The sequence below is a fragment of the Culex pipiens genome, chromosome 3 (genome assembly GCF_016801865.2).
Source record: "Culex pipiens pallens isolate TS chromosome 3, TS_CPP_V2, whole genome shotgun sequence".
Classification (NCBI taxonomy): domain Eukaryota; kingdom Metazoa; phylum Arthropoda; class Insecta; order Diptera; family Culicidae; genus Culex; species Culex pipiens.
Genome location: NC_068939.1, coordinates 145907213 through 145979020, shown reverse-complemented (window position 1 = coordinate 145979020; position 71808 = coordinate 145907213). Strand labels below are relative to the sequence as shown.

Sequence of the window (71808 nt, the reverse complement as noted above, 5' to 3'; positions counted from 1 at the left end):
ATCGTGGCTTGTCTGAAAGATAGTTGATGCTGTAGAACTGCTAAACTGTAACTGTAATCTACCTTAGACCTATAGGAATACCTCAATATATTAATTTATTACTCAAAACATAAAATTTGTGAATTTATGAAAGAAATAAAACAATATCCATTCACGAGTTCAACAACGTGGATGTCGAATGCTATGTTATTAGTTGATAGATCATTTGAGAATAATTTAGGTTCGAAGTGAATGAATATCGTGGTTTTCAAACAGAGCGATCATTTCAGCGATGAACCGTCGTTGGGTTTTTATAATTGAGACTATTTTTGCTTGGGTAAATTCTCAGGTTCGTTTGTAAAGTGTTGAAATAAAAGGCAGAGCGATGCGATGGCATTGAGAATGATGATCGTTGCGAGTTGGCTGCTGAAATTGTGGGCTGTCTGAAGTTAGTTAGTTAGTTGAGGATCTGCATATGTGGGAAATACTAGAATATCCATGAAATTTTATGAAATTTTTTGTAACTGTATGTGTTTTAAGATTTTTATTTTAATTTTAGTGGATTTGGTTTGATTTATCTTTTTTTGTTTATTTATCTTGTTTCTATTTTATCTTTTTTTCTTCTTGCACTCATCAAGTTTGTTCTTTTGATAGTAGTTTTATTATTATTTGCTATTTGGTGGTTATCGGTCACTTTTTGAATTGATCGAGAGGTGTGGTCGGTATGTTGAGGTTTCGGTTACAGTGACGGAACCACCAACAAACATTTATTGCTCTACACCCAAACGGCGGTCGCATGATTTTGATGCATGGCGGCATGAAAGTATATCAGAATCTGCATGAAAACTGTCCTCATGCATTTTTTGCGATATAGGGGTATGACATTTTTGCCCGTTACCGACAATTATCGACATTACCGACGGCTTTTTGGTTGTATTTCACAAAAAAAAAACCCTTATCAGAACGAGGATTGAACCACCAACTTCTTGGTTATTGCTCCGACACGCTACCACCTCGCCATGGACGCTTGATGAAAAGTATGTGAAAGAGCACCAACATATGCTTCTTTTTGGAGTGTTGCTCGGGGACGGGCCAGCGTTATATGTGTTGGTGAGAACTGCAGATCGCTGAAATGTTTACACGCGGGCAAAAATGATCTCACCAATTCTACCTCCCCAGTTGCAACACTTTGATGTGCCACTTCAACATTAGCCAAATAGTGTAATTTTCACCTTTCACATCCTCTCACTTCATAATTAACAACACAAACTCAACAAATCGACTGCTCTTGTTCGAATCCTGACTTCAAATGACAGACGTAAACAAACCCAAGTTTATCTTTTAAATATTCAACCAAATGTAAATTATGTTCAACCAACAAAATTTTTGATTTTCCTAAAACCAAAGCTAACAGTCGAGCACGTTCATTCGAGTTCGGGAAATCTGTTAGCTTTTTGCCTTTAGCATTTTCAACAAACAGGTTATTAAATTAATACTAAATTTTGATTAATTTAACTGAAAATTGGCAGTGACAAGTACGTGTTTGTTAAAATTTACGAAAGTAAAATCAACAATTTTAATTGTTAAAATTTTTGGGCACGGTCTCTCCGTGCGTCGGAAGGAGATTATCATCCCCTGAGGACACCGTGAGTGATTTTGCTTGTTCGCGTTCAACCACCCCCTTTTAGCCCTTCATACGGCAGTAATTTGAAGATGCTCCCTTTAAGTCTGAGCCACTGTAATTCTAGGCAACCGCTACATAGGTCATCCTTGAAGCCGTGTTGGTTATCACATCACATCACATTTGGAACAAAAATTACTTCAATTCCTCCAAGAAATCGGCACAACATCTCCCGGAAATTCCCATAATTTACGTGGGAGTTTGATTTGTTTTGAATCTTTGGTACTAAATTAAAAAAAAACAATGTTCAAACTAAATGATTTAATTCAGTTACCGTAAACCGGGGTGACTTTGATAGGATTTCAATTTGTTTTTAGAATATTTTCCAACAGGTAAGGTTTTTCTCAAGATTATTTTTTTAAAACATGTACTGGGGTAGGCCACACAAAGTCCATGCACTATTTTGGAAAAAAAGTTTTTTCAATAGTGTTTAGAAAAATAGTTTCGTTAAAAATTAATGGTTTTAATTCCGGGGTGACTTTGATAGTCATAGTTTTTCTTGTTAAAATCATATTTAAGATGTTCAAACTTTATTTGTACGTTAAATGTACCATCACTAAAGTAGCTGATATAGTTTGTAAAAAAAAATCAATGTTTATATTAAGTTAACTAAGTTTATAAGCTTTTTAACAAAATACATATAAATTTTAGGTAAAATTGTTAAGAAGTCGGGATTTTGCCTGAAATTTGTTAAAAATAGTTTTGTTTATAAAATTATCGATTTATATTGCATTTTAAACTGAATTCGAAGCACGAATCACAAGTTTTCATATTTTACATGAAATTTGTTCAACTGAATTTGCCTATAAATTTGGAGATTTTTTTTAATTGTGTTTCAAAAACACATATTATTTATTATTTACAAACTTATTTAACCTTCTCCTAGTGGAAAATTGTCCAAAGAATCCGAAAATGCATTCCGTTTTCGATTAAAAATCATGTTCATTGAGAAAATCATGACACTTTGAGAAGTTTAAAATAATGCCTTTCATCCACATTTTCTTAACTATAGTTAACTAACTTTATAAACTTTTCAAAAATTTATGAAAAGTTCTTCATGAGGTACTTTGAACACTTCTCTACCACGGTCAGTATGTTTCTGAACCATTTCTTACGTATTTTAATTGTACTCTTCATTTTGCGGAAAAATCGCAAACCTATCAAAGTCACCCCGGCTATCAAAGTCACCCCGTTTTACGGTATATGAACTGTGCTTTTTGAACTGATCAGCTCTGCTGAAAATTTCATCTTATGGTTTATATGAGATAATTTCTATGTGGGACCATCCACGTGGACCACATGGACACTTTTTTGTGAATCTGTTACCCCCCCCCCCCCCTTCGTGGACAATCGTCCATACAAAAAAAAATTGTATGGATCTTGGACAATCGCCCCCCCCCCCCCAAAAGTCCACGTGGTTTATGGATGGTCCCTGTCCAATGCATTCCAAACTGGAATTTTCTTTTGCTTATTTGTTGGCTAACATAACGATGTCTCTGTGCTAACTAGATAGGAAAATCAGTAAACTTAGCACAAGAGAGCACAGAGGCATCGATAAATCACGATATAATGGAATGAAAATTATATTTTTGATGTGTTTCAAAAATAGTATTAAAATATTAAAAAAAAACTTGTGAACCCCAAATGAGTTCCAAGGATACAATAATGTTTCAAAAACCCGGTCCATATAAGATATTTCATGAATTTTTTTTTATTTGGGCTGATTCTCTTTTTTGAAAATTGATGATTTTTTTTATAATACACTTAAACCCCGATAGTTTGACACCATCTGTTGTCAAACGAACGGGGTCACGTTTTAGTTTGACACCCCTTTTACACGGAGTTCACGTTCACACACACTACCAAACCTTTGTTTTGGTAGTGTGCGTGAGCGCCGTGTAAAAAGTGACAGTTCGTCACTTTTTAGTTTGACTTTGACCAACCAACGGGGTACAAACTAAAAAAGTGTCAAACGAAAAAGTGACCAACCACCGGGGGTTGAGTGTAGTCTTATACCGTCAATAGGGGTGGCAGTGTATTTCGCAAAGTTGTTAATTTTAATTGATGGAACATTTAAAAACAAATGAACATGTCATTAAAATTCACGGCTACATATTTAAAAATGATGACTGACCTGATGTTCTAACGACATGAATCCACATTCCACAGTCTTATCTAAATAACTATAATTACTGTTATTGGTGGAACTGAACTGAAATAATGTATGTATTAGTTGTTTACTTTAGCTCAGAACATGTCATCATTTGAAAGAATCATTCTATTCGTCAGTTTCTCAGAATTAAGTTGTTTGCAGTATTGCTTGACTCTAAATGAAAAACATAAGTTTTTATCTAATTATGATGATATTCGCTTCGGCATATTCCACGGTAGGTTTAAACAATATAGCTTAATGCCAAATCTACCAACTAAAACTCTCATTAAGTCCGAGGAGAACGCGTTTCAAGCCTGCATCGAAAAGGAAGGAGCATCCAAAGTGGATGCTGATGTCGTTAGAAAGTTGAACGTACCGCAAACGTACATCCAAAAATGCCTGTACGCGTGCATGTTCGAGCAATCTGGAACTTCGGACGGGCAGCAGTTCGATAAGGAAACGTTCTTGGCCAATGCTGGGAAAATGGCTAACGTTGATCAGAAGGCGGTTCAGAGAATGGCGGACCGATGCGATGGCGTTGAAAATGACGATCGTTGTGAGTTGGCCGCTGACATAGTGGCGTGTCTCAGTGGGCGGAAGCGGAGTTGAAAAAAGAAGTGGCAGATTTTAATTTAATTTACTAGAAGTTTGTGAGTAGGGTAGGGTAGTCATCAATGAGACACTTTTGGTTTTCAACTTTCAACGATTTTTCTATTTTTTTCCTCAGCATATTTTAATGAGCTTTTTGTTGCATTTTCATTCTTTCCATGTGTTCTAACATTGACCAAAATATGAGATCGATCCGACGTCTACAGCCAGAGTTATTCAACTGTCTCATTGTAGACGTACTTGGCAGGAACAATGAGACAGCTGGGGAACAATGAGACACTCTACAAAAATCAATACTTTTCTAGTAAAACACCATTCTTTTGTTTTGTTCCATTGCAGGTGACTTGCCTTGAACATTTTAAAGCAATTTTGCCAACATGAAACTTTAATTAACAAAAGTTATACTAAAAAGGATTGAAATTTTGTAAAATCCATATATTTATACCAAATAACATTGTATGTTTGGTTAAATGAAGTTAAAACTCTATAGATATGGCAAAAATCACTTTCAGTTCATGTTTTGAAAGATTTGCATAAATTTTGAAAAGTTTAATGAAGAAAAATCGAAGTGTCTCATTGTTACCCATGGGCTGAAATGAGTGGGGAACAATGAGACAGTCTCGGATTCTGGGTATATTCTAAATTTTGGCCAAACCTAATGAAAGGACACTGTAGCTCAACTCAATCTCTGTAGAACGTCGAAAGAAATTTGAAGAAATATTCGTTTTGGTGTAAATGGCAGCCTACGAGCGAAAAAGTATTTTTTGTCAATAATTTACTTCTACATCCCAGAATCAAACATTTATGAATAACTTTTCAAGGGAGCGTCCATAACCAAAGCCACTATTATGGCAGACGTGTATCCAGTAGACACACCTTTCCCCCAAATATGAGCCTTATTGGTTGAAACTACGACTTGTGACAGCCATTTTATCATTGTTCCCCGTGTCTCATTGATGACTACTCTACCCTACTACACAATGTTTGTAATGTCAGCGCAGTATCCGAATTTATGTACCAATATGTTATTAATGGTCTTACAACATTTTTTCCAGCATAAAAATTTTCCTTGTAGTTATGGTGAAAGTTGAACTCATCTAAATCGGATATTTGGTACCGTAAACTGGGGTGACTTTGATAGCCCGGGGTGATTTTGATAGGTTTTTAAAATGCCTGTCAAATTAATATCTAAACATTTTTGAGAATTTTGAATATGTAAGCATTATGGGATAGCTTATTATCGAACATATATGCAAAAATGTGACTGTTGGATTGGATGTATCAAAATTAGTGGCCAAATCAAATTTCTATCAATTTCACCCCGGGCTATCAAAGTCACCCCAGTTTACGGTAGTCCTTATTGAGTGCCCTTTCCGATTTGATGTACTCTCAAAGGCTGCTTTGGATAGCCTAGTTGCTTTGCATGAGCTAGATCTAGCTCTAGTTTCGGGTACGTTCTTATTTTTTTTTGTTAAAATCTCCCTACATTGCTGAATTCTTTTTTGCTCTTAATTTTGGAGTATTTCTTCTAGAATCCAGAATGCGATGGGTTTTTTATATACAGTACAGGTTAAATTGTTTTGATATGTTTACCATAAAACCAACATTACAATTATTGATTTATTCTTTATTAGGTCAATTATCAAAAGATATTTTACAAACAGTACTTTAAAAAAAGTTATGTTGAAAAATAATATCCATAAAGAGTGTGCAAACTTTTTACGAAAAAAAAAGCAAGACTGTTACCAAATCAAAATCAAATTCAAATTATTCGCTCTACAGCATTGCCTTGGCGTTCTCGATTGCGAGATTCCTACTCGAAACTAGGTGTCCGAAGGATTGATTGTTGAGGCAATTGCAAACCTCTTTTTACACCTTAGCTTCCATCCACCCCGGGATTCGAACTGACGACCTTTGGATTGTTAGTCCAACTGCCTACCAGCGAATCCACCGAGGCAGGACCCAGGGAGACGACTCCTACACCTGGACTGAGCTAACGACCTAACTCTTTAGGTTAGACCGGGACCAACATTTACTTCCCTGTCCGACGGAAGGCGTGATCAGACAAATCTCGTCTCAAAATTTGCCACCGGAACCTTCTGGGATCAAACCCAGGCCGACTGGGTGAGAGGCAACCACGCTTACCCCTACACCACGGTCCCGGCTCTGTTACCAACAGGTTTAAATAATGTCTTAATAAAATGGTGTCTTTTCAAAATGGATTATTATCATACATTAAATAAATTTGAAATTGGGGTTGGTTTTGTTAGTTCAATAAAATGTATAAATTAAGTTCGAAAAAATTTTATAAAAAAATAATCATTTAACCACCTACAATTTTTTTAATTATATTTTTTCTAATTTTATTTTTATTATTGAAAATTACTAGAATTACGATTATCCATTACTAGATTACGATTATCCAACTTGAAATATTTCCAACGCCTTAGGATAATAGTCAGGACTGCCCAAAGTTGCCCAAAATGACCTTCTAAACAATTGAACAATTGAAAAAATCTTAAAAGAATTTGGGAATCAAAGCGTTAATTCATTTTTTTGAAAATATTCGAAGAAGGCACTCAATATAGCAAATGTCAATGTTTCTAAAGGCGTAGTGTACATTGTTATTGTTTTTTTTTTCTGAATTTTTCGATTCTAACTGTGGCGTAAACATGGATGACCCAAGCTCAGCAGGAAATAATTTAATATTGAGAATCTCCTGTCTGTGATGACATGTATCAAGTTCATTATTAAATAGATGAATCTGGATAACTTGAATTACTGTTATTGAAGAAAAGTGTCTAAAATCATTTACTTGCTCAATAACATATCGTCGCTGTCGTGCTAACTTGTCGCGTCGCTTTTGGACGTTCCGAGAAAAACGCGTTTTAACGTTTGGCCTTGAATAAACAAAAACAAGACCACGCAATGCAAACAAAAACAAACACGTTTTGTTTTGTTATGATTACAAATTTTCACGGTAGTCGTACATGTGTCAAACGCGTTCTGACCTGAAATTCCTTTGCCCTTTGTCGCACTTACATCATTGTTCAGGGTGTGTCAAGATAGCACGACAAGATTGAAACTTTTTTCGTATGAAAAATGACAAAAATGCACGGATTTTTTCCGGTTTTATTGAACATTTCAGGATTCAAATCGAATTTTGCGGGTATGTGAAGCACTAAATGTGAGGCATTCTGAGCTGCACAAAATGGCGTTCTTAACCAAATTTGGCCTAAAATACACGTGCGACAAGTTACCACGACAGCGAGGATATATGTGTTTGCAATAACATCACATATCACAAGTATTGCATTAGAGTAGCTGTCACTGTTGACATATTTTTTTTTGTTGGACTAACAATGAATATTCTCTCGGCTTGCATAATATTCACGATTTTTGCTTCAGCATATTCAATGGTGAGTTCGCTAAAACTATGTTCAAACTGATCCTGATCCATTCTCTCCCTCTAGTCCGACGATGAAGCGTTCCATGCCTGTATCGATCAGGAGGGGCCATCCAAAGAGGACGTCAAAGTCATAACAAAATTTGAAACACCGAAGACACGCACTCAAAATTGTTTCTACGCATGTTTATTCGAGCAAACGGGAACTTCGAACGGGCACCGATTTGACAAGGAGCGATTTATGAAACGGGCGAAAGAAGTTGCTGGCAACGATCAGCGAAAGTTAAGGGGTTTTCAAGCAGTGGCTGAAAAGTGTGACGGCGTAGAAAATGTAGACCGTTGCAACCTGGCAGCAGACATTTTAGCTTGCTTTAAGGGCTTATTAGGTTAGGAGACAAGTGGAAATTTGGACCAACCTATGTAAGGCTGACGTTTAACTGACCCCTTCATACGTTGGTTCCAGGTTTACAATAGAAAAAAGAGGTTAATATTAAACTGCTCGTCATTTACCGTTTCTTTTTTAACATTTCAACATTGAATGGAAAAACTCCTTCGATTTACGATTATGCATGCTATATTAAGTTATTTATCTTATTCCATAAACATTAGCAAAGAAAAAAACTATACATTCAAATAACATTAAATACAAAGTACTCTGGCGTTTACACCACATTGCTCCCGTTGACGTCACTAAGAGCGGTGCTCCTGTTGATGTTTTCATCTTTAACGGCACAAATACACGCAAGTTCCATCGCCGGAAAATTCACACGAAAAACGGCGCACTAGCGAATGACGTCAGCAGGCGGAAAATTCGCTTTCACTTTTGCCGTCGTGCCAATGTCGTCATATTCATCGGCACCAATATTAATGCAGCAGGCCGGCGGCAGCATCAGCAGGAGCCCCGAAGTCGTCGTCGTCGTCGTCCAAGTAGGTATTTGAGAGCACGTGGTGTGTTGTGGCGCAAACGCCGACGCGGCACGACGCTTTCGTTGTCGTCGTCGTCGTCGTCGTTCCTTCGGGATATCGGTACATATTATATTGGCAAACGCGGTGAAGGACTTTTTGCTCGTCTAGGTCGTTTGAAAAGCAGATTGCCGGTACATATATGTAACGGCGCCATAGGAGATTGCCCGAGCAAGCAGTTGGGCGGGTATGGTGGTGGTGGTTGGAAAGTGTTGGAAAATACTTTGAGAAAATGAATTTGCGCATAAAACTACAGTATTGAATTCAAGTATTTTTTTTTTATTTTAGATTTATGATTTTCCTGATTTTGGGAACATTAATAAAGGCTTATTTGTTTTTTAATTTATTTTTATCAATACTTTGAGCTATATATAGCAGGCACAATTGGGTAGTTCTTCGTTCGATTTGCATAAAATTGTCTTAAAAATAATTGATTTTGAAAGATGTTTTACATCATAACAAATAAAATGGCAAAACATTTTGAAAAAACATTGTAATTCTCTACCAACTCACACGAAATCGGGAAAAGTTTCCCCGACCCCTCTTCGATTTGCGTGAAACTTTGTCTCAAGGGGTAACTTTTGTCCCTGATCACGAATCCGAGGGGCGGTACGACCCCTTTCATTTTTGAGCATGCGAAAAAAGAGATGTTTTTCAATAATTTGCAGCCTGAAACGGTGATGAGATAGAAATTTGGTGTCAAAGATACTATTAAGTTAAATTAAACGCCCGATTTGATGGAGTACTCAGGATTCCAAAAAAAACTTGTTTTCATTGAGAAAAACACTAAAAAAGTTTTAAAAACTCTGCCATTTTCCGTTATTCGACCGTGAAATTTTTTGGAACATGTTATTTTAAGGGAAATTTAATGTTCTTTTCGAATCTACATTGACCCAGAAGGGTCATTTTTTCATTTAGAGAAAAAATTTTCATTTTTAAATTTCGTGTTTTTTCTAACATTGCAGGGTTATTTTTTAGAGTGTAACAATGTTCTACAAAGTTATAGGGCAGACAATTACAAAAAAACTAACTTAATCCACCTATGTGGTTGGAGCCTTCCTCACAACAATGGCTGTACACAAGTTTCATCTATTTTTTAGATCCGGCTTACAAAAAGTACATCGATATCACTTAAGTGGCCATATCTCGAGACAGGGTTGCCAGATCTTCAATGTTTTGGATTCGTTGGAAAGGTCTTTTGATAACCTAACCAAGAATGGGTCGGATGGTGGATCCGGACATAGTTTACATACATTTAAGTGAGATCCGGCTTCAAAAAAGTACATCAATATCACTTAAGTGGCCATATCTCGAGACAGATCTTCAATGTTTTGGACTCGTTGGAAAGGTCTTTTGATAACCTAACCAACGTCGGGTCGGATAGTGGAGCCGGACATAGTGTACATACATTTAAGTGAGATCCGGCTTCAAAAAAGTACATCAATATCACTTAACACTGGAACGCCCAACGCATGTCCAACTTACACGGACGCCCAAGCCTCCCAAAAAAGTTGGAACGGTAACTTCAACTCGCTGGTTCTCGGGCATAACTCAACCAATCAAGATGATTCTTCTTTCCAGTGATTTGCTAGGATGTCTAGATGATTCTAGAACTTTGCAGAACTTAATTTGATCAAATCTGTAATTTCTGCGACCGAAAACATCGTTCCACCTTTTTTCAAAACGACTGCCTCCGCGGAATTTTTGGCGAATTTTTTTTGTACGCGAAAAAAAAAGTTGGAACGATGTTTTTAGTCGCAAAAATTACAGATTTGATCAAATTAAGTTCTGCAAAGTTCTAGAATCATCTAGACATCCTAACAAATTACTGGAAAGAAGAATCATCTTGATTGGTTGAGTTATGCCCGAGATCCATTGAGTTGAAGTTACCGTTCCAACTTTTTTGGAGCCTTGGGCGTTGGAATGTTAAGTGGCCATATCTCGAGACAGGGTTGCCAGATCTTCAATGTTTTGGACTCATTGGAAAGGTCTTTTGATAACCTAACCAACAATAGGTCGGATGGTGGATCCGGACATAGTTTACATACATTTAAGTGAGATCCGGCTTCAGAAAAGTACATCAATATCACTTAAGGGGCCATATCTCGAGACAGGGTTGCCAGATCTTCAATGTTTTAGACTCGTTGGAAAGGTCTTTTGATAATCTAACCAACGATGGGTCGGAAGATGGACCCGGACATAGTTTACATACATTTAAGTGAGATCCGGCTTCAAAAAAGTACATCAATATCACTTAAGGGGCCATATCTCGAGACAGGGTTGCCAGATCTTCAATGTTTTGGATTCGTTGGAAAGGTCTTTTGATAACCTAACTAACGATGGGTCGGATAGCAGATCCGAACTTCGTTTACATACATTTAAGTGAGATCCAAATATATGTCAAAACACATTTTTATACATAACTTTTGAACTACTTATCGAAACTTCAATCTGTATAAAACTCGATCTATGGGACCCTAAACCAAGTCGAATGCAACAAGTTCGGGTCAAATCGGTTCAGCCAGTGCCGAGAAACATGAGCTAGTTTGTTGGTCACATACATACATACACACACACATACACACACACATACACACACACATACACACACACATACACACAGACATTTGCTCGGTTTTCGATTCTGAGTCGATATGTATACATGAAGGTGGGTCTACGACGTTTTTATACGAAGTTCATTTTTAGAGCAGGATTATAGCCTTACCTCAGTGAGGAAGGCAAAATAATAAACATTAGGGCTCGGGGCAAGACAGTGAGCAAGGGAGTACCTCTTATTTCTCCATGTTCCTCCCGTTTTCTCCGCTTTGCTCCCGTTTGCTCTGAAATTTTGCTTTTGACAGTTTTCCAACTCATTCTTCTTGGTTGCTCTCGTTGCTCTACATTCCTCCCGATTCCTCCCGTTTGCTCTAGGTTTCTCTGAGAGAAAAGAGAGGAACATTGAGAGAAAAGAGAAAAAATGACATTTTGATTTGTTTATTTACATTTGTCAGATTGTGCTGCGCGCAGAAATTTTAGATCCGTAGAAAATTAGGAGAAAAAATCATTAAGTTTTGTGTAGTAGCCTTGTTCTCGTGGGAAATTTGCGGTCCATTTTGACCAGGCCATTCCGATCGAGTGTTCGCGTGGAATATGCGCAAAGGTAAGATTCCTTGTAAAGATCTGCTGAGGTGAAGAGTTTTGTGAATGTTTTGCGTGAAAATTTGTCTCCTCCGCCAGGTTTACCACGTTTGTTCCGGCAGTGGCGAAGATTACCACAACGTCAGCCGTGGCCACTTGTTTCTCATCGCCGTGTCGGAAAGGAAGTAGTAGCGGAAATGTATTCGCCGGAAGCTCATCACGGTCCAGTTCTCAGCTAGACGATTTGACCGTTAGTACCGAGCTGGGATTGGTGTGAGAACTGCTGAGTGCTGATGGCATTAGCAGCAGGAGCTTGGAGGAGATCAACTTGAGTTCCGATCTTGTAATGCACAGAAAAAAAAAATCATGGTAATATTACACCTGGGAAGGGGTACATCTTTTATGTCAGAAAAATGTGTAATTTTACTTCTGAAAATGTGTATTTTTACCACTTTTCTGGTGTAATGTCACTTTTTCAGTCTTAATTGAGGTAAAATTACATCATAAAAGGAGTAATATTCAACCTTCCAAAATTAAAGCTTCCAAATTTACACAATTTTTTTCTGTGTGGACTCGATGGACAAGGAGGAAATGCGAAAAAGTTGCGCGGACGTATGAGACAAATTTGGACAAGGTGCTGGAAAATCAAGAGATTACGGTTGACCAGTTTACCCAGAAAAGATCGACTAGATCATCCACTAGCTGGTGGTGATATAGACAAATCCAGCGAAAGCTCAACGCTGCTTTTTGATGGTGAGAGATTTGACAGCTCCCATACAAAATGTCTTGATTTTCATACTTTTTGTTAATTTTCTTCTAAAATAAAATACTTAACATATGAAAACTATATATTTTTGGTGCCCAAAATTCCTGCTGAATCGAATGGTGTACTTATCTCAATTTCAAATTTTTCGAACAGTTTTTATTTTAATAATATTCTAGGCACATTTTGTGCACCTAATCAATCAATACTTTTATCATACATAATCAATTTATTGCTTAAAAATTGAGTTTTCCTGAGCTCGCATATTCAAATACATGGAAGCTGTCATTTCTAACACCATTGGCCACCTAGTGGCCATTTCAAACTGGATACGTCTATTCAAGATGCCGGAGTACCGGCGAAGTTCACCAAGCTGTGCCACGGGCTACTGATTGGATATCCGGCTAGTTTCTTCCTTGATGTTAAAGTTACCTTACACAATAAAACAACTTTCTTTTTGCGTTTTTATTTTTCTCGGTTTTGGGCTTTGCGAGCATTGCATCGCCCGGCTGAGGAACGTAGAAGTTGACCTGGCATTACGCTAAGATACGGGGGATTTTCCTAAGATCGTCCTTGGCTTCGATTGTGATGTGTGAGTTTCTTTGAGACGAGTCTGCCTAGGGCAGTGTTTCCCAAAGTGGGGCCAGACAAGTTCAGCGTGGAGTCGGACCGTTTGAAAGTACTGCGTGTATCAATGTCCGCTGGCAAGAAGATTTTTTAATTAAAACGACCGAGACGCAACACGCCTTGTTCAGATTGTCCCTCCGACTGGTGGTTGCCAAATCCACAGTGTTTTAGTTGAATTAAATCCATCCATCTAGCTGCTCATATTTTCCACTACACAACTGACGGCATCGTTCCGTCGCTTAGCACGATGCAGGGCGCGTGATTCCGGATCATCGCAAACATGAGTCGCACGATACGGGCCCATTCTAACGAACATTTCCAGTAACTCCGAGCTGGACACGGTGACGGCGGACATGTAAGCATTTCCGGCGACCGCTTCCGCCATTCCGGGTGGTTCCGTTATCGTGGCACAGATTATTAAAATTTGGCATCCGCACAGGCAGCCACGTCCCTTGTGAAGAAAAAACACTATCAATTTTGCGTTCAACCTAACCTCGCTTTTCCGACAACCAGAGACAGCTTGAAAAAAAAAACATTAGGAAAGAAATGTCATTAATGTCAAAATTGACATTTCTAAAGAGAATAGCATGGTTTCTCTCATTTCTCTCGATTCCTCCCGTTTGCTCCCGGAGTAACTCTCGTTTGTTCTGGTTTTTTCACTGTCTTGCCCCGAGCATTAGGGGGTTTCTTATAAACATGACAAAATATAGCGATTTTACGAAAAAGAAAAAGTTGCTCGTCGTCGATCATGACCGTTCCGTTTATTGTAATAACAGAGCAATAACATTTTAAGTTATTCTTCGAACAAATCTTTGTTATTATTTTTTGTTATTTTAACAACTAATCCGATCATCCCAATAACAGTTGTCGGTATTCTTCCATAACAAAAAATGTTATTCCAAAGTTGTTTTGGCTTTCAATCAATATCAGACCAATAACAAATTTTGTTATGATAACATAAACTGTTTTTTAACCCTTATGCAAAAATGGATTTTTCAAGAAGAATCCATAACAATTTCTGTTATTTTAACAGTATTTGTTATTGAAATGGCATGAATTTAGTTATTACCGGCTGATCGGGTTCATCGTCACCCGCGACAGACACTGACTTGTCGTCCAAAAGAAAAGAGTAAAGCAAAAAGTAACTTATTAAAAACTTTTTTCGTAAAATCACGATAACTCGTAATGTTTATAAGCAAACCCCTTACGTTTATTTGTCAATTTTTTTTGTAATTTTCTGTTCTACAGCTTTGTAGAACATTATTACACTCTTAAAAATAACCCTGCAAAGTTAGAAAAAACACGAAATTTTAAAATGAAAATTTTTGTTCAATATGAATAAATATCTCTTCTGGGTCAATGTAGATTTGAAAAGTGAAACTTAAAAATTATTACAAGTTTTCACAAAATTTATGAAAATAATTCTATAGCATTAATTAAAAACTCAGGAGACAGTGCCCATCATGTGGAAGGTAATTAAATTAAGAAATTTTGGAGAAAGGCACTATTTATCTCAGGAAATTGAACCAAAACTGATATTTTTTTATGGAGCTTGTTCAGAAAACTGTTTTCTACAATCTGATTGATTGATGTTTTAAAATGTAGTAGTGTGATGTGGTAGAGGATTGAAATAGTAGTTTATGTAACAAGTTGCAATAAGAGGATTTTTTCAGCACGAGTCGTACATTTATCCAACGAGGTTCACCGGGTTGGATAAATACGAAGAGTGCTGAAGAAAAGAAGTTTTGCAACGAGTTCCATACAACATTTTTTGCAATTCCAAAAAACATACACTGAGTGAAATTTTATGTCAAATTTTCATGTTTTTTGTCAATAAATCGTTTAAATCAAAAAATGTTGAAAAGTGTAACTTTTCGAAACAAGTGCTGAAAAGTTCAACTTTTCAGCACCCATTTATGTGCTGAAAATTAGAACTTTTCAGCACCCATTTAAGTGCTGAAAATTAGAACTTTTCAGCATTTATTTTGAAAAGTGCTGCTATTCGATTCTGTTATTTTTGGTACAGAAAAGTAGGCTATTTCGTCGTTCAAGAATGACAGGAAAAGTAAGTAGTTTCACGACGGAATTGCAAAAAAATAATTTTCGGAACCAGCTTATTAAATAAATAATTTATGTTTTGCTTTTTTTGCTCAAATTTGTATCCGGGCAATGTGTTGCTGTAATTTCATGACAAATTGTACAAAGAAAAGATTCACTTTCGGTCGTATCGGAGTTTCCAGCTTGGATTTTGGAGTAATTTCAAAGAAAGGTAGGAACTGGTAAGTTGGGTTCGAATTTTTTTATTGGTCAAATATTGGTCAAATATAGTTGTTTAGAGTCCCCAAGGTATTATTCATAAGAAATTTGAGTGATATCAACATGAATGCACCGATTTTCTGTGATTTTTTTGAACAAATATCCCATAAAATCTAAAAATAATCTTCAAAAAAAAGTTGTTCTAGACCCCCCGACGAAATATTTCGGTATACCCCGCAAAATGTCAGGAAAGAGCCCATCTTTCACAGTGCCAAATATCAGACATACCGATTTTTTTATCTTTGAGGTCTCGAAAAAATACACCTTGTGTTCTCCAGACCATTCTCTGTAGGCCTGACCATACCAGAAGTTGGCGCTTGATTTTTCCAGACCTGTAGAAGCGTTTGATTAAAAAGTTCGAATTTCCCATAGTAATTCCCATGTAAACTTTAAGCCTGATGCGCGCAGCCAGTTTACATCAAAATGATCTGATATTTGGCATGCGAGCCCCAATGGGCTTACCCTACAAGGGGAACCATACTAAAACTTGATAGGAGATATTTTTTGAAAAACGTACCCACCCTAATAATCAAAGAATTCCTTCCTATATCATCTTTGATCGGGATCGGGTTTGATAAAGAAGCAAAAAGTTCATACTCAGTTTTAATAGAAAATACTGAGCAAAATCGAACTGTTCTGGCAACACTTTCCCAACACTAGCAAATCTCTCCTCCCGCACAGTAAAGGCACATATTACAACGGACACGAGCAGCAAATCCGACGCATCTTACCGCGCACCAACACACTCTCAAGAGGAGGAGGGAAAACTCACCGCCACCGCCGTTCGTCCCCCGGCAACGGGAAAAATCTAGTGCGAGATTTGGCAAGTGGCGTGGGGTTCGGGGGTGGCTCTCTACCGGCACAGTCTATATAAAAATTTTCAGCCAATTTTCTCGGTCGAGGTTTTTCCGCGCCCGTTCGGGATCGGGCGGCCGCCAGTTTTTCCCCAATCTCGGTCGTGTGCGGTCGTGCCGGCGTCGACGTCGTCTGGCAGAACTTTCGTGAGTGCGTGCGTGCGTGAAAGAGGCTGACTTTTGTGGCTGGTGGTGGAGGAGGAGGAGTAGTTGTTTTCCCTCCCCCGGGTTTTCCTTCTTTTCTTGGGTAGAATTTTCTTCGCAGCTAGGGTGGGTTGGTTTGTTATGGTGTCAGTTGTTAAACAGTTGCGTTGAAATTTGTTTGGACTACAAAAGTTAAAATATGAAGAATAAAAGTTTCAGTGAAAAGTCCAACCAGAGCCCAAAACTGGTCCAGCTACCCTACGTGTTTGTGCGTCTAGAGTGTTCTCATTTTTTCAAATGTCCAACGCGATACGGTGTGTAACAACACTCACCTCGGTCTACAACGAAAATAAACTACGCTTCTGGGGTCTCTTCACCAAGGCAAGTCGTCTTCGTTCCCGGCTAGAAAATCTGCATTCTGTTCCGGCTGAAAGGATGAGATCTACTATTCCAGAGCAGAAGTGCGTGACATCAACGAGAAGAAAACTCAAGTAGTGATTGATTCGAGAATGGATGTGACTAGTGCCTGTTTTATGGATACACGTTTTCTGGAAGATAATAAAGTCTTCAGCGAGTCTTAATAAAAAAAGATGAAAATTCAACTTATTTGAAATTGTTCTGATCATCAGAAACTTTAAAGTGTGATTTAGCTATCTTGCTGATGCTGAACTGTGAAAGAAGTTTAAACAATTCAGTATTATAATCTCATAAAACGCACATCATAAAGCGCTTCAAAATACTTCAATTTTCCGTAGTTCACAGATAGTTTTTCCCCGTTGGTGCAATGTACCCTGCTGCAGGCTGTCAGAAAGACGTGACGTCCCCCACCGACAGAATCACAGAAGAGTTTCACAAATACAGACATTTTAGTTTTGCTACACCAGCAGCAGCAGTGCGAGATGACAAACGGGAAAATTCTCTACCACCCAACTGGCGCAAATGGGGTGGTGGGAGGAAGCGACGGCTACCAAACATGATCCCTTCCACTTGCACCCACGTGGCTTCAGATGCTAGAATGGTGAACTTTTCCGGGTTTTGCTGTCTCGTTTTTGCTGCAGTGACTATAGTGCTGGGTAGTGCAGAGCTAACAGCAGACGCAGCATCCACTACGGGTTCTAGCTGGCAGGCTACGAATGTGTTGTGATGGTTTAGAAGCAGTGCCGGAGATAGAGTTTTGTCAGGAGTTTGTAGTGGATATTCGTGAAGATTCTTGCCCACAGTTTTTCTGGTTTTACAAATGCCAAAAGTAAATTTGAAAAAAAATCACAAATCCATTTTATAACAATATGTATACTCTTCAATTTTCAGAGAGTTATGAGTACCGTCAGTGTGAGTGGCAATTAACCTAAAACGATATAACTCTCGTAATTTCTAAACAACAAACTGTTCTTAGACAGTTTATCAACATTTCCCCGAAATGTTGTACAATTTCCAATCATTCGAAATTTAGCCCAAACAGCAAAAAAAAAAAAAAAACAATAATACAGCTGTATGTAAAAGGCCTGAGTGTAAAATAAATTTTGCATGACATTATGTAATATTACACTCAAAAATATGCAGCCCATTATCATGGGAAACAAATTTTACCAAAATGTAAGGCTTCAAAAAAAAATCAAATTATTCGCTCTACAGCATTGCCTTGGCGTTCTAGATTGCGAGATTCCTACTCGAAACTAGGTGTTCGAAGGCTTGATTGTTGAGGCAATTGCAAACCTCTTTTTACACCTTAGCTTCCATCCACCCCGGGATTCGAACTGACGACCTTTGGATTGTGAGTCCAACTGCCTACCAGCGACTCCACTAAGGCAGGACCCAGGGAGACGACTCCTACACCTGGACTGAGCTAACGACCTAACCTTTTTTTATGTTAGTCCGGGACCAACATTTACTTCCCTTCCGACGGAAGGCGTGATCAGACAAATCTCGTCTCGAAAAATGCCACCGGGACCGTCTGGGATCGAACCCAGGCCGACTGGGTGAGAGGCAATCACGCTTACCCCTACACCACGGTCCCGGCAAGGCTATGGAGGCGTTTATCCTTTCCACTCTTCATCGGTCTGATTTTTTTATTTGTAATTTGTTGATTTACTGAATACGCTATGTTTTTAGTCAAATTTCGAAGGTTTTTTTTAAATTATTTTTCTTTTGAGAATATCCAATTACATAAAAATTAATTGTAGTAGGGTAATTCTCCGCCAACTCACACAGCAGTTGCCCCGACCCCTCTTCGATTTGCGTGAAACTTTGTCCTAAGGGGTAACTTTTGTCCCTGATCACGAATCCGAGGTCCGTTTTTTGATATCTCGTGACGGAGGGGCGGTACGACCCCTTCCATTTTTGAACATGCGAAAAAAGAGGTGTTATTCAATAATTTGCAGCCTGAAACGGTGATGAGATAGAAATTTGATGTCAAAGGGACTTTTATGTAAAATTAGACGCCCGATTTGATAACGTACTCAGAATTCCGAAAAAAACGTATTTTTCATCGAAAAAAACACTAAAATAGTTTTAAAAACTCTTCCATTTTCCGTTACTCGACTGTAAAAAAAATTGGAACATGTCATTTTATGGGAAATTTAATGTACTTTTTGAATCTACATTGACCCATAAGGGCCATTTTTTCATTTAGAACAAAATATTTCATTTTAAAATTTCGTGTTTTTTTCTAACTTTGCAGGGTTATTTTTTAGAGTGTAACAATGTTCTACAAAGTTGTAGAGCAGACAATTACAAACATTTTGATATATCGACATAAGGGGTTTGCTTATGAACATCACGAGTTATCGCGATTTGACGAAAAAAAGTTTTGAATAAGTTGGTCGTCATCGATCATGGCCGTTCATGATCACCCGCGACAGACACGGACGACGAAACAAAGAGAAACGCAAAAAGTAACTTTTTCAAAACTTTTTTTCGTAAAATCACGATAACTCGTGATGTTTATAAGCAAACCCATTATGTTTATATATCAAAATTTTTGTATTTGTCTGCTCTACAACTTTGTAGAACATTGTTACACTCTAAAAAATAACTCTGCAAAGTTAGAAAAAACACAAAATTTTAAAATGAAAAATTTTGCTCTAAATGAAACAAATTACCCTTCTGGGTCAATAAAGATTCGAAAAGTACATTAAATTTCCCATAAAATGACATGTTCCAAAACAATTTACAGTCAAGTAACGGAAAATGGGAGAATTTAAAAAAAAATGTGTTTTTTTCGATGAAAAATACGTTTTTTCGGAATTCTTAGTACGCCATCAAATCGGGCGTCTAATTTTACATAATTTTTTTTTTTTTTGAATTAAATATACTTTATTGAATCTTTCTTATAATAATTACATTTGGTTTACATAATAAGTGGTCAGCTGTGGCTCTTCAGCTTTAGTTTGCTTTTCGTGATTTAAACACTGTTCATTTTTATAACTTTAAAAGTATATGATTTATCATTTTTGTAACACTAGGTACAATGAGGAAAAAAAATGTTAAGAAAACATAACCTAACCTAAAACTAACTTAATCTTACCATAAACTAAACCAATCCTTGAATCAAGGGGTATTCAGAAATAGCACATTTTTCCCTGAATTTCAAACATTTTTCTTGAATCTTCTGATCCAACATTTTAACTTCTGCTAATTCATGAACCTCACTTGATCTTGTCCAGCCAGGAACATTCAAAACCATTTTGAGTACCTTATTTTGGACACGCTGGAGCTTCAATTTATGAGTTCTAGCGCAACACTCCCAAACAGGTACTGCATACTCAATAACGGGGTAAATTATTTGTTTGTAAACTGCTAACTTATTTTTCAAAGATAGCTTTGATTTTCTGTTAATTAAAGGATACAAACACCTGATGAGAATGCTGCACTTGTTCAATATTTTGTCTACATGCTGCCGAAACAAAAGTTTCGAGTCAAGTATGAGACCTAAATACACAACTTCCTTTGACCAGGGTATCGAAACATCATTCATTTTAATCAAAACATCATCCTTTGGGACAAATCTGGCCGATTTGGAAAGTGGAAAAATGATGGTATGAGTTTTGGCTGCATTTATGCGAATTTTCCAGTCGCCAAAGTATTCGGAAAGAACGTCAAGACCCTTCTGAAGACGGCCAACTAAATATCTGGTTATTTTACCCTTATAAATAACGGCAGTGTCATCAGCAAAAAGTGACAACACACCATTACCAGGAAGAGTAGGCAAATCAGATGTAAAAATATTGTACAGAAGTGGGCCAAGAATACTTCCTTGGGGAACCCCAGCATCAATGTTGAATAATCCAGAAGCAATCCCATTCAGAAAAACCTTGAACGATCTCTCCGAAAGATAGTGCTGGATAATTTTGATAAGATACATTGGAAAACCGTATAAATATAGTTTATGTATCAAACCATCATGCCAAACATTGTCAAAAGCCTTCTCAACATCCAACAAAGCCATAGCAGTTGATTTAGACTCAAGCTTGTTCTGCTTGATGATTTTGGTTACTCTCGTAAGCTGATGAGCAGTATTATGTCCCTTTCGGAAGCCAAACTGCTCGTTCAAAATTATATTATTATCGTTGGTAAAATCCAAAAGCCTTGAATAGATGACCTTCTCAAAGAGTTTGGACAGACTACTCAAAAGACTAATGGGGCGATAACTTGTTGGCGATGTTGGATCTTTTTGAGGCTTCAAAATTGGTATGACTTTGCCCAGCTTCCAATTGGTGGGGAAGTAACCAAGTTGCAAACATTTATTGAAAATATTGGCTAGATGTTGAAAGAACTGATCACTCTGTTTTTTCAACACCAGATTAAAAATGTTATCAAAGCCTGGAGCTTTCATATTTTTCATTTGTTTAACTGCAACTTTGACTTCCTCACCAGAAACATGGGAATCTGCAGGAAATTCAAAGGTAGAGTCATTGATTGTTGAAATACTATTGGCAACTGATGTTTCTTTACGGCTGGTCATGGAAGCGCCAAGATTATGTGAACTAACAAAATGAAGCCCAAGTGCATTTGCCTTTTCCTCGGATGTAATCAAAGGAGAATCCTCAACAATAAGAGGAGGAATAGGCTTTGGTTTGTTTTTAAGAACTTTTGAAAGTTTCCAAAATGGTTTTGAATAATTCCCAAGCTGGCTTACATGTTTTGAAAATTCTTGATTTCTGATATTGTCAAGTCGGTCTTGTATGATTTTGTTCAAATTGTTCACTGAAATCTTTTTGTCATAGTCCCCAGTCCGTTGATATTGTCTCCTATAAACATTCCTAAGTCTAATCAAGTGTTTAGTATCTACGTCAATATCAGTTACCTTAAAATTAACAGGAACCTCTCGAACGTTGGCAGCCTCTGCTTGGTTGATAGCCTGCTGGATCACCTCCAGCGAACGATCAATATCGGCAGAAGTTTCCGGGTGTTGATCATAGTCGATGTTGCTGTCGACCACTTGCTGAAACTGCTGCCAGTCAACGTTGTGGTAATCTTTCCGGGTTGGTTGCCGCTGCGGAGTAACGGATGCTCCAACCTCCACAACCACCGGATAGTGATCAGAACTCAACTCTTCAAACACCTCAGGATGAGCCACGTTCTCAGCCATATTGGTAATGAAGAAGTCGATGATTGAGTGATTCCCAGACCGAGCCACCCTCGTTGGACGATCCGGACTCACAACGTTGTAGTATCCGTTTTGCAGATCGTTGTGCAGAATCACTCCGTTCCGATTCCTCCTGCTGTTGCCCCAAACTTCATGTTTCGCGTTGAGGTCACCAGCGATGATGTACTTTGCGCTCCGCCGTGTCAGCTTCTGGATATCGCTCTTCAGTTTTGCTGCTGAACCATCTCTGGCATTCACCTGACGTGGACAGTATGCAGCAATGAAGAGTACTGGGCCAACCGAAGTGGGAATTTCCACTCCAACGGCCTCGATGATGTCCAGCTTAAAGTGTGGCAGCCGGCGTGGCTTGAGATCACGATGAACAGCGACAAGCACACCTCCTCCTCCAGAGGTGGTCCTATCTAGCTGCGTCGCGATCTTGTAGTTTTGCAGATAAACTTTTTCACCGGGCTTCAGATGAGTTTCCGTGATGGCGGCTATGTCGATCTCCTTCTCGCGAAGAAAATCCACTAGCTCTAAATTCTTCCTCCTAATGGAGCAAGCGTTCCAATTCAGCAGCTTGAGGGACCTACGATCCATACTGGATGACGAACGAGGTCAGCACTTCAATCTGCTGGGTCTTGGTTTTGCATCCACGCAGTGCAGCGGACATCTGTTTGAAAATATTGAGGAGTTCGGTTGAGGTGTAAAGATCATTACCATTTTCCTCAACTGCTGGTTCTTGGGTTGGTCTTGGCTCCTGGCTGAAGCCCGGTGGTGGCGGTCTCGGCTCCTGGCTGGAACCCGGCCGTGGATGATTCACCTCAGCTCTCTTCCTGGGATCCAACGGCAACGGTGCCAAGTTTGGGACCTGGCGTCGCGGTTGAAGAGGTGGAAAATTTTCCTCCACCAGGGCTGGAGGAGTTCTACGACGCTGAGGCTGATTCTTCGTCGATGCTTGCTGCCGAATTTTCACGAACTCAGCTCTCTTGGGGCACTTTCGGTCGGTTGACGAGTGCTCACCGTTGCAGTTGAGACACTTCACCAGCGAATCTTGGATGCACTGGGATGTGATGTGCGCATCGGTACCACATTTGGCGCAACGACGCTTCAGGTGGCAGTTCTTACCTCCGTGCCCGAAACCCAGGCAGTTGAAGCATTGTGTGACGTCACGATGCACTGGTCGGTATCGCTCCCACGACACGATAATGTTGAAAACCGCTCGAATTGCCTTCAGCTCAGGAAGCGTCGTCGATCCCTTAGCCAAATGCAGCAGGTAGAGCTGGTCACGGTACTTGATGTCTTTGTTGCGTCGGCTCATTTTGTACACGGCCAACACATCCAGTTTCAAAACTTTTAGCTCGGCAGCTAATTCCTCCACTGGCATGTCGTACAGACCTCTGACGACGATTTTGTACGGCTTATCCATGGCGACATCATGGGTAAAGTACTCCGCCTCGTTTTCGGTCAAGTAATCCTTGACCAGTTGATAGTGCTGCCTGGATTGCACCAGCACCTTAAATCCGTCCTGACACAGACGAATGTTGCCTAGGACTTTCCCAGACTTGATGAGTTCAACCAGCCCCGCTCGAAAGTCGATCGTTGCTGCTGATTGCCGCACATAAAAAGGAGGCAGTTTCTCCTTTCGCTGTTTCACTTCATTCTCCTTTGCTTCCGCTACCTGGTCCTCGTCAGGCAGTCCAGCGAACTTGTTGTTCTTCAATAGCTGCTCCTCGTGGGACGAAGAGTTCTCCTCCTCCTCATCCATCGGTACAGTACCGTCGCTCTTTTTCGTCTTTTTGCTGTTCGATGTCACTTCCAAAAGCACCTTCCTTTTGGAAATCCCCGGTTTTTGGCCATCAGTTGAGGCCTCAACCTTCCTTTTGGAAATTCCCACTTTTTTGCCTGCTTGAGCCGCAGGTAGGGCAATATTGCCGGCGTTTTGCGCCGGGACGCGACGAGTCATGTTGATTCAGACAACCTTCACCAACGAATGCTCGGATAACAATGACTAATTTTACATAAAAGTCTCTTTGACTACAAATTTCTATCTCATCACCGTTTCAGGCTGAAAATTATTGAAAAACATCTCTTTTTTCGCATGTTTAAAAATGGAAGGGGTCGTACCGCCCCTCCGTCACGAGGTATCAAAAAATGGACCTCGGATTCGTGATCAGGGACAAAAGTAACCCTTTAAGACAAAGTTTCACGCAAATCGAAGAGGGGTCGGGGCAACTTTTCCCGATTTTGTGTGAGTTGGTAGAGAATTACCCAGTACAAATTTAGAGTTTTCCTTAAACAAAACCAAAAAAAACTATAGAAATCATATTTGAAACGAACTCCGAAACTCTATTACGAAATCGTGAATTGATTATTTACTTATTAAAACTAATTGAATTGAATTGATATTATTTTCATAGATAAGTTACAGAACTTTTTAATTAACACTTTTGATCAGGTTAAGGAAGACACTTTAGGAAATTAGGAAATAACACAATTTTAAGCATATTATCTATGAATGTATCAAAATACGTTGCCCATAGTAAATTTTTCAAGTTGTCAAAAACTGTTGAAATTTGACTGTAGCAAAAAAAAAAAACAAACAAAATTTTCAAAATTCAAATTTTATATTAGTTCATTTGAGTTTTTTTAATACAATTTTTAAGGACTTGAAACTCCCTGATTTTTATTCAACGAAAGGATGAAAAAGCTCTCGTAAAGTAAGTCAGATATATAAATTTATATACATTGAAATACTTTTATTTTTCTTCAGCAAAGCTTTTGACAGGAATGCCTAAACAAATATTTCTTACAAATTTTACTTGTTTAGAATCTTTTTATTTGAATCATTAGATTCAACAATAATCAAATCTTAAAAATAAATGAGAATAATTTTAGTTTGTTTTGAAGATTAATATATTACATAAAATGTAGAAAATAGGGTAGAGGACCCAGTTTTCACCCTGCTCCAGTTTTCGCCCACCTACTGGATTAAATCTGTATTTTGCAAACTTTTTTTTCGTTGATTTTATTATGCAGGTTCACATATTGATTCATTTCTAGTACTAATTGAAAGTTTCCTGATGAAAATAGGCTCTTCAGAGCACTTTATCAAAACTGAACATGTAAATGATAAAAACCTTGTGGAAACTTAAAATCAAAAAGTTTATCATCGTTCTACAACAAATAGAACCAAAAACCATCAATTGTCATTAAATTCTCATCAAATTTCCTACATTGCCACTATAAAGTGGGCGATTTCTGGGTCCTCTATCCTACTGTTTGTACTTTCATGAGTTATTTTTTAAATCACTAATTCTTATATAAATCAAAATAACTCCTGAAAATGTCAACAATTGAAACGTTTTTTTTATTATTTTATTATTTCTATAATAAAAGCATTAAACAAACTTTAAAAACCTTTGTCTTCAATAAAAAAATAAATCAACGATTTTACGTAAAAAAGAGTGACATACACATAATTTTCAGTACAAAGAAGAACATTTTACAAGCTATGATTATTTGCTTGCAAGTAAGGACGGATTTTTTAGTTCTTTTTTTAAACTTATTTAAAAATTCCACCTTTGTGCGACGATTTTTTTTCTTTTACAGGATCTGCAAAATATGTTTGTTTGGTTTACAATAGAAAAGAAATATAATTTGACGTTGTCCTACAAGGTATATTTATACATAGTTTTAATTTATGTAAAGAAATCTTCAAAAAATAAGTCATTTATAAACAGATATTTATGAATGATTTCCGTGCCTGAATTAATTTGTTTTTTTTTTAAATAGATGGTTCATAGATTTTTTAAAATAGTTAGCCCACTAGCATCTGCGATCTTCATCAATTAGCAATTGAAATTGTCTACCAAAAAGTCAAAATTAAAGCTGGTGGATAGTTTTCATACTAATGCAATGACTAGAAAATAATGCGGGCTATACGGGTTATGCAGACACAACAAAATTAATGTTGGAAGCATATTATCGGAAGGTTTCACTAAAATTTCGGATAAGCCAAGGTGAAAGGCTTTTCAAGCTATCAATAATAAAAAGCCCTAGCGATTATTATAATCCATCCCTTTTTTGAAGTATTTAAGTTTCAAAAAGATTAACTTGATACTTATGTTGGCTCAATTTTGGGAAATCTAAGGAAGTACACTGCCCCTGATCGCATAAATGTCCCATATGCATTTTCATCAATTTCGAGTTTTTGATGCAGTTTGGTTCAAAATCGTGTGCTCTTTCAAAAGAGCCTATAACATCCAGTACTTTGTTCTAGAAATCAGGAGGAATCCAGTTTTTTCGTGAAAACTTAACACGTAGCCTTATGTATGGGACAAACTTCATATGCGTTTTTCTCAGCTTGCTGTTTTTGCATATGGGACATTTATGCGAACATGGGCAGTACATCACACAGAAAAGTATAATTGTCACAATTGATTTTGTATAAATCCAGATGTTAGATAAGTGACTGTGATTTTCTAAAATATCATCATTTTAGGCATCGTTGTATAGGTAATCGAGAGACCTGCAAGACGAATATAAAAGTTCGAAGATCTGTCCCAAGTTATGACCACTTAAGTGATGTTTAGAAGTTCAAATATCTGGCAAATCTGTCTCAAGTTATGAGTTATGACCACTTAAGTAATATTTATTTGATTTTTTATGGTAGATCTTAATTTGACTAAGTTTACTTAGTTATCAAAATCGAAGTTTGTTGCGCACATGGTTTCAAGAGAATGATTATTTTAGATAAACATTATTTCCGGACCTTCTGTATGATATAATTTTAATAAGTGAGGAAAGCAGCACCCACATAGGTGGATTAATTCAGCTTTTGTCTTCCTTACTGACATAAGGTTATAATACTGCACTAAAAATGAACTTTTTGCATTAAGCTCATAGACCCACCTTAACGAATACATATTGACTCAGAATCGAAAACTAAGCAAATGTCTGTCTGGATGTGTGTAAAAATTGTCACTTAGTTTTTGATAAATAGTTCAAAAGCTATGTATACAAATGTGTTTTTGCTAATATCCGGATGTTAGATGAATGACCGTTGGATAGGTAATCAAAAGACCTTTCAAACGAGTCTAAAATACTGAAGATCTGACAACCCTGTCTCATGTTACGACCACTTAAGTGATATTCTGATGCCGGAACTCACTTATCTGTACAAAAACTATGACCGGATCCATCATCCAACCTTTCGTTGGATAGGATTGAAAGACCTTCCAAACGAGTCAAAAAGATCGAAGATCTAGCAACTCTGTCAATACATTTTGATACTAGATCATAACTGAACTTAGTTGGTTCCATAGCTAAAACCTGCGCACAAAAAAAAAATCTAGGTGAAAATTATTTCCGGATCTTTCCTGTGGTCAATATTAGGTATGCAATGAGGAAGACACCAACCACGTAGGTGGATTAAGTTAGTTTTGTTAATAGCTTTTATGTCAAAATGATATAACGCACAATGAATGTTGACTTGTTCTTTAGTGATACAATGCGGTTTAATTTTTTTTAAAGGCTCCCAAAATTCAGGTGGGACAACTATTCGTTCATTGGTAGTAGGGCGTCCAATTTTCCCGGGTTTGGAATTTCCCGGGAAACGGGAAAAATATTTTTGAAATCCCGGGAATTCCCGGGATCCCGGGAAATTTTTGAAGCAGTCATAAAATGTATGTTTTCATAATATTTGATATGTTTTCAAGCTCAATAATACTAATTGGTGACAATCTACACATCAATCTAAACAAGGACGACGGTTTTTAAATAGCTTAAAAGAAATTAAAATTGTTTTTTTTTATTTAAAAAAAAGTTCAAATTTAAATTTTCAATGTCATTCAAATTAAATAAGTGTTTTATAAATAAATGTCTTCTTTATATTTTAATATATGCCATAACTAGAAAAGCTAGACAAATTTCTTTGAAAATATCTACAAAAACGAGAAGTGACAACAAAACAAGAGTTTTTTTTAACAAAAAGGTCCTATAAGCTATTGTCCTTCATATTTGAAAAAAAAAACAGTCAATGCAAAATTTTAGATAACTTTTGAATGTTTTATTTAATATAATAGTAGTTTATGCAACAAGTTGCGGAAAGAGGATTTTTTCAGCACGAGTCGCACATTTATCCAACGAGGTTCACCGAGAAAAAATCAAGTTTTGCAACGAGTTCCATACAACATTTTTTGCAATTCCAAAAAACTGAGTGAAATTTTATGTCAAATTTTTATGTATTTTGTCAATAAATCGTTTAAATCAAAAAAAATGTTGAAAAGTGTTACTTTTCGTAACAAGTGCTGAAAAGTTCAACTTTTCAGCACCCATTTGAGTGCTGAAAAGTAGAACTTTTCAGCATTTATTTTGAAAAGTGTTGCTATTCGATTCTGGGCTATTTCGTCGTTCAAGAATGACAGGAAAAGTAAGTAGTTTCACGACGGAATTGCAAAAAACATATTTTAATAATTCTCTTTAAGTAACTACCGCCAACTAGGGAAAAACAGGAATACAGACTGAAAAGGTACAGGAGATTTCAGAGCAATACATTTGGAAATCGGTGTACTAAATTTTTTCTGTTCCTGTTTTAACCGAAGTTATTCAAAATACGATTCAATTTTTTTTTCTTAAATAGCTGTCTTATTTCGTTACTTGCCCCAAAATCCGGAGTTTGATGAAAAATAATTTTTAAGATGATAATTTTCAATTTTAATATCATAAATAAAAATATGATAAATAGTCTTCAAAACTACGTAAAATTAAATAGAAAATATTTAAAGCACCAGGCATTTTGCGGATCTATGACATAATTTTAATCAATTTTTCCTTATCAGTCAAATTAAAGCCGAATACAAATTTTAATGCTTTAAAGTTCGTATCGATTACTATTTTTTTTACTGTTCATCTATGTCTACAACAAAATTTGAATTTTCAGACCAAAATTTGATTTTTTTTTTCATTTTCGGGAATTCCCGGGACAAATTATGAAAATTCCCGGGATTCGGGAATTCCCGGTTTTGGAAAAATCCCGGGATTTTTGTCCCGGGAAATCCCGGGATGGACGCACTAATTGGTAGTACTATTACTTTAACTTCTTCAATATGCTATTGCCGGCATGATACCAGCAAGTATGTATCATCGGCAAGATGCCACACAAAATCAACTGTGCTGGTCTAGCTTGACTTTAGTCCCCATAAGTCACCTTACGGTGCTACACCACGCTCGTACGAACCGGTAAGAGATGGTGAAGTCAGTGAATAAAAGTGTACTGACCGGCTCGTACGTGGCATTCCTCGGAATGCGTTAGTGATAAAAATATTCATCTTTCTCTGGCTGGCTGGTGGTGTTATGACCGTATTTCAGGAGTGCACAGAACTCGATGGGAGAGAACGTGAAGAAAAGTGATTCGGGTTGAACCAACCGGCAGACGAAAATAGACTGCGAGAACTAGAGAAAACTGTTATGGTACCTACCGGTGCTCGAAATATGAAAAAAGCTCATCAACGTGAATGTCGAGCTGGGAATGTTGAACTTTTGCAGAGTTATTACACTTGTTGTTTCATATAATCGCATGAAGCTATATGAATCATGAGCGTAATTGGCACTTTGATGTGTGTTTTGAAAATAAGTTTGTCTAAGGATTGTTATCCGAGCATTCGTTGGTGAAGGTTGTCTGAATCAACATGACTCGTCGCGTCCCGGCGCAAAACGCCGGCAATATTGCCCTACCTGCGGCTCAAGCAGGCAAAAAAGTGGGAATTTCCAAAAGGAAGGTTGAGGCCTCAACTGATGGCCAAAAACCGGGGATTTCCAAAAGGAAGGTGCTTTTGGAAGTGACATCGAACAGCAAAAAGACGAAAAAGAGCGACGGTACTGTACCGATGGATGAGGAGGAGGAGAACTCTTCGTCCCACGAGGAGCAGCTATTGAAGAACAACAAGTTCGCTGGACTGCCTGACGAGGACCAGGTAGCGGAAGCAAAGGAGAATGAAGTGAAACAGCGAAAGGAGAAACTGCCTCCTTTATATGTGCGGCAATCAGCAGCAACGATCGACTTTCGAGCGGGGCTGGTTGAACTCATCAAGTCTGGGAAAGTCCTAGGCAACATTCGTCTGTGTCAGGACGGATTTAAGGTGCTGGTGCAATCCAGGCAGCACTATCAACTGGTCAAGGATTACTTGACCGAAAACGAGGCGGAGTACTTTACCCATGATGTCGCCATGGATAAGCCGTACAAAATCGTCGTCAGAGGTCTGTACGACATGCCAGTGGAGGAATTAGCTGCCGAGCTAAAAGTTTTGAAACTGGATGTGTTGGCCGTGCACAAAATGAGCCGACGCAACAAAGACATCAAGTACCGTGACCAGCTCTACCTGCTGCATTTGGCTAAGGGATCGACGACGCTTCCTGAGCTTAAGGCAATTCGAGCGGTTTTCAACATTATCGTGTCGTGGGAGCGATACCGACCAGTGCATCGTGACGTCACACAATGCTTCAACTGCCTGGGTTTCGGGCACGGAGGTAAGAACTGCCACTTGAAGCGTCGTTGCGCCAAATGTGGTACCGATGCGCACATCACATCCCAGTGCATCCAAGATTCGCTGGTGAAGTGCCTCAACTGCAACGGTGAGCACTCGTCAACCGACCGAAAGTGCCCCAAGAGAGCTGAGTTCGTGAAAATTCGGCAGCAAGCATCGACGAAGAATCAGCCTCAGCGTCGTAGAACTCCTCCAGCCCTGGCGGAGGAAAATTTTCCACCTCTTCAACCGCGACGCCAGGTCCCAAACTTGGCACCGTTGCCGTTGGATCCCAGGAAGAGAGCTGAGGTGAATCATCCACGGCCGGGTTCCAGCCAGGAGCCGAGACCGCCACCACTGGGCTTCAGCCAGGAGCCAAGACCAACCCAAGAACCAGCAGTTGAGGAAAATGGTAATGATCTTTACACCTCAACCGAACTCCTCAATATTTTCAAACAGATGTCCGCTGCACTGCGTGGATGCAAAACCAAGACCCAGCAGATTGAAGTGCTGACCTCGTTCGTCATCCAGTATGGATCGTAGGTTCCTCAAGCTGCTGAATTGGAACGCTTGCTCCATTAGGAGGAAGAATTTAGAGCTGGTGGATTTTCTTCGCGAGAAGGAGATCGACGTAGCTGCCATCACGGAAACTCATCTGAAGCCCGGTGAAAAAGTTTATCTGCAAAACTACAAGATCGCGACGCAGCTCGATAGGACCACCTCTGGAGGAGGAGGTGTGCTTGTCGCTGTTCATCGTGATCTCAAGCCTCGCCGGCTGCCACACTTCAAGCTGGAAATCATCGAGGCCGTTGGGGTGGAAATTTCCACTTCGGTTGGCCCAGTACTCTTCATTGCTGCATACTGCCCACGTCAGGTGAATGCCAGAGATGGTTCAGCAGCAAAACTGAAGAGCGATATCCAGAAGCTGACACGGCGGAGCGCAAAGTACATCATCGCTGGTGACCTCAACGCGAAGCATGAAGTTTGGGGCAACAGCAGGAGGAATCGGAACGGAGTGATTCTGCACAACGATCTGCAAAACGGATACTACAACGTTGTGAGTCCGGATCGTCCAACGAGGGTGGCTCGGTCTGGGAATCACTCAATCATCGACTTCTTCATTACCAATATGGCTGAGAACGTGGCTCATCCTGAGGTGTTTGAAGAGTTGAGTTCTGATCACTATCCGGTGGTTGTGGAGGTTGGAGCATCCGTTACTCCGCAGCGGCAACCAACCCGGAAAGATTACCACAACGTTGACTGGCAGCAGTTTCAGCAAGTGGTCGACAGCAACATCGACTATGATCAACACCCGGAAACTTCTGCCGATATTGATCGTTCGCTGGAGGTGATCCAGCAGGCTATCAACCAAGCAGAGGCTGCCAACGTTCGAGAGGTTCCTGTTAATTTTAAGGTAACTGATATTGACGTAGATACTAAACACTTGATTAGACTTAGGAATGTTTATAGGAGACAATATCAACGGACTGGGGACTATGACAAAAAGATTTCAGTGAACAATTTGAACAAAATCATACAAGACCGACTTGACAATATCAGAAATCAAGAATTTTCAAAACATGTAAGCCAGCTTGGGAATTATTCAAAACCATTTTGGAAACTTTCAAAAGTTCTTAAAAACAAACCAAAGCCTATTCCTCCTCTTATTGTTGAGGATTCTCCTTTGATTACATCCGAGGAAAAGGCAAATGCACTTGGGCTTCATTTTGTTAGTTCACATAATCTTGGCGCTTCCATGACCAGCCGTAAAGAAACATCAGTTGCCAATAGTATTTCAACAATCAATGACTCTACCTTTGAATTTCCTGCAGATTCCCATGTTTCTGGTGAGGAAGTCAAAGTTGCAGTTAAACAAATGAAAAATATGAAAGCTCCAGGCTTTGATAACATTTTTAATCTGGTGTTGAAAAAACAGAGTGATCAGTTCTTTCAACATCTAGCCAATATTTTCAATAAATGTTTGCAACTTGGTTACTTCCCCACCAATTGGAAGCTGGGCAAAGTCATACCAATTTTGAAGCCTCAAAAAGATCCAACATCGCCAACAAGTTATCGCCCCATTAGTCTTTTGAGTAGTCTGTCCAAACTCTTTGAGAAGGTCATCTATTCAAGGCTTTTGGATTTTACCAACGATAATAATATAATTTTGAACGAGCAGTTTGGCTTCCGAAAGGGACATAATACTGCTCATCAGCTTACGAGAGTAACCAAAATCATCAAGCAGAACAAGCTTGAGTCTAAATCAACTGCTATGGCTTTGTTGGATGTTGAGAAGGCTTTTGACAATGTTTGGCATGATGGTTTGATACATAAACTATATTTATACGGTTTTCCAATGTATCTTATCAAAATTATCCAGCACTATCTTTCGGAGAGATCGTTCAAGGTTTTTCTGAATGGGATTGCTTCTGGATTATTCAACATTGATGCTGGGGTTCCCCAAGGAAGTATTCTTGGCCCACTTCTGTACAATATTTTTACATCTGATTTGCCTACTCTTCCTGGTAATGGTGTGTTGTCACTTTTTGCTGATGACACTGCCGTTATTTATAAGGGTAAAATAACCAGATATTTAGTTGGCCGTCTTCAGAAGGGTCTTGACGTTCTTTCCGAATACTTTGGCGACTGGAAAATTCGCATAAATGCAGCCAAAACTCAAACCATCATTTTTCCACTTTCCAAATCGGCCAGATTTGTCCCAAAGGATGATGTTTTGATTAAAATGAATGATGTTTCGATACCCTGGTCAAAGGAAGTTGTCTATTTAGGTCTCATACTTGACTCGAAACTTTTGTTTCGGCAGCATGTAGATAAAATATTGAACAAGTGCAGCATTCTCATCAGGTGTTTGTATCCTTTAATTAACAGAAAATCAAAGCTATCTTTGAAAAATAAGTTAGCAGTTTACAAACAAATAATTTACCCCGTTATTGAGTATGCAGTACCTGTTTGGGAGTGCTGCGCTAGAACTCATAAATTGAAGCTCCAGCGTGTCCAAAACAAGGTACTCAAAATGGTTTTGAATGTTCCTGGCTGGACAAGATCAAGTGAGGTTCATGAATTAGCAGAAGTTAAAATGTTGGATCAGAAGATTCAAGAAAAATGTTTGAAATTCAGGGCAAAATGTGCTATATCTGAATACCCCTTGATTCAAGGATTGGTTTAGTTTATGGTAAGATTAAGTTAGTTTTAGGTTAGGTTATGTTTTCTTAACATTTTTTTTTTCCTCATTGTACCTAGTGTTACAAAAATGATAAATCATATACTTTTAAAGTTATAAAAATGAACAGTGTTTAAATCACGAAAAGCAAACTAAAGCTGAAGAGCCACAGCTGACCACTTATTATGTAAACCAAATGTAATTATTATAAGAAAGATTCAATAAAGTATATTTAATTCAAAAAAAAAAAAAAAAGTTTGTCTAAGATAATCTGGCCTAAAACGCTTATTGACGGAAATGAAGACCAATGATTAAAAATAATCTGATTCATGTCTAAACCGACTGCAATGATTATTTTGAAGAGTATAAATGTCGAAACGAATCGCTGAGCAAACATTCAGTTGATTTAGATTTGAAGGTTGGAAATTCTTAGTCAAAATGAAAAGCTTCTACTTGATTGGACTCTTGTTGGTCTTGGCACTGGCCTATTCCAAGGTAACTATAACGCTCAAAACTATTCAACAAACCAGACTAACCCCTAAGCAATCATCACCCAGGCCGACAAGCAAATGATCCGGAACGCGGCCCAGGCCTGCAAGGCCAGCGAGGGAGCCTCCGACGAGGACGTGGACGTCCTGGCCGAAGGACGCATGCCGGAAACGCAAACCCAAAAGTGTCTGTTTTCGTGCGTCCAGGTGCAGTTCGGGCTGTCCGACGGGAAGAAGTTCCTGAAGGAGGGCTTCCTGAAGCACAGTGAGGCGATCGTGGGTTCGGGCGAGGAGAACCGCCGCAAGGCGGAGGAAATCGCCGCCGAGTGCGAGAAGATTACCAACGAGGACCGGTGCCAGCTGGGCGCGGACATTGCCGAGTGTATCAAGCAGGGCATGGAGAAGTGCGTGTCGAAGGACGCTTGAGGAGTTTGCTGTGTAGTAGAGGAAGATTTTGATTAGTTACAGTAAAAAAAAGATGAATTGACTTCCAATCAATGAACTCTTATTGTGGCGATTACCCAAAAATGCACGTGGCTTACAAGTCTTGAAACGAACTCTACACTTATTGTTGGACTATCTCTAAACAACTTGTTGATTGAATGACAAATTTATGCGTTTTTCGAGATATTGATCGGGTCACCTAATCATACAGCAGTTGCGCCGACCTATCTTCGATTTGGGTGAGCATTTATCGATATCTCGTGACGGAGCGGCGGTACGACTCCTTCAGCCTGCAATGGTGATAATTTGGAAATTTGGTTTTCACAGGACACGTATGTTATATTAGACGCCCGTTTTGATGGCGAACTAAAAATTCAAAACAAAATAGTTTTCGACACAAAATAGTTCCATAATCTATGCCATTTTTCTTTACTCAACTGTTAAAAAATCACGGGACAATTAATTAAAGTGGAAAATCGAAAAAAAATCTAAGCCATAATCAAGTTTTGGTCATTATCTACCAATGCGGTTGGAGCCTTCCTCACTTCTTATAAACAGACGCTCGCAAATCTTCAATCTCTTGGAACGGCTGGACAGGTCTATTATAAATTAAAATGGGTCGAATGATCGATCCAGTTTACATTGATTACATACACACCATTTTTTTACTGAAATTCAGTAAGTTTTACTGAATTTTCATCTACTGAAATTTCAGTAAACGATTCAGTAATTTAGATTTCACTGAATACTCAGTTAACTGACATTTGTCACTTTAACAGATGATTTACTGAAATTTCAGTAAAATGGTTGTCAAAACAACTGAATTTCAATCATTTTCTTGTGGCAGTTTGACAGATCATTTGCTGAAGATTCAGCAATCGTTGCTGGTATTTCAGTAATCAAAATTTGATTTTGCTTGTCATTGAAAATGTTTCCAGTACTGTTATTTATACATTTATTTCATCAATCGTCCAAATCTAAAAAACAGGTGGTTAGTATCGAGGCATTTGTTATTACCATTTTTCTTACCTTGGTTTCTAAAGATAACAATACAAAATAAAAAAAAAACAACATGTTTGTAAGAGGATTCTCTCGGCAGCATCCAAACAATAAGTCATAAGTGACATTTCAGTTTGACAGAAATGCAGTTACTGATTTTTCAGCAATGTTTTGTTCATTACCGAATTTCAGCAAAAGTGATAATTACATCGCATTCAGTTAATTATTTTACTGAAATGCCAATCCAAAATCAACTGTGTACAGATATGTTAGATCCGGCTTCTGAATGTACATTAATATCTTTTAAGTGGTCATAACTCGAGACAGAGTTGCCAGATCTCGAATGATTTGGGCTCATTTGAAAGGTCTTTTGATTACCTAACAAATGAATTACAACGTACTGGTTCTAGAGTGGTTTTTGGAACTTTTCTAACATCCGAATGTATGCGAAAAGACATTTTTATACATAACTTTTGAACTACTTATCGAAACTTCAAGCTACAGACATGCCTCGGTTTTGCACGCCTCGGTTTTGGTTTGTTCAGCTGCCTCGGTTAAGCATGGTCCAGTGCTTAACTGAAGCACATAACTTATGGCTATTTTGGCTATATGGGAGACATTGGCTTTAATCGTATGAAAACTCATGCAAACATCAAAAAATTATAGAAAAATCATGCAAACATCAAAAAATTATAGTGTTTTGGAATCGGATGATGTCATGACAATTTTCAGAAAAATAAGTATTTTTCCTGTATTTTGAAAATGCAATGTTTCTCGAAAAAATACTCCAAATTTTTGTTATTGCAATATGGGTATCAAATGATTGGAATTTTTTCATACATTTCAAATGCAAAATCATTTTTTTAAACACTTAAAATTTTCACAAAACTCCGTGCTTTCGAAAAAAAACTCAAAATTTCAGTTTTTACAATATAGGTATCAAATGATCGGGATTTTTTTACACATTTCAAAAGTTATAATGCAAATTTGTGAAAATATTAAAATTTTCACAAATCTACTTATTTTCGAAAAAATACTCAAAATTTCAGTTTTTACAATATGGGTAAAATACGAAGTTTTGTGAAAATTTTGAGTATTTTCATTTTTTTTAATAACTTTTGAAATGTATGAAAAAATCCCGATCGTTTGATAACCAAATTGAAAAAAAAAAACTGAAATTTTTGAGTATATTTTCGGAAATACGTAGTTTTGTGAAAATTTTGAGTATTTTCAAAAAATATTGTTATTACATGCGAAATGTATGAAAACATCCCGATCTCTTGATACCCAAATTGTAAAAACGGAAATTTTGAGTATTTTTTTCGAAAATACGTAGTTTTGTGATAATTTTGAGTATTTTCAAAAAATGTTGTTATTACATTCAAAATGTTTGAATTAACCATGATCGTTTGATACCCATATTGTAAAAACAGAAATTTTTAGTATTTTATTTCAAAAATACTTAGTTTTGTGAAAATTTGGGTGTTTGAAAAAAAAATTAACATTCGAAATGAATGAAAAAAAACTGATCATTTAATACTCATATTGCAATAACAATACATTTTTGGTTTCTTTAGAGAAAAAAATGCATTTTCAAAATACAGGAAAAATACTTATTTTTGTGAAAATTGTCATGAATTTTTAATTTTAATGGATAGCTGACATCATCCTGATTCCAAAACACTATAATTTTTTGATGTTTGCATGATTTTTCATACGATTAAAGCCCATGTCTCCCATATAGCTAAAATCCCATAAGCTCTGTGCCTCGGTTATGCACGCCTCGGTTTTGCATCCCCCATATGCAGTGCTAAACCGAGGTATGTCTGTATTCAATAGTACAATCTAGGACCTTAAACCAAGTCAAAATCGTGGGATTATTTTTCCATTTACTCATTTTTATTAAACGTACAGTTTTGCTAAACAGAAACTTTCTCCAGTTTAATGGAGAATCCAATGATACAAAATGACTTATTTGGAAATATGGAATCAATGGACAAAGTTTCATTTGAATAAAATAAATAAAACATTAATAATTGCGAGATACAAGAGAATTTCTCTGTAACTTTTGACTAATAAGTCTATCTTGGCTTAAAAAAAAAAGTTTGTTTTTTGTGATTCAAAATAATCCCAAAAATACTTCAGGAAATATTTTTTAAATGAGCAAAAATGTGAACCTGCTTCAACAAAGCTAACCATTTCCCCTTCCCATTTGCAACAACTTGTTAAGGTCAAACACAACGTGTTTTCGGAACGTCAAAATACAGATTTCAGATTATCCTAGATCTTTGCAGAACTCGATTTGATCAAATCTGTAATTTTTGCAATCAAAAACTTCGTTCAAACTTTTCTCATTTTTGTTTGATTGTTTTTTACTAACTCTCTACTGCCCAATTTTATTTTTATTGTTCTACGACAAGTTTTATTTCTCTTGTTTTATGTTTTTCTTGTTTTATTTTCAGTATGTTGATTGCTTTAATTTTGTTTAGTTTATCTTTATTTTTTATAGTATTTGGCTTATTCTATCACCTCCTATCATTACATTTTGCCTTTCTATATTTGTCATGTTTTTACAGTTTTTACTTTTTGAATTTTTGTTGTAGAGGGTAAACAAACCTTCCTTTGTAGCGTTTTTTTATTTTTCAACTCTGTTAAATCAAAGTGCGTAAGGTGCTTGGCATTTTGCGACAACATTATTGAACATAAAAATAGTCTTTAACACCATCACACCACAACCACCACCGCTACATTTCTAGCTCTTTCTAGTATTTGTGAAACGCTGAATTGTTGATCAAGAAACCCAAACGTTTGAAATACTACAGCCAGGAAAAAAAACTTACGTTTCTAGGTCAAACCGGAAGGCGGTTTGTTTTGGTTGCTTGGAAGAAAATTCAGCACAATCAGCATTAGCAGACCAGTCGAAATTTGAAAGACAAACAAAATAAAATGTTGTGACATTTGCGTTCACCGTCTGTTTGTCTGTGCGGTGCAGCCTCGCGCCAAGGGGAAAATTTAAATTTAGCTGTGACTAGACACGAATGTTTTGGGTGCGAGATGATAATTGCGTGATTTTTGTTTTTCTCTTTGAATCTGACAGGAAGCCATAGTGAGGAAAAAAATCACGAGGAAAAGCTGGTGATCTGAGAAGAGAGAGAGAGTGATAATGAAGACATAGTTCAAGTGGTACATGGTTGAACAGTACAATTACAGTGAAGATTGAAGTGAAATTCGGTGTGGTTCTAAGTTTGAATGGATGATGCTCAAGTGAGGAAGAAATTCAGGTTTCAAAAAATGTTATAATTATCAACCTAACGACGATTTCAAAAATGATTGCTCGAAAACTACTTTTGTTCTGGGATTTGAGTTGAAAGGTAAGCATCATAATTGTAATATTATATAACAGAAAGTTCAAAAGAAACGTAAGAATTTAAAGAATAATTTTATTTCTAGCAATTTATTACATAATTTATAACAGTCATACTTGAATTTTCGATTTGTATTCAATTTCCGATGGGATAAATAACTTGATGATATAATATGTTTAAATACAAATGTGATTAGATTTATTTTTGTAATTGTTTATTCTAAAAACTCAAAAGGGTTATCGATTCCTGCGCTTAATCAGTCCATCCCTTATACACTTGGCAATGTCCGCCCCCAGCTGGCACCGATCCTCGTTCGCAATTCCGTCACACTCGTCGGCGATTTCCTCCGCCTTTCGTTTGTTGGCATCTCCGGTGCCAACGAGTACGCTACTTCGCTTCAGGAATCCCTGTTTGGAGAACTTTTTCCCGTCGGAAATGCCGAACTGCTTCTGCAGACACGCGTACAGACATTTTTGCACCTGCGTCTCCGGCAGTCGTCCCTCCGCAAGGTTGTCCACGTCGGCATCGGTGGCTCCCTCGCTGGACTTGCAGCTTCCGGCCGCCAGTTTAAGCATTCGTTTGTTGGCCTGGATTGAAGGTTAGATTTGGGTTGGGTGACATTTAGATTAAAAAGTTTGGAGTTTTACCGTGCAGCTGTTAAGCGCCAATACTAGCAACAAACTTATGATACAAAAGTTCTGCATTATTCCAAGCTTTGTACAACCAACTTTGGGAGTATAGAGAGAACCACTGTTGAATTGCTTTCGCGGCCGTTCCATGATATACGATTTTGTGTGACCTAGTACAAAACGCTGGATTTATCTGATTGTTGTAAATTACAAGTTGCATAGTACGGCACATCGTGCAGTCACACGTGTTCATTGTAAATCTCTTCATCAACAAATTGGTTTAATAACTGTAGCGTAAATGTATCGCGAGAAAATATATTTGTTTAACAAGATCAAACTGTCACGTGAGGCAGATTTTGGAGTTTGATGCATCTCATTACAATTAGAAATGGGGATTTTTTCAAACTTTATCGGTGACACCAGATTTTTAATACAGTTCAACACCCTCCACAAAACTTGAATTTTGATATTTATCCAATATTTATTAATGCAACAATTATCAAAAAATACTCTATAATTGAATAAAAACAATAAAATTGTCTGAAATCTTGTGACAAATCCACTCTTACCATACAATGTTTAACAAAAGGAAATATGAGCAATTCTCTACCAAAACCGGAAATGGATTTTCTTTGTATTTTTTGATTTGGCTTAAACTTTGTGGGGGCCTTCCCTATAGCCAAATATGCTATTTTGTGTCATTGGTTCACCCATACAAGTCTCCATACAATTTTGGCAGCTGTCCATACAAAAATGGTATGTAAATATTCAAACAGCTGTAACTTTTGAGTGAATTTTTTGATCAATTTGGTGTCTTCGGCAAAGTTGTAGGTATTGTTGAGGACTTTTGAGAAAAAAATAGGTACACGGAAAAAAAAATTGAGGATTTTTTTATCAACTTTTTTTTTACTAAAACTCAATTTCCCAAAATACGTATTTTTTGATTTTCGAGATTTTTTGATATGTTTTAGGGGACAAAAATCCGCAACTTTTGAGCCATAGAGAAACATGGTCAAAAAATCTGCCGCCGAGTTATGAATTTTTGAAAAAATAGTGATTTTTGGAAAAAATCGAAGTTTCATGCAAAAACAAGTTTGACATTATTTTTCAATGCAAAATTGAATTTGCAATCGAAAAGTACCTTACATATTTTTTGATAAAGGGCTCCGTTTTCTAGATATAGCCACCGAAAGTTTGATTTTAGCGAAATATTTGCAGTTTTTCAATTTTTAAAAATAGTGACCATGAGTGACCATTTCTAAAAATATTTTTTTTGAAAAGTTCAGAAAATTTGCTATAAAATTGTCTAAGAGAGGGCCAAACATTGAATATTACGCCCATTTAAAATGCTAGTCTTGATTTAAAAATTTTCAAAATATTTTTTTCGAAGAGATCGAAAAATTTTACGAATGTTTCATGTATTAACATTGAAAATCGGACCATTAGTTGTTGAGATATCGTCATTAGAAAATGGTGGGCTGTTTGGGTGAGACTTAAAAAACTTCAATTTTCGTGTTTCTTTTTCTTTAAGCCGCTGTATCTCAGCAACCAAAGGTCCAATCTTCAATGTCTCTTAGACAATTTTACAGCAAATTTTCTGAACTTTTCAAAAAAAATATTTTTAGAAATGGTCACTCATGGTCACTATTTTTAAAAATTGAAAAACTGCAAATATTTCGCTAAAATCAAACTTTCGGTGGCTATATCTATAAAACGGAGCCCTTTATTAAAAAATATGTAAGGTACTTTTCGATTGCAAATTCAATTTTGCATTAAAAAATAATGTCAAACTTGTTTTTGCATGAAACTACGATTTTTTCCAAAAATCACTATTTTTTCAAAAATTCATAACTCGGCGGCAGATTTTTTGACCATGTTTCTCTATGGCTCAAAAGTTGCGGATTTTTATCCCCTAAAACATATAAAAAAATCTCGAAAATAAAAAAAATACGTATTTTGGGAAATTGAGTTTTAGTGAAAAAAAAGTTGATAAAAAAATCCTCAAATTTTTTTTTCCGTGTACCTATTTTTTTCTCAATAGTCCTCAACAATCCTACAACTTTGCCGAAGACACCAAATTGATCAGAAAATTCACTCAAAAGTTACAGCTGTTTGAATATTTACATACCATTTTTGTATGGACAGCTGCCAAAATTGTATGGAGACTTGTATGGGTGAACCAATGACACAAAATAGCATATTTGGTCATAGGGAAGGCCCCCACAAAGTTTGAGTCAAATCAAAAAATACAAAAAATAAAAATGGTCGAAATCGGCCGATTTCGTAGAGAGTTGCTCATATGATTTTTGGGTTTATTTCTCAAAATTTCAATTATACGTTTTCATGATCTTCGAAATTAATAAAAAAGTACAAATTTGCTTATCTGGCACAATTCTTTTTCGCCGAGCTTTTGCAAACCGTAACTATGACAACACTACAAAATAATTGCTTATTTTTCATAAGAAAATACATAAACAATTATTTAAAGTCAATGGTCCTGATTGTTCCAAAAAGACTCATTTACTCGTGATTACAAATCGAAAGCGACAAAAAACTGCTCTGACCGTTTCGTACCGTTTGTCAATTCCACACCAATCACTACAGAATACTCTCTCTTTGCTCTCCCTCCCACTCCAATCGGGTTGTACAGCGAATGGTTCAGAGAGACCAACTGCGTTATGTCGCTCAGCCGCTGAGTTGAAATAGTTAGTGATCGGCTTTGTTTTACACAGTTATTAAACTGCTTAAAATCTATGTTATCAGCAATCTTTTGCAGTTTTGTTGATAACACAACATCAAAGACATATTTAAAAGCAATTTCCATCATGCCAAATACAAATTTACGGCAAACTGTGGTAGTGCAGACCAAAAGAGCGCCGTGCTGATATGTTGTTAGATTCTCTCTTCTCTGATCGTATTCATGTATGACTCGGGTCGAAGGACGGAGTAGGCAAAGAAATTCACGAAGTATTGGCCAAATCGCTGGCAGCCTGAGTGTAGTGTTCGCTCGCGAATGGTTGCGAGCTTCAGTCGGCAAAGATTGGCGATGAAAATTAGGACCCTTAGTTTAAAGAATAATAGAGTTAAAAAAAAAACATTTTTTTCTGTAAGTTTTTACATTCTTCCAAACAAGAGCAGTTATGCAACATACAATTTTGAATCATTTCTGTGAGTTTTTGCATTCTTTCAAATATGAACAGTAGGGTGACAATAAAAAAAATATCCACATCATGGATACCCCCTGATTTGATCCCTTATAGTTAAAAACAAATAACTGTGAAAATTTTGAGCAAAATCGGTTAAGGGTTAAGGGTCGCTTTTTATCGTTGAAGTTGGTGATAAAAAAATCTTTTTATTCAAAAACGTCTTCTTTAACTAATTAATAACTCGTCAGGGTTAACTCGGATCGTTTTGCAATCTTCGACAAAGTTGTTTGTCATATTTTTTTTTAGAATCTCAAACTTGACAATGATCCGGTACATTTAACGCCACCTTCTGGCGGAATTTTGAACTATTATATTATTATTCCATACATTTTTCCAATTTTTTTACATACAAACTTCAACGATAAAAAGAGACCATTAACTCTTAACCAATTTCGTTCAAAATTGGTACAGGTACTTATTTTTACTTGAATAATAAAGCCAGGCGGTATCTCTTAAGATTTTCCAAAATTTTTATTTTTTCTTGTCATGAGAATTTCTGTATTTTAGCATGTAATTTTAAATAGTTTCTGTGAGTTTATGCACTCTTTTAAACATGAGAAGTTCTTTTAATGTTAGGCATATAATTTGAATAATTTCTGTAAGTTATAGCATTCCTTTTATTTTAAATGTATTAATTGAATTACGTTTGGGAGTTCTTGCATTCCTTCAAACTTGAGAAGTTCATAATGATTTTTAGCAAATAATTTTGAATCAGTTCTGTGAGTTTTTTTTATATTTTTGAAAAAAAAAATCCGGTTATTTTCTGTGAGTTTTTGCATTTTTTCAAGCATGAGCAGTTCATTACTTTACATCAGCGATCAGCGGCTTGTTAATGAAAGTTTCAACTAAAAACAATATAAAAAATGCATTTTTCTGCAATGATTATCATATTTAGCTTGTTTGGGCTGGTTTAGAATTATTTCTAATTTTTATGAAATTCCGATGTACAGCAACGCAAAATTTTTTTTCCCAAAAAAAGGTTGATATGTAGTTAGATATTCTGAAAAAAAAATGGCAAATACAGGTATTTAAAAACTCTTTTTCAATCCGGTGTCTCCAGAATCATCGATTCACCCTTCAAATGTACGCATTGTCCTTAGTATGCTATGACGGCTAGGAGAAAATTACGACGCCCCATGTCAGACGGTGAACACGTGGCAGAGCATCTACTCGAGTTTTGGCTCAGAAAGATTCTTTAATGTACTACACCCAAAGGATAGTCCTCACGAAAAGAAACGTGAGGAAAGTGCTATATTGCGAGAGTATAGTCCTCTCGCGTGTTCATTCGTTCATTGGAACAGTTCATCCTATGAGTGGCTTATATGGACAAACGACCGCCACTTAGTCACCGAACCATGGTGTGGCCCATACGGCAAAGGCCGAAGGTCTTGGGTTCGAGTCTCTGTACCGGTACTTTTTTTTTGATAGATGAACTTTTTTGGAAAATGAACGATGAGTAAAGTACTCTCGGTAATTTCGGGATTTAGGGGAACTATACCCTTTCTCAGCCTATTTCTATTATCGGCCTATCAGCACTTTGATCATGAATTACAGCTTAAATAAAGTGTTTTTGACTGTTTCAAATCAATAAATAGCTCAAATTAAAGTGAGCAAGCAACTCTTCATTGTTGATACATCTGAAAATGTTGATGTAATAGCGTAAAACGGCAAAAGTGATGACAATTGGTCGACCGGCTTAGTGTGATTAAAATGGGTATATTTCCCCTATCCTCTCCGTCCGCACACAGTAGCATTTTACTACCGAATCGTGCTCTTTATCCTCTCGTATGCCGATGCCCAGTTCTGGGTGTAAAATTATAATTATTGTTGTTCCTGGAAGAATTTCAACTATTCTAAATAACGTAAAATGATGAATTTGTGTTAATAATGCAATCGATGCCTCTCCACGTGTTCACCGTCTCATATGGGGCGTCGTGGTTTTCACAGGTTTTCACCTAGCCGTCATAGCATACTAAGGAAATGCGATGCTTTTGAAGGATGAATCGTTGGTTTTGGAGACACCGGACGTCGATCCAATGCGCACCTTGGCGACAGAATGGACAACCCTAATTCCTTCTGGAATGTGTTCATTGGACCATCCCCTACACACCTGTCTTTATTCCGAGTGAATCCATGTTGTCCCCAGACCTGTAGGAACACCCAAAATTCAGAATCGAGATAATCGTTCTCTCAAAATTTATTGAGGGCTCAGTGCCAAATCGATAGAATAATGGTACCAACTCACACCATCATAACAAATGAGTTCATTCGTTAGTTGTATCAATAAATCTCCAACAAGTGTCATACATCGACTTCTGACTTCTCTATGGTCACCAAGCTGTGGTGGTCGTGGCAGCTAAGTCATTGGATTGGTTAGTCAAAGGTCTCTGGTTCGATTCCCGTTGTTGACACTTTTGGTTTTTTGTTTGACGGATGAACTTTTTTTGCAAATGAACCTCGAGAGAATAGTTCTATCGCCCATCTCGAGCTGTGTTCTCTGCGTCCGTGAATGGTACCACTATTCTCTCGACTCGAGACCATCATTCTCTCGTACTAGCGCTGCCAGTTTTGGGTGCTATAGCACAAAAGCGGATTTTTATTAAATTTCAACAAACATCGTCAATTTGCCAAGTTGCCAACACCTGAAAAAAATATTCAAAACTATCAGCGTCTTTGCATAGAAATCTATGTTAGTGAGTCCGCAAATAGATCGCAACATAATCTCAATCAACGAATATGATTTTGACGCTAAAAATAACCTCTGTTTTACACATAACACGACCTAAATACACACCGGCCGGCCAAAAAGTGGCTTGTCGTAGGTCATAACTGCCCATCACTCAGGGGGAGGCCTGCTCGCTTGCTTGCTTGGTCTAACAGATGTGCTGCGTCCCTAAAGCTGCTCTATGTTTTCTCCTTAATTTATGTAATGATTCCACCACGAGTCGTCAACAGATGACGCTTCAGTGAAGAATTTGTTTTGTAAAGTTTACCTCCCGCAAAATCGATCCAATCTGATGGCTTATAAATAAACAGCCGTCATTTCGGGCACCAATACCAAACTATGCTTGACTTTCCGTTGAATGACGAGCTTTCATTCACTACCCGCCACACACTACTATCCTCAGTTTCCGCCAGTATGGATCCAAAACATCATCCCAACGAAGCTGCTGATCAGTTTCAGCTTTTCACACGCGTTCGTTCCCCAGTAATGATGTGTACGTGAGGAAATTCGATTTTCCTCTCTGGGGTGTGCGAAAATATCAACAGACGGGCGGCGAGCAATCAACAGCTCAGCTCTCAATTTGTGAGTCTCTGTGTGTGTGTGTGTGTGTGTCATTTTGTCACTTTATTTTTATCCGCCGTCATTCACGGAGACAGGCGGAAAATGTTTCCTTCGAGACGTCGTCGTTCATAGATTTTCCTCCCTCGCGGCGAAGACGTCGTCGTCGTCGTCGGTGTCTTCGCTCTGTGATGGGAACAGGTGGCACGATTGATTAATGTGCAGGTGACGAAAATAGAGCGCTGCACATTTCGTATGGAGTTAAGACGTCCTGCACACGGAATTTAACGCTGAAATAGTCGAAATGTATGTAAAATCGATATAAAACTTTTGCCTTACGGAGGTATACAGTAAAAAAAACATGGTAATATTACAATTGGGAATGAGTACACCTTTAAAGTCAGAAAAATGTGTTATTTACCTCTTAAAAATGTGTAAATTTGTCACTTTTTAGTATTTTGCCACTCTTTCAGTCTAAATTGATGAATACATTTTATAGATAACACATAAAAAGTAACGAACTGTCATTTTTACACGGAACTCGCGTTGACGTTTGCACGGAAAAAAGTCAACTCTCGAAATCCACGAACCACGTTTATAGTGCAAATGCACAATACTCATGAAAAAAGATTATGAACACAATTCACAATTGAGCAATTCTCTACCAAAACTCGAAATTTATTTTATTTGTATTTTTTGATTTGGCTCAAACTTTGCGGGGATCTTCCCTATGACCAAGGAAGCTTCGGGTGCAAGAAGAAGAATTTGTTTGATAAAATTCGAGAAATAACAGTTTGAAGTTCAAAACTAAAAAGCAGAAGCGCTACAGTATCGTGAGAGGGATAATATCTGGAGTTTTTTTTGAAAAGGTCCAATGATCCAAATTTCCAATTTTAGCTTTTTGGGTGTTTTTAAAACGGCCTTCAGTCAGGGGTATTAAAAAACACCCAAAAAGCAAAAACTGAAAATTTGGTTTATTGGACCTTTAAAAAAAACTCCAGATATGGAAAACATGTACAGTCGACTCTCTGGTTGTCAATATCCAAGGGACAGTCGAGAAAGAGAATCATCAGTTTACAGAACGATGCAAAATGAAGACTCGATTGAAATTATGTTTTTCTTGGTACTCAGCTATGGGAGAGAATCATGGCAACGTCCAGCAAACAAAAACAAACTAATGTCAAACACCCTTCAAAGCTTCGTTTCGCAAAGAAAAATGTCTATGCAAGCCACGAGATAGTGGAAATATTTACAACCGGAAAAGATTTTTAAAGCAAACAGAATCCAAGGGACCGTCGATGAAGAGATCCTTCAAGCAGGAGAAAATATCGAGGAATAAAGCCAATCGAAGTATTCAGTTGGAAGGGACTGAAGAATTCATCGATAGATGGAGCAAAATTGATATCGAAAAGATCGACAGCCAGAGAGTCGACTGTATCTTTTAATTTAAACTACTTTTTGCACAATAAAAATTATTTGAACCTAGGCTGAATACCTTGTAATAAACACCATATTATACATGAAATCATAGAAATTAATTAAAAAGCAAAGGGCACTATATTGCACAAACACATGTGTATTAGGGTGTAATATCAAAATCGATTTTCCAGCACAGCACTTTTTCAGTTCCTTTTGGGGTCCTAAACAACTCCCCAAAGTTTGGGACCGATTGGTTTAGTCCTCACTTTGCGCAAAGCGATTCAATTTTCCATATAAATTTGTATGAGGAAAATCATTTTTTTGGATTTTGGTATTTATCAAATCCACGTTTCATGCTATATCAAAACCGAACTCATATTCGGATGCTCTAGAATGTCCTCTACAACTTTGCCGAAGAGAGTATGGTGCTAACTTGCTCCTGAAAGAAGATATAGCGTCCTCAAAACTCGTCTAAAACGTGATTTTCGAGCAAAAAACACGTTTTAGACGAGTTTTGAACACGTTGTATCTTTTTTTAGGGGCAAGCTAGCACCATACTCTCTTCGGGAAAGTTGTAGAGGACATTCCAGAGCATCCGAATATGAGTCCGGTTTTGATATAATATGAAACGTGGATTTGATAAATACCAAAATCCAAAAAAATGGTTTTCCCCATACAAATTTATATGGAAAATTGAATCGCTTTGCGCAAAGTGAGGACTAAACCAATCGGTCCCAAACTTTGGGGAGTTGTTTAGGACCCCAGAAGGAACTAAAAAGGTGCTGTGCTCACTAAATTTGGACAACTTTATTTTTTTCCATACAACCATATTACACCCTAATGTGTATATTTCAAAAATTCGCTTCAGATATTTGAAAACTGTTAGTTGTGATTTTATGAAATAGTGTTTCAAGTAACAAAACACGAGAAGTACTAATGACCATTTTTTGAGTTATCAAATCAAAAATCAAATTATTCGCTCTACAGCATTGCCTTGGCGTTCTCGTTTGCGAAATTCCTACTCGAAACTAGGTGTCTGAAGGCTTGATTGTTGAGGCAATTACAAACCTCTTTTTACACCTTAGCTTCCATCCACCCCGGGATTCGAACTGACGACCTTTGGATTGTTAGTCCAACTGCCTACCAGCGACTCTACCGAGGCAGGACCCAGGGAGACGACTCCTACACCTGGACTGAGCTAACGACCCAACCTTTTTTTTTAGGTTAGTCCGGGGCCAACATTTACTTCCCGTCCGACGGAAGGCGTGATCAGACAAATCTCGTCTCGAAAAATGCCACCGGGACCTTCTGGGATCAAACCCAGGCCGACTGGGTGAGAGGCAATCACGCTTACCCCTAAACCACGGGTCCCGGCATTTTTTGAGTTAGTACAGTTTGAAAGACAGCATAGAAAATTAGAAAATTTATATATTTTTTTAATGTTGTATAATTTTTTACAAGCGGTCAAGCCAATAATTGATCCTCCCCTCATTTTAACCATTAAAGGAACAGCTCCACATAGATTTGTTGCACTATATTAATCAGAAGAAGGATCACAATAATTTTTCATAAATTTAAAATTTCCCAGGAACTCCCGGGATATTTGCTGAAAATTTCCTGTTTCTCGGGAATTTTGTAACCCCGTAAAATTGGACGCTCTAAATACTTGTAATATCTCAAATATAAATGCAAAAGATAGTGAAAACTCACAAATAAAAATGAAAAATAATTATGTATGGGTAGTTCTCCGCCAACTCACACAGCAGTTGCCCCGACCCCTCTTCGATTTGCGTGAAACTTTGTTCTAAGGGGTAACTTTTGTCCCTGATCACGAATCCGAGGTCCGTTTTTTGATATCTCGCGACATAGGGGCCGTACGACCCCTTCCATTTTTGAACATGCGAAAAAAGAGATGTTTTACAATAATTCGCAGCCTGAAATTTGGTGTCAAAGGGACTTTTATGAAAAATTAGACGCCCAATTTGATGGCGTACTCAGAATTCCAAAAAAACGTATTTTGCATCGAAAAAAACGTATTTTGCATCGAAAAAAACACTAAAAAAGTTTTAAAAATTCTACCATTTTCCGTTACACGACTGTAAATTTTTTTTGGAACATGTCATTCTATGGGAAATTTAATGTACTTTTCGAATCTACATTGACCCAGAAGGGTCATTTTTTCATTTAGAACAACATTTTTCATTTTTAAATTTCGTGTTTTTTGTAACAATGTTCTACAAAGTTGTAGAGCAGACAATAACAAAAAAAAAAAAGATTAATAAACATTAGGGGTTTGCTAATAAACATCACGAGTTATTGCGATTTTACGAAAAAAAAGTTTTGAATAAGTTGGTCGTCGTTGATCATGGCCGTTCATGGTCACCCGCGACAGACACGGACGACGAAACAAAGAGAATCGCAAAAAGTAACTTTTTCAAAACTTTTTTTCGTGAAATCGCGATAACTCGTGATGATTATAAGCAAACCCCTTATGTCTATATATTTTTTGTAATTGTCTGCTCTACAACTTTTTAGAACATTGTTACACTCTAAAAAATAACCCTGCAAAGTAAGAAAAAACACGAAATTTTAAAATGAAAAATTTTGTTCTAAATGAAAAAATGACCCTTCTGGGTCAATGTAGATTCGAAAAATACATTAAATTTCCCATAAAATGACATAATCCAAAAAAATTAACAGTCAAGTAACGGAAAATGAGTGAATTTTTAAAACTTTTTTAGCGTTTTTTCGATGAAAAATACGTTTTTTTCGGAATTCTGAGTACGCCATCAAATCGGGCGTCTAATTTTACATAATAGTTCCTTTGACACCAATTTTCTATCTCATCACCGTTTCAGGCTGCAAATTATTAAAAAACACATCTTTTTTCACATGTTCATAATTGGAAGGGGTAGTACCGCCCCTTTGTCACGAGATATCAAAAAACGGACCTCGGATTCGTGATCAGGGACAAAAGTTACTCCTTAGGACAAAGTTTCACGCAAATTGAAGAGGGGTCGGGGCAACTTGTCCCAATTTCGTGTGAGTTGGTAGAGAATTACTCGTATGTATTTCATACGATCTTTTCAAAAAACCACTTGTAAACAATATTGAGAGCGCCTGTGGCGGTGACTTCAGAAAACTGCATCTGTGTCAGATCCTTGGGTCCCTTAAGTGATTTAACATATTTAAATTCCAGATGGCGTCCAAAATGATGGTGATGAAAATGCATTTGGTGCTTATTAAGGCAATCAGCCATTCAAATTTGACCAAAAAGCGCACGCCGCATAACTCGAATCTGGGGCAAAACTAAGAAAAATAAAATAAAATAATACGATAACATTCTTTGTTTATGATTCGATTATCTGAAGTCCAATACAAACCATCGCATTGTCGAAATTCAGGTAATCGAAAAATCGGATAATTGAGGCTTTGAGTCTGGACTGTACATCAATCTTAGTTAAAAAATCACGGAACTTAAGCTAAAACAATTGGTAACTTCATTTTATGGAGACGCATGGTTTCTTAATTCGATGTTTTTAAAGGAGCTCACAAACGATTGCAAAATCAAATAGGCCCCAACAAGAGCTCACGAGCAATAATTGAAGTTGAATTGGGTTTATAAATTTTGATAACTCTATACGAAATGCATTTAAAAATACATAAAAAATGACAGGGTACTTGTCGATTGAACTTTCGGTGTAATATCATTTCAGGGTGCCGTGGTTTGAATTGCGCTTAAAGGAGACAGAAATAAATACAACACAGCTTGGGACGTGACATAAGACTGATTGCCGGGTGCTAACAGGTCAACGAGGATTACTCGAGGAGCAAAGAGAGCACTTTGTATTAAGACATGTTGCTTCTGTTTAGAGTGAAGATGGAGGAGATCTTATTGTTTTTTTTTTTTCAAAAGTTTATGTTATTTGAGTTAATGAAATGTGAAATTTGTTAACTTTTTTGCTCACAAAGGTCTTGCGGCTTATAACTTAGTCACTAACAAATAAAAGAAGGAAACCCCTCGTGTTGCTAACATTACCATGGTGACGTTGCCGGGTTGCCCTTCAATTCCACAAGTAGCGGACGTCACGCATGGCGTCCGAACAGCTTATCACCACACTCCAGTTGAGGCACGTGCACTAAGCACCTGGACATGGACTTTAGCTCACAGTCCGCGTTGTCAACACAGGAACCACTCACCGCACCGTTCGTTCGGTAGTGACGAAGTGCACTTTGCACGCGAATGAAGGTGGTTGCCAACAAGTTGTCGGCGGAAAGTAGTGCAAGTTTAGAGTGGAAATTTTATTGACGGGAAGGATATAATGTGATTGATCTATAAATATGTATTTTTCATGATTTCAAAAGTTGATTTTTAGGACGATTTTGCGATACTCATCACTTATTCCTTATCAAAAAGTAAAGTGCAAAACAGACTTGCTCGAAACTAATGGTTGCAAGCAACATTTGGTTGTAATAACTCAAAAGTGCACAAAATTTAATAATCTACGCACAACTTTGCGTTTGTGAGCAGATCATAAATACAAAATTAACGAAGAAATGGCTAGGTGTTAAACATAAAATAATAACATAATCCAAGTATTGGTACAATAATTGACTTAGGAACAGAGAAATTATTCACTCTTTTTATCTATAAAAAAATGAGATGATCAACTAATGGCAATGGGCCGTTGAGCCGGTGCTGTAATTAGTTCTCCATGGCATGAGCTTAAAATAGCAGATTGCTAATAATGAGTATTACTGTCCTTATAACATCATCTGCTCGTTTTGGTACTTCTGAATCTCATAATAGTAGCAGAGTAGTGACTTTCCAAAAACTAATGATCTTGGTTTTTTATGCTTTGCCAACCAATCATTTTTACGCTTAGTTCTATACAGGAAACCATCAGGCTTTGATACATGCGTTTCTCAAAGTAAAACAACGTTCTTTCGCGACTTTATCTTTGATTAAACGTCGCGTGCCAACATTTCATCCATAACCAAACAAACAAATTTCTAATGCTTCGGTATTTCTCTCCCTCTTTTTCCACAGGTGTCCAGATGACTTGAGCTAGAGCAGTTTCCCACACTTCCGGTACTGATTCAAGCTGAACTTTCCGAAACCCTCCCTTCCAATCCAATCTTGAATGCCCCAAAATGGCCCTGGTAATGCTGCCATGCGACCTGCCCTGGTGGTCAAACGTCCAGAAGAAGCTCGCCCAGATCGATGAGACGCCCACGCTTGAGGTTCTGCTCGAGGTGATGCAGAAGCTGCACGAGCTGTGCAAGTGAGTTGTACGAACTGTTTAAACTTGAACATTGCTAACCGTTTTCTACCCGCTTCCAGCGTGAGTCTCGACCCGGACGACGACGGCAAGGACCAGGGCGTGTTCGACGGGTTGCGCCACTTTGTGGCGGAGCAGCTCGGCGAGGAGGAGCGGGCCCACTTTCTGGGCCACACGGTGCGGCACATTGCGCGGCACGCCCGCAACCTGAAGCTGTACCGTCCGCCGCGGGGGCTCAACTTCAGCCTGCAGCAGCAGGGCGATTGCTACGAGCTGAGCTACCGGCTGGTGGCGGCCCTGCTCGCGAACGCATTCTTCTCCACATTTCCAAAACGCACTGAGAAAACGCATCCCACGCTACAAGACTTCAACTTTACGTATTTTTTTAAGGGACTAGTAGAGTGAGTGGTTTTTTTCGTGGGGGTTGAGATTGGTTTTGTGCTGATTGAGGTTTTTTTTTGTAGGAGTAACGTACAAAAGGCCAAATTCAGGAGCTTCCTGAACTATTTCGACTGGTTGGAGGCTAATCCAACGGAGCTGGACGGGACGCTCAAGGTGAGCCGGAAGGTGATGACGGGGAAGCAGTGGTTGACGATCGAGGACTGGTTGGAGTGTGGCTTGCCGTTGTGTGACGTGGAGATCAAGCACGAGGGACGGCTGGACAAAGCGAGCTCCGACACGATGCAGACGGTGTTTGCCAGTGCCCGGTTGGGCGGTGACGTTCTCGGGCCTGGTGGTTCGCAGGAAACGTTGCAGTTCTTTACCTTTCCCGAATTGTTGGCTGTGTTATTGTACGTGGAAGCGCTGGAAGACAACGAATCGCTACAAATTGAGAACGCTCACCACGTGGCCCGGATAGTGGAACCTCGCGGTCGAGCGCTGTTCGAGAAGATCGAGCAACCGAAGAAGACATCCCTGTGTTGTATTGACGCCGAGAACTATCGAGCGATCCCGTCGCAGCAGTTCGAGGAAGACGACATTCTACGCGAGTTGAACAAGTGCCTTTTAGCGTTCAGACAGAACACGACCTGCCCGGTGGTGGAGCCAAGATCAGCTGAAAAACAACGCCCGACCCGGCTGGATCAGCTGGAGAACACGTCCAGCAAGGGTCGGCTCTCGCCCATAGGAGAGCGCGATCGGGAAGGATCGACGCCGGGATCGCCGGACGTATGCACCACGATCTTCATACGACAACCCACGCCAAACTCGAAACGTTCCAGCAGTGATTCGAACAAACTGGAAAAAGACATAAACAAAAGACGATCGTGGCTTTCGCCAGACAGGCCCGCTCCCATGACCAACAGTTCGGTGGGATCCACCGGCGGTGGGGGCCTGTTGACGGCTGGTCACCGTGGCAGGTTCATAATCCTAGGTTCATCGGGAGAGTGCCTCCCAGTGAACCGACACCCGTTGAAGATTCCAGCGAGGAGAGATTCGTACTCGAGCTGCGAGTCGAGCAACGACGAATTCCACAGCGCTCGCGACAGCTTCGACGAAGACGACGAGGACGGGCTGCGTGCTCGGACGTACATGACCCAGCTGGACACTCCCGAACGGAGGTTCACGTTTGCTCAACAGCTGCGGGAAGCACTCAAGGACAATAACATGGCGTCGGCCGCCAGCACCGATGACAGCAGCTATGCGGTGGGAATCAGTATAACGGGATCGCAAACGAGGGATCAAAACATCCGCGTGAAGCGCGGTGGATCGTGTGGCTTCGTGCTGGACGGCTCAACGGGTAGCACTTCGGAGGAGCGAGAGTGGTTCGATCGGTGCCGTCAACGGAGCCAGAACGGCATGCTGGAACGGAAGGAGACGAACGAATCCTCGCGGTACAGCTTCGAGTCGGACTTGGGTTCGGAGCTGGAGGAGGTGTACGAGAAGTTTGCAAAGTGAGTTGAAGCGACCTTCTGTCTTTAAACGCCTTCTAACAAGTTCCGTTATAGGTGGCTCGAGGAACCCATCAGCAGTGACAAGCCCAAGAAGTTGGACGCCCGGGACGAAGCGGTGCTAAGATTCGCCAACTCACTGCTCAAGCGAACGCTAAGCGAAAGTTTCGTTGGCATCCCCTTTACGGAAGACGGACTCGCAGGGGATAAGAGTACGGAAGGGAACGCGATCAGGACCAACGGAGGTCAGAATGATAAGGTAGTACTAAATGTGAGATCGTTATCCCTGGAGTTGGCCAAACACAAGCATAAACTAGCAGCCCAATTGGTAAGTGCAATCGTAGCAAAACAATCGGGTGAGATTGAGCGATTAGCAAAATCTGGCTTCGCTTGGGTTTGGTAGAGAAGAACATTTTTTTCCTCGTTTTATCTTTTAGACACCCATTCAACTCATTTATTTCGTTTGGTTTCTATTTTCATTTCCCGCTCTTTTTTGCCCCCCACCCCTCGTGATTTTTGTTTGTGATTTGGTTCCATTGTACAATACCTCATTCGCCGCTTGATCGATCTTGCACCTCCATAAATCCGCAACCCACCAGCGCAATGAGTATCTCGCGCTGGAGCCCGCCAAACTGTTCAAGTGTCCCAACATCCAGCTGACCGAGGTGGACCACCGGAAACTGCTGCAGCGGTTACGGTCCAGCAGCTCGGTTTGCTCGACGACGTCCGTAACGCATCCGGCGCCGCCACCCGCGGTCCCAGCCCGGACCAAGAAGAAAACCAAGAAAAAGCCCCTCGAACGGCAATCGTCGCTCAAGGCTCGGCTACAGAGCTACAAGCCAAACTGGTCCGTTTCCTACTACCAGGACGTCAAGTGCGAAGATGTAACGTTGAAGGTATTCTTTTGGTTGTGTTTTGTTTACGGAACTTGCTTTTTAATTCGGGTTTTTTGTTGTGGTTCAGCTTACTCACCCAAATCAATGCAATCAATCCAATTAACACGCTCTGTGTATCGAATTCATCCCACAAACTGTCCATAACCCACACCTCTTGCTCACTTTTAGATCTCCCAAATCGCCCAGAAGCGGACGATCAACGTCAACCTGAGACCGGTGGCGACCGGAAACTGGGGCTGCGGTGATACCAAGCGGGGTGACGTCCAGCTCAAGATGGTGGTCCAGTGGATGGCGGCGAGCGTTGCCGGGCTGCCGTATCTGATCTACTACACCGCCGGGAGTGAGAAACTTTCCAAGGTATGGGGTTTGTGTTTTTTTTTAAATTTATGATTTTGGAAGATATTTTTATTTGCACGACTCTTCGAACATTAATTTCAAAGGTCAAAAGAAGCAATTTATTATTAAGCAATTCTCCATCAAAACCGTAAATGAATTTTATTTATATTTTTGATTTGGTTTAAACTTTGTGGGGTTCTTCCCTATGACCAAAGAATCCATTTTGTGCCATTGGTTCATCCATACAAAGCTCCATACAATTTTGGCAGCTGTCCATACAAAAATGGTACGTAAATATTCGAGAATCTGTAACTTTTTAATAAATTTTCGGATCGATTTGGTGTCTCAGGCAAAGTTGTGAGAATTGAAGAATAAAATAGTATGTGTGTGTCTGTGCATTTGTCTTAAATTAAAATATATCAACTTACAGAAAATGTGTTTTAAGCTTTTAAAGACTAATGAAATAAGTTTCGACAAAAAAAATTTAGAAGTTTTTTTTAAAGTCTGCACACTAAATCAGGGACGCAATACTCGGTAAAAAATTTACCGAAATTACCCTGTAAAAATCAAATTTTACTGAGCTGTCAGTTGAATTTAGGAAAAATACTGAACTACGGTAAAAAAATCGCTGAAAGTACCGTACTTCAGTACTTATTTCACTGAGCTACTCAGTGAACCCTAGTTTCCGGTAAATTATTGGTACTCGGTAATTTAATTACCGAGAACTCAGCTAATAACCATGTGTTTTACTGAAAGCTCTGTAAAGTTTTACCGAGTCTCTCAGTTGAAACTTATGTCATTTTGTAGCTGTCATTTTTTTTTGTATTTGGTCGCTGTTGTCGGACATTTCTCTGAGTACATTCAGAAAAAAAGTAATTTAAAACTATAAATTGTGACAAAATAACAGGTATGTGTCTTTTTATTTGAGAAAATTAAATTATTTACTATTTAGAATAATCATTTTTCTTTCAGCTCACGTCGAAGCTTCATCTTTTGAACCGTTTTAGAAGGAACTGGTTTATGTCGTCATTTTTGCTAATAATCGAGAAAAAATAAATTGTGATGTTATTGTGAATGTACATAGCTATTGTTTGTGAATAAATTTGGTCATCTTTTTGAATAAATAAAAGGAAAATAAATTCAATCCATAAAAAACCATTACCGTAAGCACCGTAAAAATTCAGAATATGTACCGAGCAACCGGTAATTTTTTACCGAGGTCCTCTGTAAAAGTTCAAACCAGCTGTCAGATTAGCGTTTACTGAGCTCTCGGTAGTTTAAACTTTTACCGAGCTGAGTACCGAGCACTCGGCTGTTGAGATTTCGGTAAAAAATTTACCGAGTACGGTAGAAAAATCTAAGTGTGTGTGCACTTAAAAAATGTCAAATCTGAGCATCTGGCATCCATGTCGCCGTGTTATGATATTTTTTTGAAAAAATGTGTTTTTGGAAGAAATAGCAATGTCTGTCAAATAAATTGATTGACTACAGTTTTTAATTTAAAATCAAATTTGCAATCAAAAAATACCAACATTACAGATTTTTTCATAAAGTGTATCGTTTTCCACATATAGCCATATCAAATTTGATTTAGTTAAAAAAATCCTGCTTTTCGATTTATTTAAATAGTGTCAATGATTGTCCATTCTTATAAATTTCATAAAATTTAAAAAAAAAATAATTTTTCAACATTGAAAATTGGATTGCTGAGATATTGGCATTGGAAAATGCGGGAATGTTTGAATGAGACAGAACAACCCAAAATTTTATTGTATCTTTTTTTTTTGATTCCCTGTATTTCAGCTAACAGAGGTCCAATCTTCAATGTTTCTTGAGATAATTTAAAAGAAATTTTGTGTACTCTTCAAAAAAAATGTTTACAGGAATGGGCAATCATGGACACTATTTTCAAAAATAGAAAAACGAGAATTTGCAATTAAAAATAAACTTTAAATGGCTATATCTTGAAAACGGTGCACTTAATCAAAAGATCTGTAAATAAACTGGTGAAAATGTGATTTTCCATTAAAACCTGAAGTCTTTTTTGACCTCCGTGTACGACGACGATGGTCGTGCACGGAAGAAAGTGTCGACGTCAAAAAAGAACAATCCTCCAAAGGAACGTAGACCACCTCTAATTTCTGTTTTCGACACGTTGGCGGACGATGTTGACGAGTTGCTGGAAGGCCTCGGATATTGTCTGAAAATTGGTAAGTCGTCAGTGCAAGTTTACACATTCGACGAAAAGAACTTCGACTTGGTTGTGGAGAAATTGAAGCGTAAAAACTTCAAGTTTTACACATTCGACCCCGTGCAGAAGACAGCCGTTAAGGTCTCTCAGCGTTCCCTCCTGGATGGGGGCGATCGTTCGCCAGCGTGGTCGCTGCTGGTAGTGGCAATACGGCCCAGCAAGAAGTTACCGGGGAAGATCTCTTTACCCTGCCAGAGTTCTTTGCTCTAGCAGGGGAGATGATGACGCGGTTTCGGACCTGCCGTAACAAAGCGGAGCAATTCCTGGGCCTTGGGGAGCTGATGATCAAGCACATCTATAAAGGATAAAACACTGTGATCTAGTTTTAAGCTTTTTCTATTTCTATCCCCTTTCCCCTTAAATTTTAGTAAGTTTATTTTTTATTATTTTCTTACTCTTGGTGACACCTTTATTTACAACTGTTCCAAAATGGATTATGATGTAACATGTTACACACAGCTGTAAGGAACTCCAAAACTCTGTTATGTACCGAAAAAGAACTGATTGTATCTTGATTATTCACCAATAAAACCGAATTGAAGTGAATAAAAGCTGAAGTCATTAAAAACAAATTGGCAAAAATTTATATTTTTCCAAAAAAACATAACTCGGCGCAAATATTTTTCCATTTGATTCAAAAGTTACTGTTTTTTGATCCCTAAGACATATCAAATAAGTTACAGATTTTCGTATATTACGAAGGTTTAGCTATTGTCCACGGTCCACACAAAAAAGATTTGTTGTGTATGGAAAATGTCCATGAGGGGTGAGAGTGAAGGGATTTCAAAAAAGTATCCACGTAGTGTATGGTCCCAAAATTGAATGCCCAATTAATGTAAAAAAAATCTTAATTAATGCATTTTTTAACCTATGCCATTTTAAAAATTTAATGTTCTTTTCCCAGGGACATATTTTTTTAATTGAATACAAAATTCTCATTCTATGAATTTCGTTACAAAGTTACTAATTAGGGTTATTTTTTAGAGTATAATCCATGCTCTACAATGTTGTAAAAATGACAATTACTAAAAAACAGTTTGATCATAACGAGTTTGCTTGTAACCATCAAGAGTTACGGGAAAGAAGTTATAAAAATGTTTAAAAAATATATTATTTTTTTTAAAAGAAGCCAAAGTTAGTCTAATATAATTGAAACAATTTTCTTTTAAATGGTTAGCCCTACTGCCAAAAATCCACCGGAAAGACAGCTCTATTATGGGTATCATCTGATCACCAAAATGTTTTAAAACGATAAATTTTTCTGTATTTTGAAATGGAGGAGAAATGTGATGGTGAGAAGAAATAAAGTTGATTTTTTGGTAAATCATGAGTAATTTTCAAATGAGATTTTAAATAATTTCTCAATTATTCAACTTGCCTGAACGACTAGGATTTCGCAAACATCGCATGAACGACCAAATGGGTCATTTCTGAAAAAGGGTTATTTTTGGGATAAACCACATTTTACATTCCAAGTGTTAGAACTGTGAGTTGAAGACTCAGCTTATTATTAAACTGCACGGAGAAAAAAGAGTTCCCAAAATCGTGAACAAGCGTTCATGAAAATAGGAACCACGAACAAAGTGTTCAAATCTCATGGTACGATTTCGAAAAACGTACCATGAAATTTGAACACTTTGTTCGTGGTTCCCATTTTCATAAACGCTTGTTCACGATTTTAGGAACTCTTTTTTCTCCGTGTGTCCCCGTAAATAATGTCCTTTCTATTCTCTCTTCCCCTCATTCCAGCTGGACACGATTTGCCGCATCCTCAAGGACCGCAAGTGGACGGTCGGCGAGCTGGCCGCGGCGACTCTGTCCCACGCCAAGGACATCCTGGAGGATCCGCTGTACTACAACAACGACCGCAGCTACAGCTCCTTCTTCGACAAGCTGATCGGTCTCGATCGGACAGGACAATAGACAACACATCCGAAACTCGGAAACTCGTAAAACAAAAAGCAATATTAATTGTTAAAGCTCTAATGAAGAAGAAGAAGATGTTCAATGTTAGACATCAGGTAGCGCAAATAATCGGGCACAGTTTTGTGTAAACAGATGAAAATAAACAAGCCATTATACACGAGGATAAAGTCTTCCGTCGATGACTTATAAAACTGATATACAACAACCATATAGCGAGGGGAAGTTTGTTTTTTTACATGACAGACATGAACGAAGGGCAGCACGCGAGGTGATCATTTTTGATAGATAGGCGTTATAAAAGACTTATCATGAGTAGAGATTCAAATGCTAAACACTATGGTTGACACACGATCAATCAAACACAACATTTACACACCAAAGCATAAGAAAAATCAAGTAATTTCGCTGCTTCTAAAAAAACATCATGTTCTAATCGTTCAGTCGTCTAAAATATTCTCAACACTAAATTGGCTTTATCGGTCAGCTATTCTACACGATTGTCAAACGCTAAAAACGCTTAAACGTTCGAAAGATTTCAAGTTATTTCAGGAAAGAGGAGCAACACGCGATGAAAGGGTAGAGGCATTAAATATGGCGCTTTTTAGAGAGGAACGAAGCTGAGCAATAAGCTGACTGGTGGTGTAGGAAAAACGAACACGTGTAAAAATATTATACAAAATAATAAAATTTTATATAGGAATTATTGTACGCTTACCGATGGAGTAAATAAAACGTATGATGAAATGTGCTCAAGCGCTGAAATGTTTCATTTATCTTTGTTTGTTTGTCTAAAGTGACAGCTGGCGGAGAGTAGTGGCAATAAGGGAAATATTTCACCGTTTGTGTATTTATGATGGTGAATTTGTCTTCCATCGCTAGAGGTGAATACTCGAGCATTGATGCGTTTATATGATCTTCAATTCAATTATCTTTCCGTTAAAAAGTGTTGTTGATCTTTGACTATGATCATGATCTTTCAATTTGTTTTTTTTTTAACTATCCGTCTATCGACTAGACAATGTCACCACTTAACACATAAGCAAAAAAGATACTCGCCCAACGTGGGGCTCGAACCCACGACCCTGAGATTAAGAGTCTCATGCTCTACCGACTGAGCTAGCCGGGCAGTTGTGAGAAGAAGATGCTCAATTGTCAACCGGTGATGTATGTTGTAACAAGAAGTGTTCAAAGTGGCTACGTGGCACTTTGAGTTGCTATTTCTGGAAATGTACTAAACTGATCAACGTTTAGTTTGTTTCTTATCGATTCTATTTTCGTTTAAATTTTTGTATTGGATTTTATTTATTTCAGAATCTAATTAGAAATCCTCGTCCTAATGGGATTGTAATCTGTCTTGAAGATTATTTATTTGCAACATGGTTCTTTTCGAAGAAGTCATATAACGAAGCATAACGATCAAAGCATAAATAATGGTCGACTGTCGAGAGCCCGACGCCACGGAAAGGGGAGTTGAAAATAAACAAAACCGTAAAAGCGTGAAGAAAAAAGCGCCCCACATAAAGTGCATGCTACGAGGTAAGCCACACCCCTTTTTCGGGTGGTGCTTTGTTGCTGATGGGAGTTCTTTGGAAATAGTAGCTGCTACTGTGTTGGGGGACTTTCGCGAACAACCGTACACTGAAAAAATCTGACATAGCAAATTCATGTGCTTTTTCCCATGAGCTGCTCCAAAAATCAACACGATAATTTGCCATGCTTTTCCCTTGACAAAGATGTGTTTTTCATGTGACGTTTATGTGATAATCATTTGAAATCAGCTGATCGCAAGCGAGATGTTTTTCCTTCTTTTATCGCTTGGAGTTCACTTTGGATTTAACAGAATTTCACTTGGATTTGCCCCATTTGACTTTTCCCATGATTTCAAAGTGAAAAACACGTGAGATTGAAATGTATTGGTCTTTGAAGTTGTTTGATGAAATTTCCTCATTCGTAAGATGGCGACGGACGAAGACAGTCCAATTTGCGATTTCTTTTGTCGAATTTATCGTTTAAATTCATAATTTTGCTGAAAATTCAATCGTACTAGAACTTTTTGGTAAGTATTTAATAGAAAAACTGTGAAAATTTACACAAAGACTAACATTCAGCAATGAATTTTCAGGAAAAACTCCGGCGAAGGGTTGGCCTCTGAATTCGTTTTTTTCAGCACTGACGCTGAATTTGTCGATTGATCCGGAAACGTCGGCATCTGGCTGCGGTACGATTCGCGTTTCGGAACTCACAACATTCACAACCATCGGCAGTTACGTGATGCGGTGCTGGCCACTCGATCCAGATCATCAAGGTCGAGTCGGTGGAGGCCTCCAAGAACCGTCGTTAACCAGTTTCTCGGCTCGATGGTCCGGTTGTTTAGATTCAAATGATTTTTAATTTCAAGTATAAAAAAAAAATGTTTAAGAAAACTTATAATCGTATTATATTTTTTTAATAAATCTAAAATCAAACGCAATATTCAGCTCCCATGAACATCACTGGAAAACCATTACATTTATACTAAAAAATAATTTGAAATTCATATGCACACCATTCAAAAGTCATGTGAGCTTTCACGTTAAACTCACGTGTTTTGCATTTGGATTTGCCGGTTTGCGCGATTGATATTTTCAAGTGATTTCCACGTCACATTCACAGACTAAGTAGTATGGGGTGGATTCATGTGCAAAACATGTGATATTGCTATGTGCTTTTCTTTCAGTGTAATATCACGTGTGAAACATTCATTCATTGTAAAAAGCGAGACTTTGTACGTTTTGCATTTTGCTAGAAAGTTTCTTGGCAGTGTTTTCGATTCCAAATTGTTCAAATTATTTCTCAAAATGCAAAATACACAGTTAAAAGTGTGTAATTATGCATGTTGAGTATTCACAATTTTTTTCGAGGAAGTATTACAGTGCAACCTTTATTTCCCGAAGCCTTAATTATTCCTAATTACGATTATTCGATGCGATGCACAGTGGGAAAAAAGGGCCCAAAAAATACCGCAACATGACTTTGCGCAAACCATCGGTTGCTATTCACCAAAAGCTTCGTTTTTGCACCAGGAACAATAATCCGACGAAAAATCGCAATGCACGGACCGGTGGCCGGAGTACAGGCCCCCGGAAGATCCGGATTTTTCAAAAAAGTATCAGATTTAACCAATTGTGAACTGATACGCTTTCTACAACCATAAATAGTCATGCAAAACAATCTTAGAATAATATTAAATACCATAAGACCCATCCGAACCGATTCCACCGATCTCCGGTGGCCACATCCGGAACCGTAATAGGAAACAGCATTGTTTTTGTCTGTTCTACAACTTTGTAGAACATTGTTACACTCTGAAATGTAACCCTGCAATGTTAGAAAAACACGTAATTTTAAAATGAAAAATTTTGTTCTAAATGAAAAGAATGACCCTTCTGGGTCAATGTAGATTCGAAAAGTACATTAAATTTCCCGTAAAATGACATATCTCACGATTTTTGACAGTTGAGTAACGGGAAATGGCAGTGATTTTAAAACTATTTTTTAACTTTTTTTTGATGAAAAATACGTTTTTTCGAAATTTTGAGTACGCCATCAAATCGGGCGTCTAATTTTACAAAAAAGTCCCTTTGACACCAAATTTCTATCTCTTCACGGTTGCGAGCTACAAATCACTGAAAATTGTGTCTAAGTAAAAAACCAGAAAAATAAAAGGGGTCGTACCGCCCCACCGTCACGAGATATCAAAAAATGGACCTCGGATTCGTGATCAGGGACCAAAATTACCCCTTAGAGCAAAGTTTCACGCAAATCGAAGAGGGGTCGGGGCAACTTTTTCCGATTTCGTGTGAGTTGGTAGAGAATTATCCAATTGCAAACCAAAAAATATCTTGAGATTATTTATGATATCGATTCCAAATTGATAACACTATCAGTTTAAAATTTTCATAAAAGCTTATTTGTTCGTACCTAGAAAACCTTATGAAAATAAATTCTGAAATAAAATTTGAAAAGCTGAGAAACTTTCTTTTCTAACATTATAATTGGGACACGAAAAACGGTGTCGGTGCCTTTTTCATGACCATTCTCACCCAGTATCAGTATCACTGATGACGGTATTGATTTTTTTTTATTAGAATATGCTTTTGTTTTCATCAATTTTAGTTTCTGCTTGTTTTAAGCCTAATGATATAAAACTCAATCTAAAAGTCTAACTATCTCATTATTATTGCTCATTCATATTTCTTGCGATTTTCCTAGCACATTGATTAGGTCGAAAAAATACGGCTTGGTTGCTTATCAGATTCGACTCGCAACACCTTGTAGAATTTTCTGTTATGCGCTGACATCAACTTTTTTCAACTGGTTTCGAGGCAATGTTATTTAATGCTTCAATGTTTTTTGTCACTAAACCATTTAAATTACTGATGTTTTGTTTAAAATGATAAATTTCAAAAATATTTTCAAATCACCCGCGCTCGGTGATGGAATAATCATCATCAAAAGAAAATCTTTGGACGTTCATCAAGAGAAAAAATCCGAAGGGAGCATTGCTCTCCTCTCTCGTGCACGGTTTTATGGATTCTTAAAAAAAATCTTGACTATTCAGCGGAACATCTTTTTCACTACTCCACTTGCATGTGTAACCAGTCGAAAAATGAACTGTCACTTTTTGTAGATGGGCAATGAGTATTAAAAAAAAGCGAAATAACTAATTTTAAGTGGTGCTAACAAGGAAATTAAAAAAAATCACCAACAGATTGATTTTTTGGAGAAGTTTGAGAGCGTTTTTTCGTGCAGGCCAAGGGTGCATGATACTGATGATACTCGTCGGTTGACACACCTAGGCGAGGAACATCCCGGAAAGAGCCCAACTACATACGTAGTGCTGTTTGGACAAAACAGCATGGCTCTGGTTCCTTGCAAGTGTCCTATTTTCTTACCTCCACGTTGGCTTGGTTTAGTCATCATGATGACAAGGTGTAACCTAGCTGGTGGCCTGTGGAAACGACTCGTAAACCTTTGACCAGCGAGGGTCAGAGTAGAGACGGCTAGAAGAAAGGGGCGCGACAATGTGGGAAAGGAAAGTAATTTGTGATTGTAGACGGTATTGTTTTGATTCGCAGTATGTTGAGTCAACTGCTGTGGATGTACCTGAAACATCGCACAACGGGCTTTCTCTTCTCTTCATTATCAGCTACCACCTATCTTCTGTTTATTTTGTTTCACTGATTTTCTAACGCGGCTTCTGTTTACTATCCTCCATTTGATTTCGATTTTACTCATTTGATTCTCTTTTTTCTCAACGCTTTTCCACTCTATTTTACCAATTGATGCTGCTGTAACAAACTGTCTGCTTTCCCTTAATTTGGCAGCGATGTCAATTTTGTTTATCATGTGCCTTTTCTTTATTTATCTATTTGAATAATTTCTCATTTTCCCTGTAAATTGTCCTCAATACAATCTAAGCTTGTTTGTTACCTCTATTTATTAACTATTGTTAATTTCTTTATCTACTTCATAAATTACTATCTTTCTTTTACTTTTGATTCTTTACATAGTATATTTCCTTCACTGTCCATTGTTTTGAAACTTCACCTTTTTCTTAAGCAAGTGAGGTTTGAGCCCTTACTCAATTTAACACAAATATTACTATTGTACTTTTGAAAAACTTTTCTAAAATGCTTAGGACCAATATATTGTAACAAAACACCGCGACAAAAGAAATAGCAACAGATAAACACGAATTAACATTAGGCAAGATTTCAGGAGAAAACAATACACAGTAACTAACAATTAGTTTTTGAATTCAAACTAAAATAAAACAGTTTTTGCTTTAATGAAAGTTGATAGGCACACTATTAATGGTTAGGCGCTTATACTTACATCAAACCCTACTTAATGTACCACCCCCGGCCGAGTTAAAATGCGTAACCGGAAAAGAAGGTGTGCATGCCTGGCACGAATACTTAAAGCGTGTTCTAGCGTGTTGCTCGTACTGACTCAGAGCAAGGGTTAGATGTAGGTGTAAGGGCAGTGCGTGTTCGTCGGGAACCTAGTGCATAAGATCGGTCAAGGCCCGTTCTTACACTGAAAATTGCGAATTGCGAATTGCGAAGTTTGAGAGCGTTTTTTTCGTGATTTGCCTCCTTTCTTTTTCGCGGGTGAAGGAAGTTCGCAAGCGAAAATGATTTTTTTGCGATTATTCCATCCCTGCCCGCGTTAGATCAGTTTTTGGAGCAACTTTGCCGTCAGTTCAAGGTTATCACCAACACATATGGGTAATTCTCCGCCAACTCACACAGCAGTTGCCCCGACCCCTCTTCGATTTGCGTGAAACTTTGTCCTAAGGGGTAACTTTTGTCCCTGATCACGAATCCGAGGTCCGTTTTTTGATATCTCGTGATGGAGGGGCGGTACGACCCCTTCCATTTTTGAACATGCGAAAAAAGAGGTGTTTTTCAATAATTTGCAGCCTGAAACGGTGATGAGATAGAAATTTGGTGTCAAGAGGACTTTTATGTAAAATTAGACGCCCGATTTGATGGCGTACTCAGAATTTCGAAAAAACGTATTTTTCATCGAAAAAAAGTTTTGAAAAAGTTGGTCGTCATCGATCATGGCCGTTCATGATCACCCGCGACAGACACGGACGACAAAAAAAAAGGGAAACGCAAAAAGTAACTTTTTCAAAACTTTTTTTTCGTAAAATCGCGATAACTCGTGATGTTTATAAGCAAGCCCCTTATGTCTATATATCAATTTTTTTGTAATTGTCTGTTCTACAACTTTGTTACACTCTAAAAAATAACCCTGCAAAGTTAAAAAAAACGAAATTTTAAAATGAAAAAAATTGTTCTAAATGAAAAAAAATGACCCTTCTGGGTCAATATAGATTCGAAAAGTACATTAAATTTCCCATCAAATGACACGTTCCAAAAATTTTTACAGTCGAGTAACGGAAAATGGGAGAGTTTTTAAAGCTTTTTTAGTGTTTTTTCGATGAAAACTACGTTTTTTCGGAATTCTGAGTACGCCATCAAATCGGACGTCTATCTCATCACCGTTTCAGGCTGCAAATTATTGAAAAACACCTCTTTTTTCGCATGTTCAAAAATGGAAGGGGTCGTACCGCCCCTCCGTCACGAGATATCAAAAAATGGACCTCGGATTCGTGATCAGGGACAAAAGTTACCCCTTAGGACAAAGTTTTACGCAAATCGAAGAGGGGTCGGGGCAACTATTCCCGATTTCGTGTGAGTTGGTAGAGAATTACCCATATATAACAAGGTGTTGCCAGTTTTGTTGATGATTTTATTTCGATATTTCATTGAAATAAAATGAAAAGTTTTTACTTAATAAAAAAGGTTGGATTTTCTTATTGTAACTATTTCAAATAAATCTAAGTTTTAAAGCAAATGATAAACAGAATCAATGAAAATATGATTTTTAATGATGAAAATGCAAATAAAAGACAGGCATTGGAATGAGTTTAAAGACCGATTGCCTAAATATTTTTCTCTCAACCTAATTTTCACCGATTTAGCTGCACCTAATTTTAATGTTTGCTTCAGAAATGCAGCAGCAATTTGTATTGATTTGACGTTTGCTGAGGATGCCAAAATGTTTGGTTATGTTCTGCTTGCAAAAGACAATTGCTTACGAGTGGGTTTTGAAAAAGTTGTATGAATTTAATAAAAAAAACTCCGGTTAGTTTTCAAAAGATCCCAAGCACTAGATGTGCTTGGAATTTTCGGATCATTTCTCGATCAATTTTGGATTATAAAATGAAAAGTCTTAAACTTTTCCGAAGTCGCCAAATCAATCAGAATTTTTTTTTTATCAAGATACAGGTTTTTGAATAATGCCCATTTTGTGTAACCAGTTCGCCACGTTGTATGGAGACTCATATGGCAAATTTAATGTTGTCAATTGGCTTTTTTGACATAGAGAATGCATGAGCAAAGTTTCACCCAAATAAAAATCACGATTAAAATCGTAAAATTCAAGAAAATTACTGTAGCACGTTGTACGTTACTCGAAAATTACTGTAGCACGTTGTGCATCAACTGAAAAATTCGCTCTAATTTGTTGCTTTCTTATCGGTTTTTGTCAGTACAAAATGAATTTTGTTAAAAGAAAATTATAAATTTAAAAAAAATTACAGAAAATTCAGGGTTAAAAAGAAGTGTCAACATTTAGGGAAATGATGCAGCGTAAGAGATTTTTAAAAAAATTTGTTTTGTTTCATGCCAAATCATTCAGTTTAAAATTTAACCAGGTCATTGACCAACGCGCTCCACCGAATAATCGCGTGCTCCCAAATTCTCAATATTACGTTCCAACCCTTTCACCGGTTCAAGGAGGAACATTCACCGCGCGCGCCAAAACGAAAGCTCTCGCACTCTCACGCTCACTCACTCACGTGTTCACAACTTTCTCACTCCACCCTCTCTCTCTCTCGTGACGGCCGTGTGGCAGCGTGCTAGGTCATCATCATTGTCGCCGTGTTCTCCGAAAACCGGAATATGCACTTTTGCGCCGTCAAAATAGTCCGTGGAAAAGCTCTGCGGATGCACCCAGGGTAAGCTTCCGCCTTGGTACCTAGTCCTGTGAGAACCGCCGTGACGTGACCAGCACAAGCATCGTGTCGAGCGTGTGTGAGCTTTGCCGAACCTTCTCGAAGCTAGTAGACCGAACATCTTCAAGTTCTAGGAACTCTGCATATCCGGTGCAGCGCGAAAGGTTTGCCGAACGTCTTCTTCCGCCGTATGGGATCTGAGGAGTTTGGCTAACGACGAAAAAAGAGCTTTAAGGTGTATGGAATTAAAAGTGAAAGCTTTCTGGGATTTAGTGTTTTTTTACAGGAAAAGTGCATTTCAAGTGATTTAAAAGTTAAACTTGAGGTAGACAGCTGATTAAATTTTGCTCAGGTAAAATATCATCATTGCATAAAAAATTATTCAGGGTGAGCACCAAAATTACGCATCAGAATTTTGAACCTGGTCGGTTGAAAGCAATTGCTCTCCAGCTCTCCAGGTCATAGCCGGGGTGGGGCGGATTTGGCTATACCTGTCTATATGTGCATACACATTTTACCGTCTGGTTGCCCTGGTGAGGTGGCATCCGGTCAAAGTTGAAAGTGGGATTCAATGGAGAGCTATATCCGTGCTGGGAACATTCCATGCTATGTAACAAAGTTGATATTTGTTTGCAATCTTAGAGGCATTGGAGCAGATTTAGTTAAAAACAACCTACAAACATTAACTTTTGGTATGAAAGAAAATCTATAGTATTTATTTTTTACTTAAATGTTTTCATCATTCCTGTTTCTAAGACACCAAACATGCATTTTTTGCTCTCTGAAAAAATATCAGTCTTAATTTTTTTTTAAACTGGTATAGCAAAATAAGACATGTCCCGAGCAGGGATGGAATAATCGCAAAACAATCATTTTCGCTTGCGAACTTTTATCACCCGCGAAAGAGAGAGGAGGCAAATCACGCAAAAGAAAATCGCTCCCGAAATTCTCCAAGAAAATCAATCTGCTGATGATTTTTGGTGAATTTTCTTGTCAGCACCACTTAATAATATTTATTTCACTTTGTTTACACATATTGCCCATCTACAAAATGTGACAGGTCATTTTTCGACGTGTGACGTTACATTTGCAAGTGTAGTAGCGAAAAAGATGTTCCGCTGAATAATCAAGATTTTTTTTTAAGAATCCATAAAACCGATCTTTCATGCGCGAGAGAGGAGAGCCAAGCTCCCTACGGATTTTTTCTCTTGATGAACGTCTAGAGATTTTCTTTTGATGATGATTATGCCAACGCTGGTCCCGCGAACATACTTTTGCCATGTAAATAAGATATATCTTAGAACTCTTAATTTTATTTCCTATACAACCCAGACTCGAACAAAAGTTCGAACAAAAATAAACTTAAGTTATGCGACTTCATTTATGTCCAATTTGAATGGATGTCTATTAAATTTAAAAATGCATTTTTTGAATATTCCACAACCGCCATTTTGGCCACCATCTTGGATTAAAAAAAAAATCTAAAACATTTTAGAGTAGTTCAACAATCTCGACGAGCTCGACAATCAAAAATAGGACTTTTTTTTCGACTATCCGAAGTGAAATTTTGCCGAGGCCTTCGAATATTCGAGTATGGATTTTCCGGTCGAAGAGGGCCTTTATAAAATGAAAAAAATATTTGAAAGGGCCTCATTGATTTCTGAATATTTTTTTTATATAAATTTACTTTATATTTTTCCAGTCCTTTGGGTCAAAGCACATATTATTTAAAATAAATAATAAATCAAAGATAAATATTGAAATAAAACAAAAAAAACCAGCATCAAGCGCCGTTTGCCGTTGTTGAATTGAAATTCAATTATTATTGATGTTAATGATATTTAAGTTAAGTGGAAATTCAAATACCAGTATATTTAGTCAAATTATTGATAAATCTTTTTCAATTTGTTTTAAAAAGCTTAAAATAAGAAACGTTCTGTAAAAGTATAAAATATTGCTAAAACATTTTGCCTTTGAAATAAATCTATTTCAAATTTCTGAATCCATAATTTTCTAAAAATATATACATTGATTTTGATTTTTGAGTTTCTATTTCTTTTTATTTTGGTAAATTAGTGAATTTTGGTTAATAATTTGCAAATATAAAGATGCTTAATAATTACCAAATTTCCATTTTATTCTTTCAATCATTATCGTGAAAAAATGCTAATTTTTATTCAACCTTGTTCGTGGTGAAATTTCATACAAGCTGCATGTATTGGTTTTACTGGGAACAATGGGCTATTCTGATTTCAATGTGCATTCTGAAAAAAAAACTCAAAAAATGCGATTTTTTCGACATAAACCCGTCAAGGAGAAGCCAAAAACCTAAATTTTGGTCAAATATTGATAGTGTATCTTAATCTATGGGGAAAAATCAATCATTTGATGACACTATAATTGACACTTAGATTGTTTATTGACTCCGAGCGGAAATTTGTTAGAAAAAAGTGTCTTTTTCATCAAATTGAAGAGAAGGTGCGAGATAGTATTTTATTATTATTTTCGTGCCCAAGAAAACATTGTTCCTGACATCATAATCTGTCATTTAAAAAGTGAGCACCTAAAAAATTCCTCGACTTGACCACGAAATGGGACAGGCTAAGCCTTGAAAACCAATGATAAATTTTATTTGCACGTTTTTTTAAGTCAGTACAAACTTAGTTTTTGTGAGGATAATTTTTGAGTAAAATTTGAATAGCCCTAATATTTCCCTAAAAATAGAGGTGGAAAAAAATGACTAAAAGTTTAATTAACTTTGAAAAAGCTTGTAAAATCGATTAAATGTTAATTTTCGTTGAATTGTAAATTCTCATGTTTTTTTTTAAATAAACTCCATTCATTAGGATATTGAAAGTTAATGCTAGAGTATTGCTCAATATGGAGCTCCTACAGATAAAA

General features: G+C 37.8%; 5 protein-coding genes and 1 non-coding gene across 18 annotated transcripts in view; 4 read left to right on the top strand and 2 right to left on the bottom strand.

Moving 5' to 3' along the window:
- Positions 1–3695: 3695 nt before the first annotated feature.
- LOC120419117 (uncharacterized) lies at positions 3696–6618 on the top strand. Its single transcript, XM_052710496.1, has 2 exons — positions 3696–4047; positions 4104–6618. Exons 1-2 carry the CDS (start codon positions 3991–3993, stop codon positions 4419–4421), a joined length of 375 nt encoding a protein of 124 aa, XP_052566456.1. The 5' UTR covers positions 3696–3990; the 3' UTR covers positions 4422–6618.
- A 9945-nt stretch (positions 6619–16563) lies between these two features.
- On the top strand, positions 16564–61089 carry LOC120419089 (uncharacterized). 7 transcript variants are annotated; one of them, XM_052709452.1, is made up of 9 exons: positions 16564–16635; positions 38951–39224; positions 52806–53040; positions 53100–53438; positions 53502–54929; positions 54984–55254; positions 55526–55822; positions 55991–56179; positions 60159–61089. In XM_052709452.1, exons 3-9 carry the CDS (start codon positions 52910–52912, stop codon positions 60330–60332), a joined length of 2829 nt encoding a protein of 942 aa, XP_052565412.1. In that variant the 5' UTR covers positions 16564–16635; positions 38951–39224; positions 52806–52909; the 3' UTR covers positions 60333–61089. The 7 variants fall into 7 exon arrangements, with proteins under 7 accessions (XP_052565412.1, XP_039437607.1, XP_052565411.1 ...); XM_039581673.2 differs by having other exon boundaries at positions 16574–16758; XM_052709451.1 differs by having other exon boundaries at positions 16588–16735.
- Positions 34275–34851, top strand: LOC120419092 (general odorant-binding protein 19d-like). The gene is made up of 2 exons (XM_039581679.2): positions 34275–34417; positions 34480–34851. Exons 1-2 carry the CDS (start codon positions 34361–34363, stop codon positions 34834–34836), a joined length of 414 nt encoding a protein of 137 aa, XP_039437613.1. The 5' UTR covers positions 34275–34360; the 3' UTR covers positions 34837–34851.
- Positions 39341–40435, bottom strand: LOC120419091 (general odorant-binding protein 28a-like). The gene is made up of 2 exons (XM_039581678.2): positions 39866–40435; positions 39341–39805 (listed from the first exon to the last, which is right to left on the bottom strand). The coding sequence occupies exons 1-2, from the start codon at positions 39995–39997 to the stop codon at positions 39455–39457; spliced, it is 483 nt and encodes a 160-aa protein (XP_039437612.1). The 5' UTR covers positions 39998–40435; the 3' UTR covers positions 39341–39454.
- A 299-nt stretch (positions 61090–61388) lies between the features above and the next one.
- Trnak-cuu (transfer RNA lysine (anticodon CUU)) lies at positions 61389–61461 on the bottom strand. The gene has a single exon. It is a non-coding gene; the product is annotated as a tRNA-Lys (tRNA).
- A 7482-nt stretch (positions 61462–68943) lies between these two features.
- The window catches only part of LOC120417143 (protein winged eye), a 370323-nt gene continuing 367458 nt past the window's right edge, over positions 68944–71808 (top strand). For 3 of the 7 annotated variants that reach the window (XM_052710732.1, XM_052710729.1, XM_052710727.1), the window contains exon 1: positions 68945–69259. The gene's annotated coding sequence lies outside the window, so the exon portion shown is untranslated. Of the gene's footprint in view, positions 69260–71808 lie in introns of all 7 variants that reach the window. The other 4 variants (XM_052710731.1, XM_052710728.1, XM_052710733.1 and 1 more) reach the window with 3 other exon arrangements.

Bases quoted from the DNA above. Each gene is read 5' to 3' on its own strand.
- LOC120419117 (XM_052710496.1), top strand. From the start codon at position 3,991: ATGAAAAACATAAGTTTTTATCTAATTATGATGATATTCGCTTCGGCA. The intron at 4,048-4,103 runs GTAGGTTTAAAC...ACTCTCATTAAG, and splicing joins TCGCTTCGGCATATTCCACG to TCCGAGGAGAACGCGTTTCA.
- LOC120419092 (XM_039581679.2), top strand. From the start codon at position 34,361: ATGAAAAGCTTCTACTTGATTGGACTCTTGTTGGTCTTGGCACTGGCC. The intron at 34,418-34,479 runs GTAACTATAACG...ATCATCACCCAG, and splicing joins TGGCACTGGCCTATTCCAAG to GCCGACAAGCAAATGATCCG.
- LOC120419089 (XM_052709452.1), top strand. From the start codon at position 52,910: ATGGCCCTGGTAATGCTGCCATGCGACCTGCCCTGGTGGTCAAACGTC. The intron at 53,041-53,099 runs GTGAGTTGTACG...ACCCGCTTCCAG, and splicing joins AAGCTGCACGAGCTGTGCAA to CGTGAGTCTCGACCCGGACG. The intron at 55,823-55,990 runs GTATTCTTTTGG...GCTCACTTTTAG, and splicing joins GCGAAGATGTAACGTTGAAG to ATCTCCCAAATCGCCCAGAA.
- LOC120419091 (XM_039581678.2), bottom strand. From the start codon at position 39,997: ATGGAACGGCCGCGAAAGCAATTCAACAGTGGTTCTCTCTATACTCCC. The intron at 39,806-39,865 runs GTAAAACTCCAA...CCTTCAATCCAG, and splicing joins TGGCGCTTAACAGCTGCACG to GCCAACAAACGAATGCTTAA.